The sequence below is a fragment of the Ammospiza nelsoni genome, chromosome 15, assembly GCF_027579445.1.
Source record: "Ammospiza nelsoni isolate bAmmNel1 chromosome 15, bAmmNel1.pri, whole genome shotgun sequence".
Lineage (NCBI taxonomy): Eukaryota > Metazoa > Chordata > Aves > Passeriformes > Passerellidae > Ammospiza > Ammospiza nelsoni.
In genome coordinates this window covers 17,565,553-17,637,202 of record NC_080647.1, presented here as the reverse complement: position 1 = coordinate 17,637,202, position 71,650 = coordinate 17,565,553, and the positions used below count along the sequence as shown (strand labels likewise).

General features: G+C 47.3%; 1 protein-coding gene across 1 annotated transcript; it reads right to left on the bottom strand.

Moving 5' to 3' along the window:
- Window positions 1-18,037: 18,037 nt before the first annotated feature.
- Window positions 18,038-71,032, bottom strand: NEXMIF (neurite extension and migration factor). The gene is made up of 4 exons (XM_059483063.1): window positions 70,896-71,032; window positions 28,781-28,905; window positions 20,656-24,937; window positions 18,038-19,927 (listed from the first exon to the last, which is right to left on the bottom strand). Exons 2-4 carry the CDS (start codon window positions 28,854-28,856, stop codon window positions 19,723-19,725), a joined length of 4,563 nt encoding a protein of 1,520 aa, XP_059339046.1. The 5' UTR covers window positions 28,857-28,905; window positions 70,896-71,032; the 3' UTR covers window positions 18,038-19,722.
- Between the last annotated feature and the right edge of the window lie 618 nt (window positions 71,033-71,650).

Below are 71,650 nucleotides of genomic sequence, written 5' to 3'. Positions count from 1 at the left end.
TGGATTTATTTGCAAATGCCCTCACAGAGTCGATCAGGTACAGAATAAGCTCTGATTTTTCAAACCCACTTAATGGATTTCAGGATCCACTTGACGTTAATAACAATTAATGACCTGTGCACACACATCTCCTTAACAGCTTTGACAAAATTAGGAGCAGTGTAGCAGCATATTTCAAAAAGCTTCTAGGGGAAAATATATTTGCATAGAGAACTTTGCAGTATAGGGAAAAATCCAAAATCTACAGCAAAAGCATGGTGTAATTCCTGCTTAAGTGTTTTCAATTTGCTACTGTGTGTATAGCAAAAGAGAATTGCAACACTTTTCCATGGTAAGTTTAATGTCGTTTCCTTCAATGAGGGTAAATAAATTTGCTTTAAATTCCCCAGGGTTTTAAAAACTGCTTATTAGGTATGCAGTGATAGATGAAAAAATTGTTGGCTTATTTTTTTTCTAAAAAGATATTAAAATAACTTATTCTCAGTATAGCTAAGTAATAATCCAAATGCAGTGAGGTGAGAAAATCTGAATCTCTTGGGAGCTTCTAAACCTGAGCAAAAAAATTAAAAATACCAGACCCACCAAACTCAGATCTTTGTATACTCGAAGTGGAGGCAGAGCCAGGAGCTGAGCAGGGAGATGAAGCCAGCTGGATGGTGTAAATGCAGGAATTCTGATTTTCTCCAGCTACCTGGGCTTAAAGCTGGGCTGCTGTTTACTTTTTAAATTGACTTTGTCTTTCTGTAGCTTCTGGCAGAAAGTTACATGTGATAAAAGCAGGAGGTGTGAACTTCTGCTGAATTCACTTAATCCCAAAGGATTTCTCTGCTGTTTACTGTCACCTAGTTAGATGCTATTAATCCAGTTGCACCTGAAAATTCAGGCTACAGAAGATGAAGTAGTTAAAGCAGAGTGTGGCAATTTACACAAACTGAACATGGAGGTGCTTGCTCGTGTCACCAGAGTGCTTTGTCACTGCACCTGAGCCCTGTTCAGGCCAGAACTAACCAAAGTCAAGTGGGAAAAAGTGAGGCTTTATTTTTCCTTCTGGTTGACAGAATTGTCCCAGGCCATCCAAGAATATCCATGTGCAGTTAAATGATGATTTGGTCCTTTTTCTCTGGAAAACTCACCTTTGCAGGTATTAATTCAAGAAAACTTGTCTCCTGATGAAGGAACTTTATTTCTATTCTGAAAAAGCCAACTCTGCCAGGCTTTAAGTACAGAAGTTGATTTTATTAAAACCCTGAGGCAAGAAAGCTCATCTAAAATAGTCAAATGGAAATCAAAAGCTCCATAGGTAGGACAGAATAAAATCCTAGACTGGAAAAGTCAGCTCATCTTGATGAACTCCTTACCATGCTTACAAGATTAACTTTTTTTTTTGTTAGCGTTAGCTTGATTTAATTGTAGAATAATTTGCTTCCAGGATTGCTTAGGATACTAAAAGATGTAAACATCTTTTAGTAGTGTGAGAAAAACACTGTTTGTGTCTTTTCTCATGGCAAAACTTAAAAAATTAAATTTATGTCATGTCTTAATCTCAGCCTTTCTCCCAAAAGCAGCCATGCCCAAACGATTTGCTCTGCATTCACACTGGTGCAGCTGAGTAATGTGTGTCCTGGCACAGCCTGATCAGGGATAGTCCTGAAGGAACAGTCCCCAAAGGAACAGTCCCAAATGGACAATCCCCAGAGGGACAGTCCCTGAAAGGACAGTCCCCAGAGAGACAGTCCCAAATGGACAGTTCCCAAAAGGACAGTCCCAAGTGCACAGTCCCCAAATGGACAGTCCCAAAAAGGACAGTCTCAGATGGACAGTGCCAAATGCACAGTCCCCAAATGGATGGTCCCTGAAAGGACAGTCCCCAAATGGACAGTCCCCAAAATTAGAGTCCCAAAGAGGCAGTCCCAAATGGACAGTCCCAAATGCACAGTCCCCAAAGGAACGGTTCCCAAATGGACGGTCCCTGAAAGGACAGTCCCCAAAGAGACAGTCCCAAATGGACAGTCCCCAAATGGACAGTCCCTGAAAGGACAGTCCCCAAATGGACAGTCCCAAATGGACAGTCCCCAAAGGGACAGTCCCTGAAAGGACAGTCCCCAAATGGACAGTCCCCAAGAGATGGTCCCAAATGGACAGTTCCCAAAGAGAAAATCCCAAAGAGACAGTCCCAAATGGACAGTCCTCAACTGGACAGTGCCAAAAGGACAGTTCCAAATGGACAGTCCCCAGATGGAGATTTCCAAATGGGAATCTCATGTCCCCCAAAGCTGTCCCCCCAAAGAGACAGTCCCCAAGTGGACAGTCCCCAAATGGACAGTCCCAAAAAGACAGTTCCAAGTGGACAGTCCCCAAAGAGACAGTCCCAAATGGACAGTCCCAAAAGGACAGTCCCCAAATGGACAGTCCCACCCCTGTGCTGGTGCACAGCTCTAAGCATTAAAACCCCTGAACTCTTCCCCTTTTCCCCTGTTTACAGCAAGCTGAGTCTCCTCAGTGCTCCCCAGCCCTGGGTTTGGTGCTCCCAGCTGTGCTGAGCTCTCACAGGACACAGCTGGAAAGGTCAGAGGGGTGGGTGGGGTTTGGGGACACCCCGGTGACAGAGGGGGGGCAGGGTGTGGGGCCAGAGCTGCTTTGCCAGCACAGATGCCAAGGTTTGCCCAGCACTGGGCACTGACAGGGACTCTGCCCCACGGAGCGTGGCTGGGGTGGGGCCCTGGCTCTGGGCACAGGAGGGAAACGGGAGGGCACTGGGCCCCTGACAGGGAACAGGGCCAGGGAAGGGCCACAGGAGAGCTGTGCCAGCCATTTGGCTCCTTAAGGGTAATGGGAGATAGTCCTGGACATTCTCTTATCAAGGATACCTAAGAAAAAAATAACAAATAATAAGCTGCTAAATCATTTCAAGGAGATACTGTAGCATTATGAAAAGTAGGCTTTGTCCTGTTAACCTAAGATATTTTCCTTAATGTCATAGTTTACAGTAATAGAGCTGTTAGAAGAAACCTTCAGCCAGAGACCAGCTCTTGTCTTTCACTGTACTTTGATTGAGAAAGAGGAACAATGTGTCAATATGACAAACATTAATTGGATTGAAAGCTAACTGATAGGTCTCCAAGTGTAATTGTGAGCAGAGCACTGAACACAGCAGAGCTCCCTTCCTGCCCAGTCTTGACCCCTCAGCACTTAACTTGTGATCGCTGACCTGTGAGAAAAACTAAATCATTACTGGTGATCTGCAGCTGCACAGAAGTTGGGGCAGGTCGCCAATACCAAACCTAATCTGGAGCACTTAATGAGCTGAGCTTAAATAAACAACATGTTTTTCGTGCCACCAGATGTAAAGTTGTTAGCCTAAGAATAGAGCAGCAGCTGGACTAAGGGGTGGGTGACAAAGTCATGGAAAGCAGTGACTCAGAAGAGGAATAATCAGCTGAAGATGAGCTCCTAATGAGATGCTCTGCCAAGAGGAGCTAGTGCTTCCAAGGAACCACAAAGCCAGGCACCAAGGAAGACAAGAGGAGTTTTATTACCTCTGTGTAGGCTCCAGGAAGTCTTCCTTGAGGGCTGGAACACACACCTTGGTGAGAAAACACCCAAGGAACACAGTTTACTAAGATATAAAAGGTGAGGGGATATTTTAAATGCATCTCTGGGAAGGCACATAGGAGATTTAACCCTAAAGGGTGGTGAGGCCCTGGCACAGCCTGAGAGGCTGTGGCTGCTCCATCACTGGAATCGTTCAGACCCAGGTTGGATGGGGCTTGAAACAACCTGGGATGGTTGAAGGTGTCCCTGCCCTGACAGGGGTGGAATGGGATGATCTTTAAGGTCCCTTCCAACCCAAACCATTCTGTGATTCCACAGATTTATCTGTGATTTCTCTGGCAGACAAATCCACAGATTTATTCCACAGATTTATCTGTGATTCCTCTGGCAGAGGGGTGTTTGGTAGCTGGACATCAGTACAGGTTGCTGTGCATTTTTAGGACTGGGGAAAGCTGTCCGCTGGAGCAATCCACATGCAGTTTGCCAGTTGTGGCAGAGTGCCTGTCACTGAGGAATCACTGGAAATATTTAATGAGATCATTTTTTTTTTTTCCCAAAGGAAACACTCTGGTTTGAACAAGCAATAATTCAGAGGAATCTGGCGGCCTTCATTAGGCAGGAATTGGGAGCAGGTTATGAGAACAGCTCCTGCTAGATTTGCTCTGGATAAATACAGAAACCCTGTGGCTGCAGGCAGGGCAAAGGGAGGGGTGAACCAGGCAGCACAACCTGCACACTGCCTTGGTTCCCAGAGAGGAGAAGAGGCTGTTTTTACCCAATCTATTCCCCCTTCCCATATTCAACACTTTTTTTTTGCATTATTAACATTATCAGTGGGAATCCTGGCTGCCCTCAGCAGCACCAACCATGGGGCAATCAGCATTTGTGAACAGCAGCCAAAACGTGCCTCAGACATTTCATTGCCAAGCTTTTGCTTTAACTCTGGCCTGTAAGAGCACCATCAGCCACTGGGAAACTTAAACTCATTACAGAGAGAGAATGCAATCAAGCAGCATCAGCTTTATTGCAGTCCCTTGGCATTTGGAAAGTGCTGGGTGCCCACTGGGCCTTGTTGTTTAGGGGAAGCAAAGACTCTGGGCAGGTTTTATTGCTTCATTCATTTGTGTGGAGAAACCAGACTGGAGTTAAAATCCTTTAAGTGAAAACTTCAGGAAAGAAAAAAGGGGAAACACAGAATGGGGCTGGAGGAAGAGAGAGATTTCCAAGATTTTTTCTCATTCAGTGTTGATGGTCACTTTCTTACTTACAGCCTGAACAGAGTTGTGATGGTCACTTACCAATGCTTATCCTGGGGCATGATTCCTGATGCCTCATGTGCAGTCTGAGTGTGTCAGTGACTGGTCCTGGTGCCTGGTTAATCCCAGGGATAGCAGGGGGGACCCGCAGTGCCTTCTGCCTCTTCTCTTTGGCAGCTGTTTCAACGGCAAATGCTAATTCCTCTCTCAATGTTTTGCTCTTTCTGGGAATTTAAAAATAACTTGCCTAATGAAGCAGTGCTGAGCAGCTCATATGTCCAGACAGATAGGAGTGAAATGCTTCAGTTCAGAAAGCAAAGTCGTCCGTGGTGGCAGTGCCTTTGAACAAGTCCCCCAAGGCCCTTTTTCAAATAATCCCAGGACTGGCTGAAATTAATGCTGGAAGAAATTCAGAGGAAGGCGGGAAAATCACGTCAAAGAGGCTGGGACTTGGGAAGACATTTCTGGGTGAGCTGTAATCAGGCCCATCCTATGACATCCCTTCAGCAGTGCCATTTAATTACTCCTTCATGGACAGGGTTTGATGTATGTGTGCTGTAGCAGGGACATCCAGAACATGAAAGAAAAATATGGCACTTACTGAAGGCTTTTCAAAGATCAGTGGAGCTCCTTGTCCCTTGTTAGAGCAGCAAGAAGCTGAGCAGAGTGACAAAACTGCCTGTCCAAGGGTAACCACAAAAGCATGAGCAGAGACAATTACAGGCTATGGCAATTTTCAGCTTCTCCCTCAAAACCACCTTGTTTTGTTACACACCTTTGATTTTCTATCTCCTGCACCTGTAGGCCACCATCCTCATTTAAGTTCACCCTGCAATGAGCTCATCTGCCCCAACAGGACAGGACACATGAGCGCCATGAAGGGTGAACATCCAACAGGAGCTGGAGGAATGGTTACAGAAGGAGCTGGGCATGGTATGCTGTGAGGCAAAATTGCCATGGAAAAGCAGGGAGATACCTGGCTTCTTCCCTGGGGCCAAGACTGGAGTCAGAACGTCTCTCCCTGCCCACTTGGAGCAGCCTTAGCCTTTTGCATTGATTTGCTACATTATTGTTTCCTTCATCTGAAATTACATAATTTGCTGTTGGAATCTGAAATGGAGGGAACTCTCAGAACGTTGGGCTTGTAAACTAAAGCTTAGAATTAAACATAGGATTTGATCTGAGACCTTGGAAAAAACTTCCAAACAGCTACTAGAAGTGAGAATGTGGATTTATAGTTTAAAGCAGAGTCATGCTAAGCTAAATAAAAAAAAAAAGTTTAGAGTTTTAGAGTACAGTACTGTAAATTTGTGTGTTATAACATGATTGGCTAAGAAAGTTTACAGTGTAGCATGAGTCCATAAGACAAAATATTCAGGGATTAGGTTAAAAACATTAATATCCTTGTTAGCAGTTTTAATTAGTTAATAAATCCTTAAAAGGTCTTGTAATTAGAGGTCTTGTGACCTTTTGTACCATGCAGTAAAAACGTGAGCCAACCTCACCCTTCCTACCTATGTAGAAGATAAAAACAAATTGCATTATCTAGAAAAATCTCAGAGGTTCCATCTCTAACTCATTCAAAATTCCTTCACAATTCCCCACAATCTGCAGTGCCATAGTACTTATCAGAGTATAAATGCTACTCTTTCTAATATTTCAATGATAAAACACTATTTTTTCTGCAGCTAGATGAATGATCATTACATTCTTCAAATCAACTCTTATTTTTCTTTAATTGCTTCTGATGCCTTTGGCACTGCTGAGAGACAGGATCTGCCCTCCAACCTTGGAGGCTGCTGGGGAAACTCAGCAATGCCCTCATCTCCACAAGAGGAGGTGATTGATCCTAAAATACTGGTGGTTTATTTGGGGCAGAAAGGATGAGGAAAATATCCATCAGAAGAGTTTTCCACACAGACATTCAGAGTACAACCTGATGTTAACCCTACAAAGACCATAAAATCTGTATCACATGCAGCATGTCCGTGTTTTCATTGAATTGTGCTTAGAGTGCAATTCATCTTTCCCCCGAGTCCTGCATCAAATACGCCATGCTGCAAAAGGATGAAACGAAGCCAAACCACAGGGATCATGTGTTACTTTGCTCTGTGCTCATGCCAGGGAAATGAAGGACTTCCACCACTGGGATTCAGCTGCTAAACCCAGGAGCTTCTGTCCCTCTGTACAGAATAATGAATTCCAGCATTGTCCTTCATCCTCCAGCCAAGAACATGGCCTGTGTGATGTCCAGGGCAGTTCAGGCAATGGCACATTTCCTTTTCTATGCTGCATTCATGACCTAATTCCTAACTGTAGCCTTAAATTAAACTGGTGATTGCTCCCAGCTTGGCCACCCAGCCACTGTTCTCCTTAACCAACACCTCAGCACGTTCCCTGTAGGATTGCAGACTTCACACCCTTGGCAACAATTGAGAGATCTGCACCTTTCCCTTCTCAAATCCCAGCCCTAACATCAAACAGCCTTGGCCAGAGCTGTGCAGTGGCTGTCTCACTCACAGCAGGAGCTGCATGGAGCTCTGGGATTCAGTAAGAAGAGAGACTTTCCAGCTCTTGGTTTCCATCATCTTGGTGTCATAACCCCAGCAGAGACTGGAAGCATCACAGAGGGGTCCTGCCAGGCACCCACCTTGGAGCAGAGCCAGGGCAGGGCGGGTGCCTCAAGCACTTGGACACAAATCCAGACTGTGTCCTCAAAGGACTTGGGGTGATGCTTAATCCCTCTGGGCACTGCTGGACAGGTTTCCCTCGCTGAACACTACACCAGGGTTTCATTGCAGCAAGAAAGATCCTAAGGAGTCTCCACAGCCTGCATTTTGCTGTGCTATCTGATGGGAGATGAAGGAGGGATGCATTCCTTAAAAATAATCCTCCTGGTGGTAAATAATGTGATTAAGCAGGCTGCCTAATTCTCCCCCTCAGTATTAAACTGCCCTGATTGTTCCTGGCTGCAGCTCTGCCCCTGTCCCTGGCCTGTGTCCCCTCCTCTGCTGCAGCAGGGCTGGTGTCACATTAGCCCTATTTTAGCAGCTGCCTGCGGTAAAAATGTGCCCTTATCTCTCAGACTGCAGTTTAGGCTCAGCCTCTTTATTTCCCTTCATGTAATCATCAGACATTTCTGCGTTTTGTCGTGATAAATACCAGACTGTTGAATCTCTGGGGCTGCCAAGAAATGCAGCTCAACACAGCACAAATAGAGCTGCTATTTATTTTTCTTTTAATTCCTTCCTTTAGTTTAACATTTATTCCTGCTATTGTTGTCCTTAGAAGGATAAAGAGGGCTGCATCTCAGTAGCCAGTTGCTCCAAATACATTAGATTAAAGATTAAATAACACGATAACCAAAGGCTATGAAGACTATATTAATATATTATATTGAGATAGTCAAGCAAAGATGTGATAATGTGCTATTCATTATACAGGTGCGCCAGTGCTCGCTACAGGATAAAATTAGATTGACTCATCTGCAGGTCATGTACCTTCTGCAGCTCAGAACTGGCAGAGCTTTGCCTCTCTCTGTGTTGAGACAGGAGTACATCAGTCCCAGCCCTCCTTGCACACAGAGGTGTCTGTGCTCACACCACACTGCCCATTGCAAGCCACAAGGGATCCTGGTCACCATTGTGGGAACCCAGAACATCCCTCTGCTGCCCAGGATGGCCAGGACCCTGCCAGGGGGCTCAGAGACCCTGGCACAGAGCCCAGAACACCTGGGGGTTTGATTATGACCCATGGAGCAAATTACCAACCTTAGATGAAGATCAGCAAGCCACAAGAGTTTAGGTAGAATAACAGTGAAGTTATCACGGGGTGGAAAAGTAGATTTTGGGGTTTTGGTATGGGGGTTCAGGAGGTAAGATGGAGGGATCTGGGTGTGTCCAGCCTTTCTCCTTCTTCTTCTTGGCCTCCATCTTCTGCTGTGATGGTGGCACACACAGATTGGTTTAGAGTAGAAGCTCACTGTCTAACACAGGTGATAGGTATTGGAAAGTAATTGTAAACATTGTACATGTAGTTTTTAGTATAAAGACATAACACTGCCCTGGGGGCAGGCAGAGTGCCTGGAACTGTCCTGCTGGATGGACCTCAGCAGGGCAGGAGAAGGAATTTTATAGATAAGATACAATAAACAACCTTGAGAGCGAGAAATGAAGAGCCCTGACTCCTTCTTCAAGCACCGGGCTGGGAAAAGAGACTTTGGAACTCTTCTCGGGGTCACTGCGACCAGCTAGAGAGGCCCCAACAACCACAGCCTTGGCTTCACTGCTCAGGACATTTTTCCCTTTCCCACTCTTTAAATGCCACAGGTTTCTCTTTCCCCTGCTATCTAAGAGAAGATGTGCAATGTGCAAAGAGATCCTGATGCTGAAATGCTGATACTGAGAGGCAAACTCAGCTCACACAAACAGTCACTGCCAGGCTGAACAGGCAGCTTGGCTCTGTGTTCCCTGTTTTCCTTGATATCCACATCCCAGCTTCCAGCCACCCTTCTGAGGCATGTCTGCCACACCCCTGAGCTGTAAAACTCCTCTTGCTCCTGAGAGCATTAAGTACTTTTCTGTCAGCGAGTGGATTTGCTGTCTGGAGCTGCCTTTATCACCACTCACCCCTACTGTTATTGCCATTAAAAGGTTGGAAGCCTAAAACTGCATAATCATGTAGTCTGAGATCTCAAAATGAAATCTGAGGGTAAAGAAAAAAGAGGTGCAGGTATAGGCAAGAAGTAGAAATGTCTCTTGTGCTTCTCGTGGAAAACAAAGAGATACAAGATGTAAAATTCCACAGAAAAGATGTAAAATTCCACAGAAACTCACCTGTGTTTGTTAAAGGGATCAGCAAGCACCTGCACGGTCATTTTGGCAGCCTGGGTTATCTCCTTGCAGGAAATGCTCTCAGATGGGTGCCCTGTAGGTTTGTCAGCTGGCTGGTCTCTCTGGATAACAATCACTTCTCCTGCATTTTAAGATAGCTCAATATAGAAATCTTAAAAATCCAGTTGGGAGTTGTGATACCTTGTGGTATGACACAAAAAAGATAAAAACCATTCTGTTTTAGCACTGTCTGGAAAATGAACTCCATCCCACCCAAAACCAGCACACTGTCCCAGTCCTGGGATGGGGAAGGCTCTTCAGTGACAGCAAATGCTACTGGAGAAACAAAAACCCAGACACTTGTTTTGCATTCAACTTGTAAGAGCTTGATATTTTTGGAATCCTTTTTTTTTTTTTTTTTTTTTTTTTCCCTCAATTAGATGAAATTTGTCACAGAGTTCAAAAGTTATGGAAATGGTCCAAAAGACAGGCTGGTGATGCAATTGCAGAAACTCTCTTTTCTTAGCAAATCAACTTAAATCCCCTAATGACTGGAGAAATGATGCCACAGCCCATTAGTTGGTGGCCACTTACATCCCAAGGTCGCTGTCACTGATGAGAGGGAGAGGATGGCTGAATCCTTCCTTTCTCATAATTAAAGCTCATGAGCTGCAGACTCATTTCTAAGGTGCTCCTTTCTATTGATCTGTAATACCACTTTAGAGATTCTAACTAATAATATTAGATTTTCATCAACTCAGATTTGGCTGTGGATGCTGCTTTCAGCTGAAAAAATCGAGTTAACTGCCTCTTGCCTTTTTCCTATTTATATTTTAACTGCCTTGTGTGAGAATAATGTAACACCTTCATTCAGACAGAATTAGTCACTGACTTTATGTCGAAATCTTCAGCTTGTAGTAATCTCACCCACATTCAGCCGAGCAGGTAAGCACATACTGAAGTCTACAATTAAAATCCTTAATTAAATCCTTAAATTAAGCACATACTTAAATGCTTTGCTAAAGAGGGATATAATCTCCAACATGCTCAAGATAAAGTGTATATTTAAGTGCTTTATTGAACCAGTGCTTTTGCTGCAACACAAAGTACATTTGCCAAGCAAAAGCTGCTCCTATAGATGTAATTCCATAAAAACTGGGGGATGGGGGAACCTGTGGGCATTTATCAACATAAACCACACAGCATCTCTCCTGACAGATCACACCTGGAATCTTGGGAGGTGTGAGAAACCTCTGGGATGTAAGAAACCAGTGGATCAGCTTTGCAGGAGCTGGACTGTGCTGGACAAAGGACAGGCCCAGCTTGGATGGCTGCTGGGGTCCACATGGCTGAGATTTTGGGAAGGTTTGAGCTCTGTGTTGACTTTGAGGAAGTTAAATATATTTCTACGTTTGATATATATTTAAGAGAAGCACTTATGAATACCCCAGACAAAGAAATTCCTATTTTCCCCCTATTGACTTCCTTGCATGAATAGATACAAATTCATCCTCAATTTAAGTCATTACCTGACACCTTCTAGAGGCCTCCAGCCTGCCAGTGCTGCAGGTGTTCCAAACTATACTGTGGAATTTTCTGCAAAATTCTGTTGCTACTTTGGGATGTGGTGAAGGCTCCTAACCAACCCCAGAGACACTGAGTGTCACCCTGGTGTCACCCAGGGCAGGTTTGTCCCCAGGGCAGGTTTATCCCCATCCAAACTCTCCCCAGAGGCAGCAGCTCCCACTGGCAGGACAGAGAACTGGTGATATTAAATTACATCAAAATTAAAATCTGACTCTGCCTTCACTCACAAGGAGAAGCCACTGGGCCATGCACAGACATGGATGACGGTTCATCCAGAAGTTACAAGTCTTTTAATTATATGTGCTATTATACAATATAAATGCAGTGGATAAACACAACCCCATTTACCAGGTCCGTTCTGTAGCATGGCTCTGGTGGATGGAGGCTCTGCTTGTTTCATTAAATTGTTTTGGTACCACTCACACCAAACATGGACTGGCCAGCGTAGGGTTGTGTCAGCACTTGAGAAAGCACAAGATTGAACAGGGTCCCCAGAATGAGTTTTTGAGCAACACAACCCTGATTATGGAGAAAATATGCAATAATAGCTCAGAGAAACAGCAGCCTTCCAGTTTGTTCCAAGCCCTATCCAACCTGGCCTTGAACACTTCCAGGCATGGGGCGTCCACAGCTTCTCTGGGCAAATGTGTGCCAGGGCCTTGCCACCCTCAGTGTAAAAAATTTCTTCCCTACATTGAGTCTGAGTTTACCTTTTATCAGTTAAAACCATGTCCCAATCCCCTGCTGAAAAGTCTCTCCCCCAGACTTGCCCTAAGGAGCTGGAACATTTCCAGCCTGTGGGTCACAGGCTTGATCCCACATGGGACACAGGCTTGATCCCACATGGGACACAGGATTGATCCCACATGGGACACAGGATTGATCCCACATGGGACACTCCTGATGGTTTTGGTGGCCATGGGCCTGGCCCATCCCTCTGTGTGTTTTATTTATTGGAGAGCTTCTAGTGCTAGATGAAGCTCAGCCCTTCTCAAAGGTTCTCATGGGCTTCCCTGGACCATGGCCCCACTCCAGCCCTGTCACACGAGCACTGGGCACTGAAATCCCTCCTGGCCCCATTTCACTCACCTGAAACCCCTCTGTGAACACAGGCAGCTTGTAGAGCTAGCAGCTCTGCTTTTGGGGATTATTTCCCAGCCCTTTGCCAAAGGATCCACTTGCAGAACACAGTGTTCATGTCCTGCTTTGTGCTGGCAGGGCTGGGAATGACCCAGCCTGAATGAATCCATTACTCCTATCAATACTAACAAATGGAATTGTGGTTTTTAAGACAAGTTTTATTCCTTTTCCACAAGAAACTGAAGACACACATGCTCCTTCCCAGGAAAAGGCCAGTCTGGAGTGTGCTGGGCCAGTCCCAGGACAGGGACCCACCCAGGGACAGTGGGCTGGGAAAAGGCTCTGCTCCCTTCCAGCCCCACCTCTGCACCCACGGAAGGCAAAGTCTGAGCTCTGCCTTGCCTTGCTGAAGTTTCCATTTCTCAGTTAAAGCAGCCCCACTTCACAGCAGAAGTGACCCAAGCCTTTTCCCCCACTTTTCCCCACCTCCCTCCCTGATGTGCTTCCCACTAACGAGCATCAGCCCAATTAGGTGAGGCCTGGAGTGCCCTGGGAGGGGGCAGCCAGACAGAATTGGTTAAAGAAACGATTCCTAATATTCAATAAATGGCAGTTTTAATTTCTTCTTCATACATGATCTTAAAATGAGATTTTAAATTTTTTTATTTATTCCATAAACAATATAACAAAACTCAGCAAGTTAACAATATGACGTTTTCACCATACAGAGTCAGTCACAAATATTTAAAACCTTTGCAACAAGAACAACAAAACCCAAAATATTACAAGAATAATTTACAAGAGGATCTATAAAACAGCAAAGCGCTCACAAATTTTCCAGTTTCCTTTACACAATATCACTACACTCTTTCACAACATTTCTTTTTATTACAAAATTCCCAACAAAAGTTTAATTTTTTTCTTTGTATTTTGGTTTTTAAAACCAGAAACTCTTAAGTATACATCCTTTTATTAACACCCGAAGGTGCAAAAAAAGGGAAACCTCACACATACAAACACTTCACAGCACTTTTCTAAGAAAAATATACACTTACAAAATATTTTACAAATTGGCACACTTAAAAATATACAAGATTTTGTAGGCGTCTTAGAGTGATCCTTAAGAATTATACTTCAATTGACTCTACAGAATATTTATAAAGCTTATTCTAAAAGAAAAAAGGCAAATCATTTCCAAACATGTTAAAATTGCAGTGTAAAATGTGGAACAGAAATGGATATGTTACATTCATAAAAAGGGCCATTTAATAGTTCTTAAATGCTCGAGGGGGGGAATAAAAGTTTTCTTTAGCACCATAAAACAGGAGCAACTTCCTAACGAGGTGCCTCTAGTTCTATGGAAGGGAACTCAAGGAGCAGTACATTCACATCTCTGGAGGCAGCAGTCGAGGCGCCCGGCGGCGCCGGGGCAGCGGAACAGAGCAGCTCCTTGGATTTCTACCCTGCTTCCCACCGGGGGTAAGAGACAAAAGGAGTTTCACTGGTACCTTGGTTTTGTGTGTTTGTGTGTGGTTTAGTCTAGGTTTAAGTCTTCCCTTTGTGCTTTAGAAATGGACGTCTGTCTGTCTGTCTAGCTAGCGAAGGGTAGTGAAGAGACCAATTTTATTTCTCGTTTCCTTTTGCACCAAGTGATTAAAGGCTCAGTAAACGTGTCTGGCAACCCAAGCGTCCTGCGAGATGGAGGGAATCCTCCTGCTTCAGATCCCAATTCCCTTAGATGGCTGTTACTCCACTGTCATTAGTGTCACTTGTTTACCTGAGAAACAGATTTGAAAAGCCTTGCTTCTACCACAGACATTGTACTTGGTTTAGTTTATATATTTTTCTCTTTTTTTTTCTTTTTTTTTTTCTTCTTTTTTTTTGCATTATTTCACATGCTGAAGAGATAAAGAGGCACATTCTCCAATAGATGTCAGTGGTTTGAACCATGCAACCTCCTCTGGCCACCCTGGGAGCTGCACAGGCAAAGTCCAACAACACTGAGCTGAGAAAGTAAAGGCCTAATCCTGCACCAACCCAAGCCCACACTCCTGATCCTCTTCCCACTTACACTGACTTCAGGGGAGTTTCTCTTGGGACTTGACATCACTGGCTGGGAAAGCACTTGGGAGTGAGTTCTCACCTAAGTGCTCTGCTAGATTGGGAGCTTAGAGAAAGAACATGGTCCAGCAGCTCAAGGATGACAATGCTTAAAACATCTTTATTTTGGTTCCTGGCTTGTTTGGCCCATAATGCTGAAAAAATTAACAGCGATCCTGATTTTTTAAAAGAGCAAACGGTGCAGCAATGGTTTCTCCAGCAATCACCAGCCAGCCTTGGCTTCTCCTCCCCAAGCCAACCCAGCCTCAGCAGGACAGCACAGCATGGCAAGGACAGTCCTGTGGCTGCCCCTGCCCTCCTCTTCCTCCTCCTCCCAAAATGCCTGGCTACCTCTGGTTCACAAGTCATTATTCTCAAGATGTTCTTTAAAAACATCCATCCTCCTATGCTCAAAAAAAAAAAAAAAAAAAAAAAAAGCAAGATGTAAACCTGGTAAATGTATTTTGTAATAAAAACCCAAAAGGTTTTTATTGGATCCCCATCACTGATATTTTTCTATTTACAAAACCTCTAAATGCAATTGATGGCCATGGGCTGGGTTGGTTCCTGCTGCAGGATTCCTTTCTGCAGGACATCTCTCCTATTCCTGTGCCATGGGAGACCCATGCTCCTATGGCAGAGTGGTAAATACCACCTTGCCCTGTGGAATTCTCCTCTCAGATGGATTTTACAACCTTTGGAAGTGCCCAGTCCCTGCTTTGTAACACCAGTGCCAATTCTAAGTCACCCAGATCACGGTGACACCACGGCTCAGCAGCACTGCTGGCACCATCCTCCCATCCTGCTGGAGTTGGAGTGAAAAGAGATGAAGCAGAAAAGACATTTTAAGGGATGCTGCAGAATAAATATCTTTTGTGTGGCTTGGCTTCATCACTCCCAAGAGCCAACAAGGTCCTGGAGCCCAATGAGGAGATGCAAGAGGAGGATGGAAGCTGCAGTGGGACTGGGCAAGAGGATGGGCCAAGGTGGGAGGGATGGGCCAAGGGAGCCCTGGGGTGTGGGGTGGCAGCTGTGAGCAGTGCCATGAAAAACAAAAATGCTATTGGAGAACAAGAGCTTGTACGGGGAGGGACGAGGCAAAGGTGGGAAGTGAAACCCTTGAGGTAGTGATAGGCAGGTGGAGTTGAATCCTAGGAAAGTAAAGTGCTGGCTCCTCAAGGAGTGGATCAGGAGGATCCCCTGGGAAACTGCCCTTGGGGATGAGGGAACACAACAGAGCTGGCAGATCTTTCAGGATGCTCTTCACAGAAAGCAAGAGCTCTCAATCCCCAGGTGTGAGAAATCAGGCAAGGAAGGGAAGAGACTGGCCTGGCTCGGTTGGGACCTGCTGGTCAGGCTGAAGGGCAGGAGGAGATGCACAGGCAGCAGGAGCAGGGACAGATATCCTGGGAAGAGAACTGGGATACTGTCAGGCTGTTCAGGGACAGGGTGAGGAAGGCAAGGTGCAGATGGAGCTGCATGTGGCAAGAGACATAGAGAATAACAAGGGCCTCTACAGGTGTGTCAGCACGAAAAGGAAGGGTCAAAGCAGGTGTGACACAACTGGCAGACTGGCAACAATGGATGAGAAGGTTGAGGAAACCTCTCTTTCCATTTCCCATGAGTGGTGGAACCACAGGACAGGGATTGGAGGAGCGAAGTCCCTCCCTCTATAAGAGAAAATCAAGTTTGTGACCATCTGAGGAACCTGAATGTACCTAAGGCTATGGAACCTGATGAGATGCATCCCAGAGCCCAGGGGGAATTGGCTGATGGAGTTGCCAAGTCACTCTCCACAGTATCTGAAAAGTCTTGGCAGTCAGGTGATGCCTTGGATGACTGGGAAAATGAAACCATTGAACCACTGCCCTGCCAGCCTCCCCTCTGTGCCTGGGAAGACCAGGACCAGACCCTCCTGGAAACTCTGCTGGGGCTCATGGGGGACAGGGAGGTGACTCAGGACAGCCAGCACAGCTTCACCAAGGGCAATCCTGCCTGGCCAGCCCAGTGACCTTCTAGGATGGAGTGACTGCATCCATGGACAAGAGAAGGGCTCCAGGTGTCATTTGTCTGGACTTCTGTAAAGCCTTTCACACAGTCCCCACAACACCTTTCTAAACTGAAGAGAGATGGATTTGAAGGATTGAGTGTTCAGCAGATGAACTGGTTGGACAGCCACATCCTGAGGGCAGTGGTCAACAGCTCACTGTCCAGGAGGACACCAGAGCTGAGTGCTGACCCTCAAGGGTCTGTCCTGGGACCAGCAACGTGGAGTAGCTTCACCAATGATGCTGACATTGGGATTGAGCCCTCTCAGCAGGTTTGCAGATGACACCAAACAGAGTGGTAAGGTTAACACACCTGAGGGACAAAGTGACATCCACAGGGACAGGGACATGCTCGAGAAGTGGGCCCAGGGGAACCTCAGAAGGCTCAACAAGGCCAAATGTGATGTGCTGCACCTGGGATGGGGCAGTCCCTGGGATCCACAGGCTGGGAATGAAGGGGTTTAGAGCAGCCCTGCCGACAAGGACTTGAGTAAGAAATGTTTTATGAGGGTGGTGAAACGCTGGCTCAGGTTGCCCAGAGAGGTGGTGGCTGTCCCCTCCCTGGAAACATTCAAGGTCAGGTCAGACAGGGCTCTGACCAACCTGGTATAGTAGATGTCCCTGCTTTTTGCAGGGGAGTTGGACTAGATGGCCTTCAAAGGTCCCTTCCCACCCAAATACTCCATAAGGATCAAAAGGGAGGAGGGCAAATGGTCAGCTCAAGGCAATTTCTAAATGTTGGGGTCAAGCAGCAGAGTGATGACCTTTTCAGACACAGGAAAGGGCCAGTGCCACACCATGAGGGACCCAGGCTCTTTAACAGCTCCCCAGCAGAGATTTTTGGAGGACATGGGATGACCACCAAAGCTGTCAGCAACTGGAATGGTAGAAGGACTGAAGGAGAGCAACAAGGCAGCTGGAATTGTGATTAACACCGTTCTGGAACACCCAGCTGGGTATCCATGGATAAAACAGTTGATATGTTTCATGCCTGATCTTCATGCCCTACTGCACATTTGTCAGATGCAGTAAGTATTGCTATCCCATCCAGTCAAGGGGTTTTATTCTGAGTCCCATATTCATAGCATTAACCATAAGGAGCACAGTGCAGGCCAGGTGAAATGTGCTTTCAGCTGATGGTTCTGGGTCAGAAAGAAGGTCTGTGCCACATCCCAGCCCTGGGCCTGACCTGTCTCTGTAAAAGCAGCAGCCAGAACATCCAAAAGAAGGGAGCTGCCAGACCATTCCTGCAGCACATGGAGGGAATGATCAAAAACTGGGATATGCCAACACCACAGCAGTGGTTGGAGCTTGTGGTATGTGATGAGCATGTGAACAGAAATGAGAGCTGCTGGGGAAGCAGGGAGAGTGTGGTGGCTGCAGGCCAGCCCAGAGGCCAGGGATGGAGGCCTACCACAGCTCCTGTCTCCAGAGGAAATCCTGAGCAACTTCTGGATCTCCCTCTGGGAGCCAGAGCTGGGGTGGGACGCTGCATGCCATGGGGCACCAGGGACCACTCTCATCCCACTCCAGGCAATGCCAGCATTTATTCCATGAAAAAATGAACTTGCAGGGTGTTTTTTTAATTACTAGGGTTTTTTTTCAGAGTTTGTCCTTTCATCTGTTAAATAAAACACAATGCAACTACCGAGCTGTTCTCTCTGGGATCGCAGAGCTGAGCTGAGCTGCACCCAAGATCTGTAAGTGCTGAAGACATGATTCTAACCTAACACTCTGCATCTCCACTCTGATTTTAAGTGATTACTCTGCTTTTCTGCTAAATTAACTTAAACCAATTCTGCTGCTTTGCCTGGTGTGTGGGTGGAAAAAAACTGACTTGGGAGGAAACCTGAGCCCAGTCCTGCCCTCTGTGTGACACCACATCTACGCCTGTGGCCGTATCAGAACGTGATCTGTCCACTGCTAGAAAGGCTCCTCTTCCTCACCGCCTGCTACTGCATAAGGTGTCCAAGCCTCACTTCCCTCTGCTCCCAATCACTCCCAGGGCTCTTGCATATCAAGGTTTTTCATGAGAAATCAGCAGCAAAACGCACAGGCTCTCAGTTGCACAAGGAAAATAGATCTTTGTTGGGTTCCTTATTCTCGTGGAGGGCGAGGGTGTGGTGAGGAGGGTTACAAATAAGGCCTTTTGAGAATACATTTAGCATTCAGTACTTAACGCTGTCTTAATAAAGTCCAGTCATGATCCGGCCCTGATTGGTGAGATCACAAATAGCTCCATTGGTTGTATTTGTTTCATGAACTGAATCAAAGAAAAGGTTCAGAGTTGTGTTTTAAATGAATGACTCTGCTTTTGAAAGTTCAAACTATATTGGCATCGCAAGGTTAGACATGGAGGAAACACCAAAGCCATGATGGGAGAGCGCTTCTGACAGGCTCTGCATCGAAAATGTTTAAGAAACTATCCAAAGGAAAAGTGAATAGCACTCAATGTATGAAATGTATTAGTTCTGTTTTTATACCTATTTCAGAATTTATCCCAGGTTCTTATAAAATATATAAAACTGAGATACAAAGAATTAGCAATGTAACTTTGCATTTCAAATGATCTTCAGCTACAGGTTTTGCTTTAAGAAAACAGACACTTGAAAAGCAGCTGTTCTGTAGTCTCTAGATGCAGACACTTGAGTTCCTGGCAAACTTACCGTCAGTGGTTTTCTGAACTCCTCCACCATTGCAACTCTCTCCTATAATGAAACTCAACATTTCACCATTAAGTTTTTCTGCTCGTGGTTTCAAAGAGAGGACGTTACCATTTCCCAGCATCGGTTTCAAAGTTCCTTTTTTTCTTTTTTTTCCCCCCTTTTTGTTTCTTTTTTTTTTTTTTCTTCCCTTTATGAGCTTTAAACCACAGGGTGAATCCATGAAATGAGGTAAGTAAATTTGGCACACTTCTAGTCATGTCCATAAAACTTTTGGTAAGTTGTATCAGTGAACAATATAGTTTTTCATCGTGAGTTACAGGTGCTTTCAAAGGGGGATGGTTAGTACTTAACAACTGGAATGTTTCTAGTAAAACCAAAAGGCATAGCTGCAGAAAACACTCACAACCCAATGTTGATAGAGAAGTAAAAATATATACAATACAGTCACTTGTTCATAGTTTGGCACAATTTTTTGTTGTTGTGGGTAATAGTGCATAAACTACTGTACAACAGTATGACTTTTAAAACAGTCTTTCACGGAGAATACCAGATTAGGTTTGCTTCCAGATAATAAAATTCCCACAATTTCAAACTCTTCATTTCAGCACTTACATTTCAACAGACCACAAGGCAGATTTTGAAAATGAACCGATGGGGGGAAAAAAAGAAAAAACAACCGGGGAAAAAAAAAATGGTAAGAAAAAAACCAAACATTAACCGTCTTTCTAGAAAAGGGAGTCTCTTCTTCAAATACAGGAAAACCCAAAAATGCTGTTTCTGCTTTAAGAAGAATGGAGTCTGATTCCCTGCAGGAAAAAATCAAACATTTGATGCCATCTTAGTTAGCTCGTCCGGAGTCACCACGACGGAGCGAACGCGCTAAAGGCGGGCGGGTAGAGAAGATGCAGCTTTAGATGATGCAGGTTAGGAGACACAACAGCAGAGGGGGCCAGAAAGCACTCAAAAATTGCCACGTGAAGCTCAATTAGGAACGAGTTCTCATTTGCAAAGTAAAGAGCCTTTAAGTTTTGAGATCTTGGCTTTTGGATGCAGAACCTCTTTTTTTTTTTTTGTGGTTTATTTTTTACAAAATGTTCCAAAAAAAAAAAAAAAGTCTTTCCTTGTCAAAATCGTTAAAAAGAGCGTGTAATCTTTTTTTTTTTTCTTTTTTAGTTTTTGTTTTTCCCCCAATAAATAAGTAATTAAAAACTGAAGAAGCCAAACAGCAGAAAAGAGTAGCCTTGTTAGTTTTTTTAACCCCAGCCAAGCCAGAAAATTGGTCATTCTTTTAGGTAGCTTGCAAGTCATAAGTATTTTCATGCATTTAAAAATAATAATTAAAAAAACCAAACAAACAAAAAAAAGAAACCAACCCCAAAACCAAAACCAACCAAAACTGTAAAAGGGGAATGTCTTTTTTTTTGTTTTTTTCTCATGCAAACTTTTGCTTTCAGGAAGGAAAAACTGAGGAACAGCGGGCCTAGCAGGTGGGAGGGAGGTTAGGGGCATTCCAGCCAGTTTGGTGCAGCATTACCTCAGTTTCTCAAAAGCAGCTGTCACGGGTGGGTCCTTGTGGGGCTGTTCGCGGTCCGTCCGCTTGATTTTACAGTTCTCATCCCTCAGTGATTTCGAACTGGATTTATGACGGTAGAGTTTTTTATGGGTAGGTCCATTATTGCCTAAAGTGCTCAGGTTACTATAGTTTTTATCAAAAAAGGGAGCGTGAATGTCCGTGGTGAACCCAGTGGAGCAGTTGGGGCGCCCGGGGTCGCAGGTCACAGCTTTGCTGTTTTTGCTTGAGCCCTTGTTGTTTGACTTGTGGTTCTTCGCCGCCCCTGGCGAGCTACCGTTCGCCTTCTTCTTCGACTCTTGGGATGTCCCTGCCAAAATTTTAAGAGTTTTCAGTTTCAGACTGTTGGACTCTGGTGACCGGAATATGTCTGGAACGCTGTTGTGGCCGACGGGCCCCCACAAGGGCTCAATGGAGGCCATCATAAACCTCTGCACATCGGCCATTCCCGACGCGATGTTGGACAGGATGTTGGAGGGTTCCTCAAACTCCCTCTGGTCATCGTCCAGGAGGCTGGTGGCATTGCCCAGGCTGGCTTCTGACCAGCCCGTGCCCCCCTCTTTTCCCAGTGCCCACTCTCCAGAGAGCCCGTTGTGCTTGCCCAGCTTCACCCCCGCCGGGCCGCAGTGCTGAGTGCCCTCGGCCATGCCCTTGGTGGCCGTGGCCACGGTGCCCAGCTGAGTGACCACCCTGCCACCAACAGCTGGAGCCTTCTCGCCGTTGACTCCTGCTGCATTTTTCCCTTTCCTGGTGGATTTGGGTGCCTGCCTGGAGTTTTTCCCTTGCGGCTTATCGGTTCCTTTGTTGGTTTTGGGTGATTTTTTCCGGGTGGCTTTCTGGGAAGAGCTTTGGTTTGTACCCACATTCTTGCTGGATGAACTTTTCCTCTTCGATTTTGACACTTTGCTATTGGTGCTAATTTGACCAGATGGCTCATTAAATGTTGACAAGCATGGACTCTTTTCGAGAAGGCTGACAGAATCTTCATCGTTGAACATATGGAACTGGAACTGGTGATTATTTAAAGCAAACCCATTATCTGCCTGATCCTCGGTCTGCAGGACCCCACAGTTCCACTTAACCTTCTCGGAACTGTTGAGGGAGGCCTGGGGGCTCTCCTGAAAGCCCTTCAGGGTGCCCAGAGGCTTGGCATCGGAGCCAGCTATCTGTGGGGACAGGTTGGGAGTGTCTGGAGGGGACATCTCCGAAAGCGACGACTGGCGGAACCTATCAGGCGTGAAGTTGGAAATGTCTAAAAGGTCCGTGGACTCCTTCAAAGGGGTGATTTCATCTATGCTCTGCTGGATCACTAGCTTGGGACTGCAGTGGGCCAAGAAATCATCATTAATATCATCCTCGCCGTCCTTTTCACAAGACTTTAAACTTAAAGAACTGTAATTGCTAGAACTAACTGACAATGAACCCACTGAATCAAAACTAATGAGCCTGCCATCATCCGTACTGAGTGTACCTCGTTGGAAATGAAAGCGCCCCTCTCCATTATTGAAATGACATGACTGATAAGAATCATCAGACTGCACTTGTTGGCTATCCGGCATGTAATTTTTTTGGTATAGCAATTTGCCGCTATTCAGATTGACTTGAGTGTATCCAGAGGCGGGGAGGCCGTCCGTGCCCGGCGCGAACTCGCTCGGCATTGCGGCCGCCTCCGGCACGTCCCCGGGGAAGTCCTGGCGCTCGCTGCCCTTGCTGGCCGGCCACATGCTGCCGAAGCCGCCCTGCTCCATCTCCAAGTGGCCGGGCGACTGCTGCAGCTCCGACTCAGAGGGCGGGGAGAGCACGCAGCTCTGCGCCGGCTGCAGGGACGGGAAGGGCTTTTCCGGCGGGACGATGCTGGGGAGCGGGTGCTGCTGCTGCTGCTGCTGCTGCTCGGAGGGGTGCTGGGCGAAGTACGGGATACCCGTGTTGCTCGACAGATCTGAAGCATCTAACAACGTCTGCAGATACCCTCCGGGGATCAGGGGTACATTGGTGGTGATATTAGCAGATGGCAGAGGCTTGTCTGAAGAGGAGGTGGATGGTAGGAAAGGAGAATTTTTAGCAACCTTATCCTCGTGGCACTCTGGGAGATGGGAGCTGTCTGAAGCACAGGGACTGTTTTCGTCCTTCAGACGCACTGCGGAGTCCTGGTTTTCCAGGGCTGGGGAGTCCTCTGCCGTACTGGTGGCAGCTTTAATCTTCTTGCACTTCAACCTGGCCTCACTTTTGAATTTGATTCTGCGGAGCACTTTCCGCTCCGTCCCCTTGTGCTCCCGCTCCTGCGGTTTGCATTTCACGGCGATGCCCGCGATGTCGTGGACGTGCAATCCGTTGGCACAGCTGGGGGTGGCAATGGCTAATGCCGGCAGCCCTTTCAGGCCCACGTCCTCCTTACTGCTGCAAGGCTGCTTGTGATCAGAGGAGCACGAGCCCAGCTTGTTCACTGATTGCTCAATGGCTTTAATTCTTTGAATCCGGTGCCTGTTTGCTAGCTTGCATTTTCGCTTCCGTGGGTGAGGGAGGAACGAAGCATCTGAGCCGTTAAGATAGAAATTCTGCTTGTGGTAGAGAGACGATCTGAGCAAATCCAGCCGGCTCTGCTGCCTCTCCTGCCAGAAGCCCTTCAGTGGGGCCAGCTTCTTGTATTTGCTGAGCAGCTCCTCGTTCAGAGTAACAGTTGTCTCGTTGGCATCCACTTTGCTGAGCTTCACCAGCATATGCTTCTCCCCTTTAAACCTGTTAATGATGATGTACTTGATGATCACGGGGGGCTCCTTGCGAGAGACTTTTCGCCGTTTCTTGGGGCACCACTCGTCGTCGTCCTCCTCCTTGGGCCCGTCGGGGAGCCACTCCTTCTTGTCCAGGATCTTCTCGTTCTCGATGGAGTCCACATCGTACAGGTAGTCGTCGCTGTATCGCACTTTCCTCTTGGCCCGCAGCCCGTAGTTCTGCTGGATGAAGGAGCCGGAGTGGTCCCGGGCCAGGTACCGGCTGCAGTCCTTGATGTCCCGCAGCACGTCGTAGGAGGACTCCGTGCAAGTGCTGTCGTCGCTGAACTCCCCGGAGTCCTCTGTGGAATTCACTGAGTCCAAGAAGTGGCTCCTCTTGGAGCCCACGTACTGCACCATCTCTGTGCTGTTGCAAGATTTATTTAAGGCAGCTTTCTCCTCCTCCTCACCGTCCTCTTCCTCGCCATCCTCCTCCTCCTCCCCCCAGATGATGCCTTCCTCGGATTTGAATTGAGAAGGGTCGGTGGCACCGCTGGGCCCCCTTTTCAGGGTGCTCCTGCTGTCCCTTTTGGTGCAGTTGCTGAACACGCTGGGGAAGAAGTTGAACTGGGCGTCCTCTTGTAGCGTGGTGGTCTTCTCCCGCACATTGTCCTGGAAAGATTCATATCTAATCTTTAGGGAGCAGACATCACTTCCCAAGGTGGAATCGTCATCATCGAACATGTAATTGTCCACGTCTTCCTCGGAAAACAGATTTACAGAAAGCTCATTTTTGGAGCAGAGGTCAAGCAGCTCAATTTTACTTTCACTAATGAAAGATTCAAAATAGCCCCATTCCTGGTTGGGATTTGTTAGTAAAGGTTCCTCACCATTGCATTTGTCTAATAGTAATCCCTCGTAATAATTTTTCTGAGTGGGGTCCTCTGAATCACTGTCAGATTTTTCTGCATCTCTTTTGTCCGCTGCCCTCGATTTATGCATAGGGAAGCTTAAAAGCTGGTCTGAAAGCAGTTGATCCCCATATCTCATGGTTTCTCCTGTGCTCATGCAGTGAATCCCTATATCAGAGACCGAACAGGTGTCATAATCCCTATTTATATCCCCCACTTTCAAGCTTATTCCCGGCTCCGCATCGATGCCGTCCTTGGATTCAATGAAGCAGCCCAGGCAGGTCCGGCTCGGCTGCATCAGGCAGTCTCCCGTCAGCGCCGACATCCCCCCGGGCTCCATCATGCTGAACGGAGCCTTCTCGCAGTCGCCCGGCAGCGACCACGAGCTCATGCCCTTGGTCACGCACGACGTCAGGGAGATGGCGTGGGCCGACGAGTCGTCCGAGGCGTGCTCGGGGACATCGGTGAGGCGCAGCGGGGACGGGGGGCTCAGCAGGCACGGCTTCTTGCCCGTGGGGACGCGGTGGCACGCGGGGCCCTCCTTGGGAGCCGCGCTCAGCGCCGGGAACGGCGCCGCTGCCTCGGCCGCGCTACAGGGCCTCTCATCGGCGTCCAGGGCGTGCGACTCTGCGGGATGGAGCAGAGGGAGAGAAACACACAGGGGTTACCAACTATCCCCTATTCAGCCACAACCAAACTTCCCTTGCAGATAGAAAAACAGAGAGGGTACAAAGGTTACCACCCTTAAAGGTTTCAGGCTCGCCACCCTGCTCCCCTTCTCCCAGTGATTTTTCCCAAGTGCTCCTTTGGGAAGCCCTTCCCAGCAATCCAGAGTCCAGGGTGTGCGACTCTGCAGGGATGGAGGAGAGGGAAAGAAACACACAGGGGTTACCACCTATCTCCTATTCAGCAACAACCAAACTGCCCTTGGTGGTAGAAAAAGAGAGAGGGTACAAAGGTTACCACCCTCAGGCTCGCCACCCCGCTCCCCTTCTCCCAGTGATTTGTCCCAAGTGCTCCTTTGGGAAGCCCTTCCCAGCAATCCTGGATCCAGTTAACGTGGAGATGTGTGTGGAAGGCAGAGGTAAACAGGCTGCTCCCTGCAGCCAGCTGGAAGAGGTACAAGAGTACGTTTAAATCACGCAACGCATCCGCTCTTCCCTCCTCATATCCATACGGTTACCTGGAAACTGCCTCTCAAACCTCACAATGTTATTAAAAAAACAAAACAAGCCTAATAAAAATGTTCTCATTAACATTGAAAAAATTAACAGGAAAGTGAGATTCTTAAAGAAACAAAGCACCCCCCCTGCAGGGTCTGAGCTTGCACACACACCTGAGCTGCTTTACTGCTCCAGAGCCAGGGAGTGATGGCTGATTTTAAAAACCCAGCGGTCTTTTTGTCACTGTCCACGCCAAGGGAAGGCAGAAGATAACACAGAGTTTAAAGCAATTATTGTTAGAATTATTGTGGGGTTTGCCATTCTTCCCTAATCGCTAAAAATGCCTTTTTAGTCATGTAAGGATTTTTTAACCTAAGGATTTTTTTTAGTTTTACCTCGTTGCACTTCTTTTATTGCAGAATAAAGTTATGAATGTACTTTTATCTGACTCGTGGCTCAACGGACGGTATGACCCTTGAAATTTAAATACGATGTCTTTTCATCCATGAACACGCTCTGATATCTCTGTATTAAAAAAAAATATATTCCAATGAGTGCATTCATCCCAGCCAGAGAGCTCTGCCGACTCTGAGCCTGCTGCTTTTGTCATGGCTCCGGTCTCTCCTTTTTGGTGGCTCTGCTGAAGGCACAGGGGTGAGAGCCAAAGCTTTCCAAGGAGGGACAAGTGCTTTAAAACACAACTGGAGCACCAGGATGTGGTATTAAATGGAGCATGCAAAAGGATTTATTTGGCTGCTGTGACCCTCCACAACTGCTCTTATTCCAAACTGAGAGGAAAGTGAGTGTCCTGCATCCTTGGCAGTCTGGGGAGGAGAGGCTGGTGCTGGCACAGGTACCACCAGCACAGTGGAAAAGCCCCAGGTGGGGAGGGTGGAAAGAACAGGATGCCATGGAAAGAGTGGGGTGTCTGTCTGTGCCAAGCAGGAAGTCAAAACCCCCCTAATTTGACTCCCATAAGTTTTGTGCTGCAGGGGCCTTAGGGATGGAGTCGTCAGTGAAGCCTGAACAAAGCACAAACTGCAGCTGGAACCTCAGAGCACTCCCAGGACTTTAAACCTCTTCCCAAAGACTCCCTAACTCCAGAAGTGCAATGCAATGCCTGTCATCATCTTCAACATGTATGACTTGGGAAAGGCCAGACTGGCTTGCTTGAAAATGGTTAAAAAAAGGAAATAAATAAAAAAGCTGATTTTTGAGTCCCTCCCACCAGTCTTCAGATCAGAAATGCAGAGGTGGTATCTTTTTCCTTAAGCACCAAAACAAATTAACCAGTGCAGTTCCACTTCAGAAGTAAAATAAAATAAAAATCAGCTTGGAGCTGACAGGAAGCATGGAGAATTTGAGGATAAAAGAAGAATGTCTGTGAATGCTGTAAGACTCAAAGAAGGGGGAGGCAGAAAGCTGAAATTCAATCTCAAAAGCTACATTCAATAGGCAAAGCTGCTATTATATAAAATAAACCCTCTCTGGGCGTTTCTTTAGGTTTATACTTGTGTGAGTGAACTTAACTCTTGGGAAATACAAATGCCAAAACCTGATTTTCTGGGGCCCCATACCAGCCTAAAATCAGGCCTATGTTCAAGTGATGCTCCAAGGGAATACAGTTCAGGCAGAAAATGCTGGAGAAGCAAAACCACTTTTCCCAGTTTCCCTTAGCATCCACCCAGCAGCACATGGGCAAGGGGAGGTGGCAGCTCCAGAGCTTTGTGCTGGCTCCTGGCCTTGGATTCAGCAGCAACTCCCACACAGCAGTGTTCAAACTGAAAGCTCAAACTGGCAGAGGCTGGGATGGGATGTGGGGAGGGAATTCTGAGCCCTGAGGGTGGGCAGGCCCTGGCACAAGGTGCCCAGAGATCCCTGGAAGTGTCCAAGTTTGGATGGAGCTTGGAGCCACCTGGAATAGCGGAAAGTGTCCCTGCCCATGGCAGGGGTGGCACTGGATGGGCTTTAAGGTCTCTTCTAACCTAAAGCGGTGTTCTGTCTAATTAAAGCACTTTTATAGCCCTGTTTAATTGAATTCCATGGAATTGGTGTGAGGCTCTAAAAACCCCCTCCCTACTGACCAGGGCAGCACTGACTTTGTTGTCCCCTGGATCAGACAAAGGGACCATGGCTACAAAACCCCTCTGCAGCTCCAGCAGCTGCAGCTTCACCCTGGGTAGTGAGGAAAGGGATGGGCTGACAGGGACAGAACCTCCCAAATTACATCCCAGGGACAAACAAGGGTGAGCATTTGCCTCACCTGCCACCAGCACCAGCTGCGGGGCCCTCATGGGCACCCACGTGGCTGGAGCTGCTCCAAGGTTTTGGCAAAGAACATTTGTCTCTACCACCTTGCACAGAGCTGACAGAAAGATCTGAACATATGTCAGAGGACAAAGTCCTTGACATCTAACAGGATCAAATTTATATATAAATAAAATATATCTATCTATCTCAAGATTTATGGGCCAATACAAAATGTAAAAAGCCATGAAATTAAACATAAAACACAGTGAAGAATGAAAGCATCAGGCTCTGCCTCCCTTCTGCATTCACTGTGGCCAGAGATTACAGTCCAAATGACCTCAGAAAATGCTTGGAGGCTTATTTATTTCAATCAGGGTTTCAGACAGCTGAGCACTGTTACTCCTAATTAGTTATTCTGAGAGCAAATATAGAATCAATGAAAGAGAGACAAAGTTGGGAATTCTGGGATGGCTGCAAGGGGCTGATCCTTCCCCACCTGGCTGCTGGCTCCCGGGAACCCTACCTGTGTATGCAGAAAAGGGATTACAGGACAGGGAATCCCATGTGCTGGGTGATGGGACACAGGCAAGAATGAGCTCACAAATCCAACCTTCCCTTCCCAAGAATCCTGGTTCCTTTCTCCCACCCAATCTCTAATTTTCCCACAGTTTGTAGGACTAAGTATCCTTCAGCTAAATCTTGCTAATATTGACTAATGTAATGCCAAGAGAGGGGAAGATTCCCCACAGATAGAGGGGCTACAAATCCTGGATGACTTTTTCCTCCAAGAAACCAAACTAAAATCTCTAATTCAAACTGCATGTGCATATAAACATTTCCAGCCATGCACAGGTAAGAGCAGTTCTTGTTAAGGCCTAAAAAGGTGTAGATTTATGGCTGGAATGATTCCTGTGCAGAAAACACCCATTTACTCCCCTGCTCCACATTGCAGAGATACCCACAAACTGCTAATATTAAATGCACAAAAGGAATTAGGAAAATAAGTTGGCTTCCAAGTTGTCGCTGCTCCCTCATGTACCATAATTAAGTTCCTTACCATTTTCTTTCACCCCATTAATCAGGATAGTTTCTTGGTCTTCTGAGGCACAATCCTGCTCTTGTTGGTCATCCATCAATTTAACCTCTTTCTGTTCACTCCATGCCCCAGTGCATCTGGCCAACCTGCACATTTCCAGAAACACAACCACAGTCAGTGCAATCCCCAGGATCAGCTCAAGGAACCGTGAATAAAAAATAACAACAATAAACCACCCCCACACAGCCTCACACGCTGCCTGCAGCCTCCTTAAGAGGACAAATCCAATTTATTTAGGCTCTCAGCTTGTCACTTTTCCACTCCAAAAGCCAAGTCCCATGTATCTTCAGCGAGGTGAAAATGTTGTGGATCAGCATTTCCGTCCCCCAGGTCTTGCTCTGGGAGGTGGGGAGGTGCTCAGCACCTCTGCAGGACCCTCACATCACCCAAAACTGCTGTGCAAAGGCACATTAGTCATGTCCAGCCAGGAAAGGGCATCCATCTCCAGATGGATCAGTGCAGAGATGAAGGACACGACTCATCCCAGTTCATCAACAGCAACTCTACGATGGAGCTGGAAAATCCACAGGCGTGGAGTGACAGCTGCTCACCCTCACTGTCAGCCCTTCCAAGCACTGGCAGGCATGAAAAACTTCCCCAAAAAGAATTTTGTTGTGAAAAAGAATCTCCAGTGTCACTGTTCACCATGGGAGCCCCATCCCTGGAAGCCTCATCCCCCAGACCCCCATGGCTGCCCCCATTGTCCCCAGTGGGTGAAGCTCCAGCTCCAGGGAGGGCTGAGCAGTCCAGGCTTGGTGGGGCTTCAGCAGAGCGAAGAACCTGAGGTGAGGATCCAGCCCAGATCTTCTCATTCCTGCACTGAGGGCTCCCCACCCTTCAAAGCCACCACCTGCCCATGGAGTGATGTTGGAACCTGGGCATGGCTGGCACTGGAGAACCCCCATCAGTGCTCCTGACTGACAGAATTTCACCTCTTTAAATGCAAATCCAAGTCAAAATCTGTTTTATGCTCTTCTGGCAACTCAAACTCAATTTTTTTCTCTCTCACAGAGCAGGTACTAGATTGCAGCATTGGTTTAGGTGTTTTTCTGGGTTTGGGTTGTTTTTTTTTTTTTTTTTGGCTTTTTACTTTTCACATCAACATTTGTCAGTGTCTGCCGTTCCCACAGCACTCATTGCCCTGGGGTTCAGCAGCCAAACTTCATTCATATTCAGATTTGCAGTGGAGTCCTCTTAATTAACGTGAAATCTTTACAACCGCCTTAGTAAGTGAAACCTTCACCCAACTTAAAGATGTTGTGACACCAAGAGGAAGATAAGAATAACAAGCATCAGTAACTCCATTCCTTTGCATATTTAGAGGAATATTTTAACTAACCCCGAGAGTTTTCCTTTGATGCAAATCCCCATCTCAGAGCTCTCCAACGCCAGCCTGTTTGCTGTGCTGAGACCCCAGCACCCTCCCCACAGCCTGAGCTCCCTCTGTGCCCTCTCATTGCTGACATGCTGCAGCAGGAGGGGCTCCAAAAGCCAGGCCAGAGATCAGAGCTATTTTTCCATGAAGGAGATTAATGTCTGAGTGTGGAAGGTGCTCTGCATCTGCCACTGACAGGCTGCAGCTTTGTGTCTCCTCGATAATATCTGCCTGGTAAATGTGCCTCAATTAAGAGAAGTATTAATAAATTAAGTTTTTTAGAATATCTATTAATGAAAATATTAATAAAATATTCTCAGGGGAGCAGAGAGAAGCACCACTGGCTGCACACATGGGCCAGTGGGGCTGCTGGGGAGGGCCCTGAGGTGTCACAGAGTGGTTTGGGTGGGAAGAGACATTAAAGCCCATCCAGGGCCACCCCCTGCCATGGGCGGGGATGTCGCAGACATCTTTTATGAAAAATCCTTTCCTTAGGATTTTTCCTCCTGAGAAGCTGGGAGGCCTCAGGAACAAAATGTAAACAATGATTATCTGCTGCTGTGGAATGCAACAGGTGCATCTGGGATTGGTCTCATGTGGTTGTTTGTAATTAATGGCCAATCACAGTGAGATCTCTGTCTGAGACACAAGCCTTTGTTATGATTCTTTTTCTATCCTTAGCCAGCCTTCTGATGAAATCCTTCCTTCTATTCTTTTAGTATAATTTTAATATAATATATATAATAAAATAATAAATCAGCCTTCTGAAACATGGAGTCAGATCCTCATCTCTTCCCTCATCCTCAGACCCCTGTGAACATCATCACACATCACACAGGGACACCTGCCACTGTCCCAGGCTGCTCCAAGCCCTGTCCATGAGGAAGGAGTCCATCTTTCCTTGATTCTGATGGATACTCAAGGGCCAGCCTTCATGGAGAGAGCAGGAACAGATGAGGGAGATCAATGAGCACCCAGGCACCAAGGGAGAGTTCACAGACCCTTAATCTCATGGTTTATGATTTTTGGGGATGTGTATGCACAAGGGGGAGGGAACACACCAGGGATGCTCCTGGTGGATGAGATCCAAAGGCTGGAGAAGACAATGAAGACAATGAAATGCATCAACAAAGGGGATGTGCTTGAGGAAAAGCCTTTTCCCTGACCCAGAGAGCAGAGCTGAGCTCCAAAAGCAGCTGGGAAGAACTGATCAGGGTCCAGGTGGGCCATGTTCCCACAGGGTCAGACAGAGTGAAGTACAGCTGGGACAGACAGCCCAAGTTTGCTGAGACCTGCTGTACAAGGGGATCTTTGGGACCAGTGTGAGACCCCAAAAGGGACTGGGAGAACCAGCAGCAACTGGGAAAGAAAAGTGATGCAGAGCAGGAAGGAACAGAAGGCTGGGGATAACAAAGAGGAGAAGAACAGCTGGTCCCAGGCAAGGAAAATGAAAGCAGGAGAGGTCTGGGGGATAAGGGCAGAGAATACTCTGGGTAGCAGGAGAGCACAGAACACAAGAGTCATCTGCAGACTGAGGTACAAAAGGGAGAGAATATAAATTTCAGATGGAGTCAGGCTCTGAAGAGAGGCACTGCTGGGGTCAGGGTATTATGGAGAGCTGGCAGGAAGAAAATCAGGCACCAGCTCCAAGTTTGTGAACTTGACTGGAGCCAGAGTGGATGGAGGAAGAGGATGGTGGGTGGAAGGGACGTGGGGTCAGATGAGCTGCAGCCTCTGGAGGAGGAGGGCAGGAGCACAGAGGGGCTGGCTGTGCTTCAAGGACAGGCACAGCACGTTCAGGCCCAGGGAAGAATGCAGAAGCACTTTTGGTGATTGCACCATGGAGTTCAGGGCACTGGGCTGCTAAGATCACAGCTGGCAGCACACAGAGTCACTGGCCAGCAAGGAGATGGAGGGGAAGGAGCAGCAGGAAGCAAGCAGTGGAGCTGAACAATAATCCAACTCATTTTAGGCACAAGATGGACAAATTAATGGACAGAAGGGCAGGATGCAGAGCTGTGGCAGCAACACCCAGGGCTCACTGACCTGGAGAAATCCCTTTCAGCCCTATTGCCCAGGTCAGGTGAAGGTCTGCAAGTGCCTCTAAACACCCTCAGCATCACAGCTGAGGAAATTCCCCATTCCTCACAATTCCTGTCAGTTTTCCTATTTCTAGTGCTAACAGGACCATACAAAGCCTGTTAGTGACCAGCCCACGTGCACACAAACAGCCCCACAATGGAGCCTCTGCCACAAACCTCCTGCTGCCTTCCAGCAGGTCCTTCATCCAGGGGGCCAAAAAACCCAAAAGATGCTTTTGTTCTGTTTAAAAAACCTCCTGAGACACTCAAGAGGTGTTCAGGGTGTTGGTGCTGCTGGAATGGAGGCAAACATGGCTGGAAAATGATGACCCAGCAGAGGCTCCACCAGCTCCCTCTGCTCCCAGCACAGAGCAAGGTCCTGGTGGAACGTCCCTTCACCAGTTCCTTGGAGTAAAACCAGATTATTTCCTGTTCTAGAAATTCCTAGAATTGCAGAATCCCAGAATGATCAGGGCTGGATGGAACCCTTGAACAGAGAAGGAAACACCCAAATTGCAAAGCTACAAATCCTGGACATGTTCCTTCACTCACCTCCAGTCACACAAATGATGGAGCTGCTGCTCACTTAAGCCCATCCAAACTTTAGGATTTAAGCATGTTCCTGTTAACACTGATTTTACAAAGACAAAAGGGGAAATGCCATCCTTTTAAATAACCAAAAAATAACATCTGCTCAATGGCTGCCCTCTACAAAGAGAGCAACAAGTTGCTTTGCTTCTTTGTCAGCCAGGAAATGCCAATTTTCTGCTGTTTTTCTAAATGGATTTTCACAAAGCACACAGGCCCATCACTGCACTCTGTCACAGGTGCCATGGGGAGGTGACATCCCCTTCAGCCTCCCCAGCCCCACAGATGCCAGCCCAAGGAGGAATTGTGCCAAGGGACCTGCTGGAGAGGTTTCCTGCCCCTGCAGACTCTTCCTTGGGCAGCAGCAGTGATTTGGCTGATGGCATTTCCCAACAGAGCCAGGGATGGTCACAGGGATGCCCTGGATGCACTTAGAGAGTGTCAGGGTCTCTCTAGCTTGTCAGAGTGACCCCGAGAAGAGTTCCAAAGTCTCTTTTCCCAGCCCGGTGCTTGAAGAAGGAGTCAGGGCTCTTCATTTCTCGCTCTCAAGGTTGTTTATTGTACCTTATCTATAAAATTCCTTCTCCTGCCCTGTTGAGGTCCATCCAGCAGGACAGTTCCAGACACTCTGCCTGCCCCCAGGGCAGTGTTATGGCTTTATACTAAAAACTACCTGTACAATGTTTACAATTACTTTCCAATACCCATCACCTGTGTTAGACAGTGAGCTTCTGCTCTAAACCAATCTGTGAGTGCCACCATCACAGCAGAAGATGGAGGCCCAGAAGAAGAAGGAGAAAGGCTGGGCACACCCAGATCCCTCCATCTTGCCTCCTGAACCCCCATACCAAAAACCCCAAAATCTACTTTTCCACCCCATGATAACTTCACTATTATTCTATCTAAACTGTTGTGGCTTGCTGATCTTCATCTAAGGTTGGTAATTTGCTCCATGGGTCATAATCAAACCCCCAGGTGTTCTGAGCTCTGTGCCAGGGTCTCTGAGCCCCCTGGCAGGGGTCCTGGCTGTCCTGGGCAGCAGAGGGATGTTCTGGGTCCTGACAAGAGGGGACAAACAAAGGAGTTGGTCATGATTGCCACAGAATCCAGTGCCTGGCCACTTAAATCTATGTATCTACATCTCAATATAATCTATAAATACAAATATTTATCCGCTGCTGCTTGAACATCACGTCATTCATATTTCCTGGGTGTCACCATTACACTACAGAGCTCAATACTCTGCCCAGGCAGAGGAAGGAAAATAAATCTACCAGGAAAAATAAGGAACAGCCCATGACTGGAAGCTCAGCTGCACACTGGGAATTCTGTGAGGTGGACAAAGTTCTGAGCTGGGGGTGGCTGCTCTGGAATTGAAGTTACAAGAGTGTTTCTCCTTCAAGCTGAATAGACAAAAAGCCACTCACACCCAGACAAAACCCAACATGCCAGCTCCTATTTACACACAGCTTCCACATCCTGAGTGTTGCAGCTCATGAGGGAAGATGGAGAGGGAGTATCCAAAGTGAAGGAGAATCTTTTTATGGAGAAGTGGGGGAAGAAAGCAAAGAAGAAGAAGAAGAAGCTGTACCTTTTTTTCCTGCAGAATTGTGAATAAGTTCAGGTGTTCTATATATGCAGTTGTATCTTTCAAAAAAAGAGCTTTAGAGAAATTAATTACATGTCAGAGCCTCTGACAGGTCTTTTAAGAATTGTGATACTTTTGAATGAAAACATTATATACTTAAAAAGAAATACCATGTAAATGTCTCTGAGATATTTACAGTCAGTGGAGTAATAGTAGGAGAGGATTCAGCTCTCCCTGTGCATGGGGGATGCTGAGCACACCCTGCTCCTCCCAATGTCTCCTGCCCCTGCAGGACTCAGCAACTGCTGCAGGAGCTCAGGCAGAGCCAGGAATTGCCTGGGAACACAACCCAGGCTCTCCCCAAAATGCTGAGCCACCAGTCTGTCTGTCTGTCTGTCCCCTCCATCCCTGAGCACCAGCTCCTCCCAGCAGCAAGGACATCACACACCCCTCCTCCTGTGCTGCACCTCTGCAGAGGACAAAATCCGGGTGGTTTTCTGCTTGGTTGGCTTTTCCTTGGGTTCTTTTCCCCCACTTTTCCCCCTATTTTAGTCCCACAGCAGGACAGAGGACAGAAGTTCCCATGGAGAAATTGTGGTGAGGCAGCACCAGAAACCACAGCAATGCCAGGCTGGTGTTCACTGCCCTGAAGGATGCTGCTTTCCCACCAGATCCTGAAATCCCTTGATCCTTTATATTCCAGGAATGCCATCTGATCCTTGTTTTTTCACTGTAATTTCACAACTGGGGGATGAAGTGCTCAAAATTTTCACTTGCCAGCAAATGAAGGTATTAATAATGTTAGATTTTAATACTAACATTTTATTTTATTTTAATACTAGCATTTTATTAGTAATGTTAGTATTTTAATGCTAACAGCACCTCTCTGAGTAAAGCTCTGTTTCCATGAATTTACATTTCTACCTATGCCAAGGGTGTCTGATTTTTGGTGAAATAAGGAAAAAATGCAGAGTACCTGAGGTTTCCACATCTGACAGGGTCAGAATTCCTAAGGCAATGGCTCCTAAGCGTGGAACCATCTCCCTTCTCTGCCCAGCACCAAGTGCTGCTCCAGTCCACCAAAGGGATGTTGGACTTGAGAGTTCTGGTTTCAAAGCTCTTTTCCCAGAAAATTCTCACATGGAAATTGCATCTCCCAGCAGCTCCCTGGGCTTCTCCTATCAATGATGGTGAGCACACAGGAGAAAAGCCCAAGTGAGGGAGAAATAGGAAACAAAGAAGGCTTTTGTGGGTCAATCCCAGCAGTGAGACATCTAAAACCCTACAAGAAGGTAAGGCCTGACAGAGCCAGTGTTGGCTGAGAATAGGTTCAGGTATAAATACTGATAAAAGCCTCCAATGAGGAATAAATCTGGAGTGGGGGGATAAAGTTGATTAAAGAAAAAGGAGGTTGCAGAGAAAATGGAGAACACAAAAAACATTAAAATAGGAAACAATTTCAGAACTGGTGTGTTCCCAGAAGGTGCAAAGGATGGATGAGTTGTTAATATTCATAGCAAGCCTCCACTTTCCCTCAGCTGAAAGCAGATGCAACAATTACTGCAGAGCCCAAGCCCCAACTCCTGCAGACCCCCAGATATGATATTAAGAACAGGCTATTTAAAGCCAGCTCTCAAATAAATGACAGTTTCTGACCTTACTCTGGGAGGACATAAGGTGTGAGTGTTTCAAGACCTGTCACAAACAACTTAAAGGCAAAAGGAAGGAAGTGAACAAAATTACAGCCTTCCTGACAAAGCACACGTTAAATACCAAAGGAGCTCTCTCTGCAAATGTATTCTCAGCCATCAAGAGCAGCAGTGTATCACAAAGGGAAAAAGGTGGCAATTAAAATCCTGGAGGAGCTGAAACGCATGAGGGAACGTCTGAAATGTGGAGAGGGCTTCAGCATAAAACTGTCCTGGGTTAGGGAAGGCAGAGCTGCCAAAGCCCAGGGAGGAGAGCTCCAAAATGCAAAGCAAGGAAGGGAAGAGTCAGGGGAGAATCACTCGTGGGGAGCTCGTGGGGAAATGGAGAGCAGAGAGAATGAGGAGATGGAAGGGAGAAGGATGGCCCAGGCCACAGACAAAGGCCTCAGATGAGCACAGCTCCACTCCACATCCCCACAGTGACCAAGAACCTGAGGAAACCTTGATGATTCAAGGCAGGAAGAATTAAACATCCCTTTTTACCAAATGTGGGATGAATTTGCACATGGGGCAGGTTAAATATTCCTGTGGGAATAATGAGGAAACGCAGGAGCCCAGGAGGACCTCATGAGGGTTTCAATGAGTGCACCCCATTCTGAGGACAAGAAGCATAAAGAGAATTCCTGCCTACCCAGAGCAAGGGAGGATGATTAAGAAGAGTCGCTGGGGTTTTTTTTGGTCATCCTCTCATATTTTATAGAAGTGGAAGGAAATGAAGCAGTAATTAGTGTCAGCAGCTGCATAGTTTTGAAAAGCACTGGCAAGTGAGGGGGAGATTTTCATCTCCTGAAAATGAGTAAGAACACAAACTTTGGTTTAGCTGTGATGGCCAGAAGTAAAAACATTCCTAATTAATAGATTCACAGAATGGTTTGGACTGCAAAGGACCTTAAAATCCATTCCACCATGTTCCACTGTCCCAGGCTGCTCCCAGCCCCAGTGTCCAGCTGCCCCTCACAGTAAGGAATTTTCTCTTCATTCCTAATCTAAATCTCCCCTCTGGCAGTTTAATCTCTCTGTCCTGTCTGGAAAGCCTCTCTCCATCTTTCTTCAGAGCTCCCTTGAAGTAGCAGAGATGCCCACAGACAGCCCATGATGGTGCTTTTTTCCTTTCTTCCTTAAAGGCAACTGTATTCCAAACATGTTGTTTTCACTCCATCTCTGCATATGAAGTTAAATAAAATCAGAAATGTTAAGGGCCTGGATTTCTGAGAAAATTAGAGTGGAATGATTGAAAACTCCAACTCTCATAAATCTGCAAAGGTTGAAAATTCAGCAGGATGGTGGGGTATTAACCTCACAAAAACACGAGGACTCTCCAAAGCTAATTATACATCAGTCTGCTCTAAAATAACAAAACCAATAAAGAATGGTTTGGGATGGAGATTTCTTGATGGGCAGAATTGCTTCATTTAAATGAACTTATTACCCAGATTCCCTTTCTGCTGCTGTATTTATGGATCCATTGACAAACCAGTGTCTGAAAGCTTAACAAACTCTTCCTGTGAACCTCATCAGGAAAGAGGAGAGGCCAAGGTCACGTGCATTAAGATTACAGAAGCTGATGAAGAAAGGGGATGTTTCAGAGTCCCTCACACACTGGGTTTTATGAAATAACTCAGCTGAAGAAGGGTGTGTAAAATTTTGTTTAGAGATATGGATTAATGCAGAAACAAAACATCACAAAGAGTTGGATTTCACAGGGATATGCTGAAGAAAAATCTCAGTCCTAAATTTTGCCATTGCCTCTTTCCCTATGAGAAACATTCTCTTATTTTCCCTGTTAAAAAAAGAACACCAGGTTTAAAAAAAGAAGGAGGAAAAGAGGAATTTTTTTTTTTCTGTAGAATTTGTAATATATTAAAGTTTGGGCTAAGGAGGGTAATTAGGCTGGTGCCAGAGGAGGATGTGAAAGCTCATCAGGATATTTGCAGTAACCCTAGTGGGGTAAACATTTCTCTTTTCTAATATCTTCAAATTAGAAATTTTATAGGAGAAAAAGAAATTTTAACAAATCTCGTTTGTCTCTTATTAGCAATTAGCCAGCGTGGACTATGGATAAAAAGTGTTAATTTCTAAAGTACACATAATTTTCATAAAAGCACAGATAGGAAACCCAACAGCAGAGTGCTTGGCTCAGGCACAGGAAGGAATTCAGATGGAGCAAGGGAGGAAGGGCTCATTCCTCCCATGTTTTACCCAAAAAACTGGTTCATGGAGCTGCTGTTCCCTCACTGTGGGACATGGAATCCCAGAATCCCAGGATTGTTTGGGTTGGAAGGGACTTCAAAGCTCATTTGTTCCCATGAGCAGGGCCATGCCACGTGCTACATCCCAGGCCATCAGCTTCAAGAAAGTAAAGATGGCCAGAAAAGATGCAATGGTGAGAAATCCCCCCAAAAAGGGTGATGTTCCACGGGGATGTGGAAGACAAAATCCCCTTAGACATTATATCCAAGTTCTAGCCAGATCCTTTGAATATTCCTGAACAACTCCCAAGCTTCATAAGGATTTTTCCTTTCTATGTACATATAAATGATTGCACTGATAGCAGATGGGCCCTTCCATACGATTTCCTTTTTAAAACTTCCAGCTCCATGCAATTCCTGCATATACCTTGTGCTTGGAAAGGAACTCCTGTGCTTTCAGCTTCAGAGCACAAAACTGGGGTTACTTCTGCTCATTTGGTTTTAAAACTTTTAATTACACAAGCAGGTAACAGCTCTTAAATACATCATCACCATCATTTTGCCCTGAGAAAACCTCGGTGCAGTGGCTCTGCCTGGCAAGGTGAGCTTAAAAGTGAGCCACATTTTGGAAAAACATGCAGCACCTACTGCCTTGGGTTTGTTTTCCCGAGTAGTTTCCTGCAGCTGACACAGCTGGACCACAGATTTTCCAGGTAAAACAGCTTCCCAGTCTCATCCTGTGATGTGCATCCCAAGGAGTGAATGCTTCTGACTATAAAGGGAATCAGGGGAGGTAGGCAAAGGAAATGATCAAAACACTTATCACACCAAGAAAAGAACTTATTAGGCCCGATAAGGAGTTGGAATTGGTGACAATTATAAGATACCATCCATTTTTAGCTAATAATTCAGAAAATGGATGAATTATTTGAGGAATAATATGTGATCATTTATTTAAAGACTTGTACTAATGTATACGCTGGAGGAAGTGGAGCTGAGGTTGTGGGAACACTTTAACACTTCCATTCCTGGTGGTTCTTCCTTTCCACTCAAATATAGAGATTTAATAGCACTGGATTTGGTTTGAGGGTTACAGGGCCCCTGCAGAAAACATCAAGCCATTTTCCAAGGCTGGTTTATACACAACCTACTTTTCCTCCACTTTCCTATTCACGTGTAAGAAATCCACCAACATTTTCCCTTTGAGAACAGTTTCATTTATTCAAAATTCCCCACACCAAACAACCCCATGCCCACTCCACAGGCCTTAGCAGATCCCACAATTAGATGGAAACAACAATTAAATCTAAAGCCACGTCTCTTAATTTTACTTGGGAAGGTTTTGGGTTCTGCCAGAGGTCGGAGGCGATTTCTGAAGGGAAAATCCCACATTAGGAGAGATTGCATTTCCTAAGATCTCAGCCCAAATCTCCATCTGTATCCAGGTAACAATCTGGAATGCTGATATTTAAGAAGAAAAATATCTGGACAGCTGCCCCAGCTCCCTGGGAAGCAATGTTTAGTTAAAGTCTTGGATATCACTGAAAGAAGATGTGGAGATGTCACACTGAGGCTGAAGCATTTTTTCAAGTGCTGAATTATTCACCCGTGAATCTCAGATGTGAAATCCAAATGCTCCGGTACTGCCCCGGCTTTAGACAATGGCTAATTCCTTTCTGTGCCACTGCAGGGTCTCTTCATCAGCTTTCTTTCATCTATAATCACAGCCAGGTCATGGATTATTAGTCATACTCAGTGCAGAATTCAAACCCTGCCACACCAATCAGCCGGGCTGGGGCTCCCCCGGCGTTAACAGAGCAGCTCCTGGCACGGCCTCCCAGGGCACAGGGAGCCACAGACACAGCAGCACTGCCCAAACCAACAGGGATGGAGCCCTGAGCTGGGACAGGACACAGAATGTGGGAACCCAGAACATCCCTCTGCTGCCCAGGATGGCCAGGACCCTGCCAGGGGGCTCAGAGACCCTGGCACAGAGCCCAGAACACCTGGGGTTTGATTATGACCCATGGAGCAAATTACCAACCTTAGATGAAGATCAGCAAGCCACAACAGTTTAGATAGAATAATAGTGAAGTTATCACAGGGTGGAAAAGTAGATTTTGGGGTTTTTGGTATGGGGGTTCAGGAGGTAAGATGGAGGGATCTGGGTGTGCCCAGCCTTTCTCCTTCTTCTTCTTGGCCTCCATCTTCTGCTGTGATGGTGGCACACACAGATTGGTTTAGAGTAGAAGCTCACTGTCTAACATAGGTGATGGGTATTGGAAAGTAATTGTAAACATTGTACATGTAGTTTTTAGTATAAAGACATAACACTGCCCTGGGGGCAGGCAGAGTGCCTGGAACTGTCCTGCTGGATGGACCTTGGCAGGACAGGAGAAAATTTTTTATAAATAAGATACAACAAACAACCTTGAGACTGAGAAATGAAGAGCTCTGACTCCTTCTTCAAGTGCCGGGCTGGGAAAAGAGACTTTGGAACTTTTCTTGAGGTCCCTGTGAGCAGCAGAGACCCCGACAAAAGAACAACATGGGGCTGCAGGGATCTGCCCCAACATCCCACCTGCAGCACCAGGCACAGAGGAGCACAAATCAAGGCATGGCTTGGGTTGGAAAGGATCATAAATAAAGATTAGCCCATTCCAGCCCCTGTCACGGCAGGGATACCTTCCACTGTCCCAGGCTGCTCCAAACCACATCCAGCCTGGCCTTGGGCACTGCCAGGGATCCAGAGGCAGCCCCAGCTGCTCTGGGAATTCCATCCCAGCCCCTTCCCACCCTCCCAGGGAACAATTCCCAATTCCCAATATCCCATCCATCCCTGCCCACATTCCCTGTGTCCTGTACCTCCATGCCTTGTCCCCAGTCCCTCTCCAGCTCTCCTGGAGCCCCTCTAGACCCCTCAGGGCTCTGAGCTCTCCCTGGATCCTTCTTCAGGTGAACACCCCCAGCTCTCCCAAGCTGGCTCCAGAGCAGAGAGAGTCAATATGTTTCCCCTCCATGTAAATGTAGTGGGAAGAAAAAATCATAAAGACAGGAATTTATCAGCCTTTGCTGGAGGTGTTACTTTGCATATCAAGCCATGAGGATGCAATTGTTTCATCAGGACTTCGCTGGTGTTTGTAACATTTAATGAGTCTTGGAGAACAGAGGAAGAAAATACTACAGGCATTGCTCCAGCCAAGATAAATAGGTAAACATCCCCTGCCTGACATCAGCTAATGCATCACAGCTCTGCTCACTTAGGGCAGCCATGAAATCAATTCTTCAGTAAAAATAAAAAACTCGTATCCCAATCTGCGCTCACGAGTTGAGGGACGATGTGAGGGAGGGAAATTTCAGCTGGCTGGAGGCTCCAGGCCTCTCTTTGTCCCCTCCTCATGCCAAGCCCTGCTGAGGGCTTTGCTTTCCACAAAATAAGGGTTTTGTGATTTTTTACTCAAAATAAACAATCAGGCTTTTTAAAAACTTTTTCAGGAGTCAGCAGCAATGTGTTCCCAACCTCTCAAGGACACTTCACTGTCACTTCCAAAGTACCCCAGATAAATTGAGAGCAATGATGGAGCTGCTAAGAAAAAGTCAAACAAACAAAAAACCCAACTTCTCTTTAGCAAAGCTAAAACACATTTTAAATCACTTCAAATCCTATCTTATTTTTGTCTATACTTCTCAGCCTCCCACTGTAAAGAGTAAGATCTCAACAAAGTCAAAACCCAGCTGAAAACAGATTAACAAATTCCAGCTGAAGGATGAATTCCTGGTTTGGTACCAATTCCCCTGGAAAACCAAGACCAGATAAAGCACAGGATGCGCCCTGAGGTTCCCCCCTTGGGTGGGCTTTGCTCATGTCACCCACCTGTGTCACCCTGACCCTCAAACCCTGCCAGGATTTAAGGGCTGACCACTCTTGTGCCATTTGTTTGCCCAAGGGGCAGCACACCTCAGTTTCCAAGGGGATGATGGATGTGATGGACCCAGAGCTCCCCACCCAACATCTCCCAGCAGCACATTGGCTGATATTCCTCCCACACCCTGCAAAGAGCAGGGAGAGGGGAAATGCAAAGGGAAATGGGGCCCATGGGCTCTGGCTTGGCAGCAGAAGCACCACCAGGGAGGAAGAGTGTCATGGATGTGCCTGCATGGTGCCATCTGTACCCTGTGGTGCTCCAGCAGCTGCAGCCACTGCTGCTGGCCCGAGGTGGCCAAAATCCAGCAAATTCCACCCTCAAAGTCAGTGCCAGTGGATGACCAGGGTGCACAGTTACCATCTGAAAGAGGAGAACCTCTTCTAAAACCTCACCTCTAAACCTCCTAAACCCAGCCCTGCTGCTGGGATTAAAGGAGGTGGGAAGGTGTGACCTTGGCATCACAAAGAGACACAGCCACCTCCAAGGGATTCACCAAAATCCCCACAACTCCTCCTTCCCTTTCAGCCTCCAGTCTGGTTCTCCACCCTAAAAGGAGAAGGGGTGCAAGGCAGGAGCCTGGGGATCCTGCACGTCACAGAGGCACCTCAGATCCTGCTCAGACTTCACAAAACCATTCAGGGCTTTTTTGGGCAGCAGCTTCCATCTATTTTGGGCTCCAACTGATTGGCAATTTTGAAGAACGCGCTGCAAATTGCTCTGCTAATCACAGCAACTCCAGCCATGGAACTGTATTAAAATAACATCAGTGCTGAGACACAAAGCTGAGATCAGCCAGGGAATGCTGAGCTGAGGCTGCCTGCTCTGGAGCCATCATCCTGCCTGCCTGGAATGCTGCAGCTCCCCAGTTTTTCCCTGCTGATTCTAGATTCCAGCTGGCTGCTCGCATCAATTCAATGATAACAACACTCAGGGTTTCAGTATTTACAGAAAAGCAAGTGGTTCTGTGGTGGCCATGGCCTTTCCCAGGCTGCAGGTGCCTTCTCAATGCCACCCAGGCTGGCACACAGGGATCAGGCTGCAGCTCTGCAGCTCTGACATGTTGAGTGTCAACCACACCTGGCAAAGGCCATTCATCCAGCTGAAAAATAGGGATCTCTCCAAGGAAATATCGACAGACACAAAAGAAGATTTAAAATTCCTCTTATACCAAATTGTCTCTAAATCCTTTTAGTGGAGGCAGGAAGAGACAGGGCTTTGTGACCTGTGGGGAAAGGGTCTGCCCTGAGCACGTGGGTGCCTCTGTCTGACCTCAAACCCTGCTCAGCTCTGCTTCCCCCAGCTCTAAACCAGCAGAGCCCTTAGGGAGCATCATCTGTGGCCTAACAGCCTGCAAGGAGGGTCTGTGCCTCCATCCCTGAGATGAAGATGGATGAATCCCTCCCTTCTGCACCACAGGTGAGATCCCAGCACCTCTGTTGACGATTGCAATGCAAGAGGTTTTCTGTTACCATCTGTATGGCAGATTATCAAGTGGGCAGTTTGTCTTATCGCTCTCTTTGAGTGACCACATTCACTCCTCCCTCAGGAGGGGACATCTGCTGATAACAGCTATTGAATGTCACTGCATGGCTGATAAGAACTACAGCATCCCACTGGGAGATGGGAGCCCAGGGGGAGGAGCCAAGCATTCCTACCCAGATATAATCCAGAGGTTTTGAGACACCAGCACGGCTTCTCCACTGGATTCCCCAGAGGAGCAGCAGCTGCCTCTCCTTCCACTGGATCTTCAGAGGAAGAATCCATCCTTCTTTACAGGATCCCTGCTCCAGCAGAACCACCCCTGACACTGCCGGAGGGCTGAGCCACAATTCCAATGGGACTGCCACCAACACCCTGACCCACAGGGTGTCAGGTTGGGTTCTGACTCTGCCAGTGTTGTTCTAGTACTGCATTGTTTATTTTATCTTTTTTTTTTCCTTTCCCTATTAAAGAACTGTTATTCCCTGCTCCCATATTTTTGCCTGAGAGCCCCTTAATTTAAAATTTATAGCAATTTGGAGGGGTGGGGAGGGTTTACATTCTCCATTTCAGGGGAGGCTCCTGCTTTCCTTAGCAGACTCCTGGCTTTCCAAACCAAGACAACCTCCCACCAGGGTCTGGAGAACTTGGGGCATCAACTCCCACCCCAAGACACAGAAGCTCCCACCATGGAGACACAATGAGACTGTGACATTGCGTTGTCTTATTTTCCAACTCATCACTTCAGATTTCTAATGAGATAAAATGAAAACTTCCAGTTGGATAAACCAAAAATCATCATTCAAACTGCAAGCAGGGCCACACACCCAAGGCTGGTCCTGAGCACTGCCATGGGTCAGCCCAGGTTGTTTGCATTCAGTGTGTGCTGCAGAGGTGGATCCTGTGGGAAGGGGCTGTGCTGCATCCATGTGGGACAGAACCAGCAAGTGTGGAGCAAACAGCTCTTCAGGAGATGTGGATTAAAAACCTTCTGGCAGAAAAACAAATCTCCCATGTGCAGAAGGGTGTTCCCACCACTGACTGTCCCAAAAAAAACAAAAAGGGAAGGGGAACAATGCTCTCTCTGCTGGCTGGCAAACACAAAGGTGGAAATGGAAGGATAAATCACCCAGCTCCCCTTCCACCATTTCCCTTACACTGGTGAAATATCCTCCACAATGGATGGAATCAAAGTCCATCCCCAAGTTCAAGAACACATTTAATGCAGATCTATTCATTCCAAGGAGTGTCTGCACAATGGACAGCCTTCCCCTTCAAAAATTATTCCCAACGGCACGCTTGCTTTTCATTCTTCTGCATCTTAACATTTAAAAAATACAGCACATTTGTAATGAAGACACATGTTGCATAAACCACAGCCTGCTCTAAAAAGTAGATTTCACAAAGACTTGCCACGGTACAGGGACAAGGACCACTTGTTGATAAATTACTTTCACTCCCAGAGTGGAAAAGTCATATTTGTACACAGCATAAGTGGTGCTATTGTTGAGCAATTTGATGGAAGTCCAGCAAAACACGTTGTGCAGGTTTTTATTTAACCTCATTTAAATCAAATTAACCAACAGGGATGGTGTCTAGAGACGAAGCAGAATCCTGTACATAAATGAACCAAATGTATCACTGAGTGCCACATCCAGCCTTCCCTTACACACCTCCAGGGATGGGGACTCCAGCACCTCCCTGGGCAGCCCCTGCCAATTTCTAATCACCCTGACTGTGAATAATTTTTTCTTCATGTCCATCCTGAACGAGATGAGCTTGCAGCTTGGAGCCAGGTAAGCTTTACAGTCCCTCCCAACCCAAACCACTCTGTGATTCCATGATTTGCTGATGGAAAGATTGGTACCCCTGCAAGAGTGACACGTGCATAAAAAAGGAAATAACAACGAAATCCCTCTGAGCATAAAGCCAGTGTGGGAACAGAGCTGAAAGTGAAGACATTCAAACCGCACAAGAGGCTTTTAAAAATCAAAGTGAGGGTAAAAGGTGCAGGGGGTAACTGCTGCCCAGGGAGAAGAGCCTGGGGTTTGCTCCTCCTGAGCCCCAGGGATCTGTGCCATGCCCACCCCAAAATGAGGGGATTCATTTGGAAGATTCAGACTCCTGGAAATTAGTGCAGAGCTCCAGATCACAGAGATAACAGGCTGCCTAAAACTGACCTGGGGTTTCATTAGAGCTGATAACGGTGGGAAAAAACCCTTCCCCAATGTGCATTACCAATTCAGTCTGTAGAAACTCTTTCAAAGGTATCCTGGTTAAAGCAAACCATGGGCTGGCGTTTGATTTGCACAAAATCAGGGATTCTGCCTCTGTGAGCAGCAGGTGGTGGGCATGGAGGCTGCAGGGAAAGTGGGGCTGTGCCTTTGCCAGGAGGGACAGAAGGAACAGAAATCTTTGTCCTGGTCCTGGACCTCTGGTGAACTCAAAATCCCAAAGCAGAATTGATCAAATCTCATCATTGCTGAAAAAACCACAGCTGGAACATGGGAGTCTGTGAACTCCAGCATGGAGGGTGACCATGGTGGGATGCAGAGTGCTGGGCAGGAGGCAGAGATGTGCTCACTGTCACTGCAGCCTTTCTGCTGATGCAATGGGGAAATCTTCCTGACTGAAGACTAGGAAAATGGTCTGGAGACAGGGACACAGACTCACAGAATAATAAAATGCTTTGGGTTGGAAGAGACCTTAAAGATCATCAAGTTCAACACCCTGCCATGGCAGGGACACCTCCCACTGTACCAGGGCGCTCCAAACCACATCCAGCCTGGCCTTGGGCACTGCCAGGGATCCAGGGGCAGCCCCAGCTGCTCTGGGCACCTGTGCCAGGGCCTGCCCACTCTCATAGAGAGGAATTCCTTCCCAATATCCCACCCATCCCTGTCCCCTGGCAGTGGGAGTCATTCCCTGTGTCCTGTCACTGCAGGCCCATGTGTCACATCCCTCTTCAGTTCCCCCAGAGCCATTTAAGCACTGGAAGGGGTTGTAAGGTCTCCCTGAGCCCTTCTCACAGGACAGGAGTTACATGATAGGAGTTACATCATTCCCATCACCTTTCTGGCCTCCTCTGGACTCGCTCCAGCAGCTCCATGGCCTTCCTGTGCTGGGGACTCCAGGGCTGGAGGCAGCTCTGCAGGTGGGGTCTCTGTGAAATACCCATCCTTTATCTTAGCAAGACAGCAACAACCCACTGAATAACCTCCAGAGCAATGCATAAATTAAGTCCTAAACCAGTCCTCTAGCTGTGCCCGTGGCTCTTGTTTAAGGAAAAGGCATTAGCACAGCATCTTAAAGTCACTTAGAGGATTCCTGGATATTACCCTGGCGAGGTGACGCCGCTAATGATGCTGCAGGCAGAGTCTGTTTTCCCAGCCTGGATGTTAAAAAAAGGGGATTGGCATGTCCAAGTATATTTAAAGCACAGGGGACAGGCTGCTCTCCCAGCAGGACAGGCCCTGCAGCAATCCAAAGCCAGGGCTTTTGGCTCGCCACGCTGGAGAGGTTAATGGGGAAGGCCCGTGTGCTAAACCCACATGATATCTCTGCTAAAAACCTCTGAGCAGGAGCTGATAAATGGGCTGTGCTGAGCTCAGGGCTGCACAGCTCACGCTGCACCCCAAGAAATGTGAGAGGTTTCCAAAGGAGCCAATTTAGGCTGGGCACGGCGAGGTTGAGGCTGTCAGAACAGAGCTGTCAGCTCAGCCAGGCCTGGCGCCCATTCCAGGGGCTGGGCTCTGCTCTGGGAGGGTCATTTCTGAGTTTTTTGTCTGTATTTAAAAACATTTTGGGGTTGGAGTGAGTCCAGAGAAGGGAATGGAGCACACGGAGGGGCTGAGGGAGCTGGGAAGGGGCTGAGGCTGAGGGGGCTGGAAAGGGGCTGAGGGTGGAGAAAAGGAGGCTCAGGGGGGCCCTTGTGGCTCTGCACAGCTCCTGACAGGAGGCGACAGCTGGGAAGATTTGGGACCTTATCCCAGGGAACAGGGACAGGAGGAGAGGAGATTGTTCCAGAAGAGGCTCAGGTTGGCTATGTAGGGAAATTCCATTCTGGAACGAGCACAGGAGCCCCCATTCCTGGAGGGATGTAAAAGCCATGAGGATCTGTTACCTGGGGACAGGGTGAGTGCTTGGGGGAGTGGTTGGACCTGACAGTCTCAGAGGGATTCTCCAGCCTGAATGAGACTGTGATTCCATGACTGTGTAGGAAAACCAGAGCTCTTCCAATGGCAAGCAGTAACCTGAGAGCTACAGACTGCCTCACCCTGGTTTAAAACAATTTATGGGATGGATTGAGGGCTTCTGCTTTGGTCTCATCCTCACCTGAAAAACACAAAGGTCTTGCCAGAGGAGTGACTTATCCCAGCAAGAATTAAGTGCTGCAGAAAGGAAGCAATTAAACCCCTCACAGTGATTCAGTCCATAAAACATTTTCACTGCTATTTGTCTGGGAGTAACTTGCCAGAAATGACAGACCCCACTTATGTGTAATGGCTTTTGGAAGAGGTGGGAATCCCCTGGGATGAGACACCCAGGCATCCTGCAGTGCTCTGATTCTGCACCCAGCCCCAGCCAGGGCCCACTCCTTGCTGATCTTTCCAATCTTAATTATTCTGTGAAAAAAATCCAAAAACCCAGATCCAAGGGAGGAAGGGAGCAATTGAAAAGCACAGCTCAAGGTGGAAACTTCCAAGGTTCACATCAACATCTTTAAAATCTGAGAATATTAAACATTTCCTGCCCTTTTTTTCTTTAATAGACAGGGCTGTATCAAGGAGATAGCCCATTACAAAGTACCTGAAGTGGCTCAGAGAAGAGGGGCCAGGCTGGGGGTGCAGAGGATGCTCCCCAGCCCTGGGCTCACTCTACATCCCTGAGCTGCCACTCAAACACCTGGACAACAACAACCAGGGCAGGGAGTGATGCCTTGGGAAGGCTGACCTAGAACAGAGGCTGGACAGAGCCTAAAGAATAAAGCAGGGATTTATTAAAAGGCCTCAAGGGATCCACCTTGGGCAGCACAAGAGCCCAGCCAGGGCTGCAGCCAAGATGAACCAAAATGGTCACAAAATGCATGAGTGGGCACGAGGTCTCTCACTTTGATCAGTTCTGCTCCATTTGCATATTGGAGTTAATTACCCAATTACAGCTTTAGCCCATCCTTCTTGCTTTTCTCTCTTCATTCCACATTGTTTGTGCTCCTGGGCCTGAGATTTGGATCATTTGTCCTTGGTGCCCAGCTGAAGCAGGAATTGTTTTGTCTCCCTGCTCTGTGCACAGAGCTCACCATCCCCTGATATGAAGTCCAAACCCACACACTAAAGCAGCACAGAATGTGAAAAACAGAAAAGCTAAACCTGAGGCCTCAGGAGGAGCTGGGCAAGCCCATCTCCCAGTGGTGATTCTGGCCCCCAGGCACCTTCCAGCCCCACACTGCTGCTCCAGGGGCAGCCAGGCTCCCTCAGGAACCCTCCCCATTCCATCAGCCCACGGACAGGCAGGAAATTTCCATGTGCAAGCCCTGTAAGGTTTATCCAGCCCAGCTCCATGCCTCAGTCTGCCAGATGACAAACGTCCTTGGCTCCCATTTACTTCAAGATGTGCTGAGAGCCTTTCAGAAATTAAACCTCTTTATTCCGAGGTAAATGACGCATGTTTTGCTGCACAATCTCCTTCCCTATTATCCCCCATGCCCAGCACTGAATGCAGGTGTCACAGATGGTGCAACTCCATCCCACTAAAGGGTTTTTGCCCTCCTTTCTTGGAGCCAGGAATATTTTCTCTCAATAGCAATCAGATCTCTGGGTTGGATTGGCTCAGTCGTGTCAGGTCACTGCTGCAGCTCCCCTGTCTACCAGCACAGATTTCTTTTACTGTTGCTTCTCCTGGAAAGGATCTGCCAATATTTCATTAGCAGATCCCTGGTGTCTGTTCTTTGCATGGATGGGGAGGAAAATGACAGAGCTTCCCTCTCTCTTTGGGCCTGGCTTTGGGAGGGAGGTTAAACTCCACAGAATTTATAGGATTGAAAAGGATGGGATCAGTTTGGAACTCAAAGCACTTCCGTGGTTTTTTCACCCAGGTTAACACCCCAGCAGCACTGCAGAGGGGAAAGATTTTAAATTATCTAAATTTAGTGCTTCCAGCTTGCCCTGTGGGATCAGCTCTGACTCTTTGGTGTCTTTCTCCTGGAGCTCAGACCCGACAGTCTCACCTGAACCAAAGCCTGTGCCTGGCCCACCAAACTGTAAAGAACCAAAGCCTGTGCCTGGCCCACCAAACTGTAAAGAAATGCTTGAAAACATGAAACAAGTGTGACTTAGAAGCTCCAAACCCCAGCACACACATAAAAGAAATCAGGATTTACGTTTTAAATCGCATGGTTTCAGCCAGTCTCACAATTTCTGAGCATGTGAGGATTCACCATGTTCCTTATCTTTCACCATTTATCCAGTCTGCCCACATTTTTCCCTGACTCCACCCTTACACAGTCACAGTTGCTACAATTCCTGCTCTGATTTACCTGCATGATGTCACCATTGCATTAAATGGTGTTGGTTTGCTTGGAACTGCATTGTTTCCCTCTTTTTACAGAGGTTCAAAAAAATAAAAAAAACATCCAGTTCTGAATGGCAAATTAAATTTGACTTAAAATAGCATGCAAAGAGCAGTTGTGTTTGGGACCAATTCCCCATCACAGGTCCCTTTAACAGGCACAAACCCCTTCTCATGTAACAAAGCAAAGAAATCCAAAGATATACAAGAGATTTTTCTTGAAAATCTTACAACACATAGATGCAAATCCATAAAAATATTCCCCAGCAAGTCAGAATTTACTTTTTAAAACCACAGCTCTAAAATGGCTTAATGGATGAAAACCATTTTTGGTTTTCTGTTATTTTTTGGGGGTGTTTTTTTGGTTTGTTTTTTTGGGCTGTATTTTTTTTTTAAATTGCATCTGGGCTGACAGCTTGAACACTGAGCTGCAGCCTGTGAGACAGAAATACCAACTCACACAAGTACCAGCAGTGCTGCTCCCAGTCGCTGTAATGATCTTAATCAAAGAGTATTGTGATAAAAAAAGGGATTCTGGTCTGCCTGCCTTTGGCAGATCCTAAATATCAGTGTCCACATTCCACATGATGCAGTTGGAAAAGAGAAATTCCCTCCATGGTGAATCACAGAATGGTTTGGACTGGAAGGGACCTTAAAGATCATTTTATTCCAGCCCTGCCATGGAAGGGACACCTTCCACTGTCCCAGGCTGCCACAACCCTGTCCAAGGTGGCCTTGGGCACTGCCAGGGATCCAGGGGCAGCCACAGCTGCTCTGCCCTCTCCACCCGCACAGGGAAGGATTTCTCCCCAATATCCCATCCCTCCCTGCCCTGTGGCACTGGGAGCCATTCCCTGTGTCCTGTCCCTCCATCCCTGGTCCCCAGTCCCTCTGCAGCTCTCCTGGAGCCCCTTCAGGCCATGGAAAAGGTGGTAAGGCTTCCCTGGAGCCGTCTCCTCTCCAGGCTGGCTCCAGAGCCCAGGGTCTGTGTGTGGCAGGCTCAGTGCTCCCACAGCTCCACCCAGTCCCTCTGTGCCCCAAAGCCAGCAGGAACCCAAGGGAAGAATTCTGCTCTTGTCCTTGCCCTCCTGCCATCTCTGCCCCAGAACTGCTGTGGGGAGAAAGGGCTGGGCAAAGGAGATGTCCATTAAATATCCATTAATCCCTGCTGACCTCGTGTTTTCCCCAGCCAGCTGCTGCCTGACCCAGGGGTTCCCCTGCCAGGTTACACCAAGCACCAGCAGCCCCACCAGGACCCAGGAGCATCCCAGCAGGAATTACCCCACCTAAACAGCACTTCAGGAACCAAAGCAACAACATTTTGATGCTGCTGGTGGTACCTCATGATATTGGTAATTATTCAATGTCAGCTCTTAATCCAGGTGTAAAAGAGCAGCCACCTGGGACCATCTCAGCTCAGCAGACCCTACCCTGCTGCCACCCTGGTACCCTGGGCAGGATCCAGCCCTGCAGGGCTCAGAGCCCCACAGGAGCCATTTCAGCCCTGCTGGGAAAATGTCACACCGTCATTTGTGCAGAGCACAACATGGGGTTGCAACACAGGCAGGGAAACAGGAGGAGGAGGAGGAAAGTAACTGTGGTGTTTGTGAGGTCCCCAGGATGAGGTGGGAGATGAGAATTTGACTCCATATTCTCAGAAGGATGATTATTATATTATATTATATTATATTATATTATATTATATTATATTATATTATATTATATTATATTATATTATATTATATTATATATTATCATATGATATTAAATTATTATTACATTATAATACTATATACATGATGTATTATATATTACTATATATTAATATATATTATATATTACATATATATTATGTGCTATATAGCATGATATGATATGATATGACATTATATGTATGATATGATATTATATGATATGATGCTATACTAAAACTATACTAGTGAAAGAGAAGGATACATCAGAAGGTTTAACAAGAATGAATAATAAAAACCCCTGACTGACTCCTCAGAGTCCAACACAGTTGATGGTGATTGGTCATTAATTAAAAACAATTCACATGTTTGGATAAACAATCTCCAGAGCAGCAAAACATGGAGAAGCTGAGGCTTCTCACCTTCCCAGGAGAAGAAATCCTGGTGAAGGGATTTTTCAGAAAATATCATAGTAACAAGCAACACCAACAGGAACACCTGGACAGGCAAGGGAGAGGCTCTGTGTAAATCCTGTGTGAGCTCCAAGGGAAGCACAAACAAGGTGAGGGAACAAACATGGAGCTCCTGCCTCCCCCTGACTGCCAGGTGCAGAAATAGCTGGGGCAAGTTCAGATAATGAAAGCACAAAGTGCAGAAGTGTTCCTGCCACACAGCCCCCCGTGACTGCATGCAGGAGGGCTGGAGGAGGCTTTCCCTGTGCCAGGTAGGCTGTGCAGGAAGAGCTGCAATGCTGTGTCTCCCGTGGGTGACAGTGCTGTCACAGAAAATGTTTAAAAACCTCACAAGCCCCTGGGAATCTGTGCCACTGGGAAAAAGCAGGAGGAACAGGGCAGCCCAAGAGCTGGCAGTCTGGAATCTGGGCTTGAACCAGCGGAGAAACCAGGGGAGAACCACGGGATCATCAAGGCTCAAAATGACCTCCAAGATCACCAAGACCAGCCCTTACCTGGACACCACCATGACAAATAAGGAATACCACAAAGTGCCACAAACACTCAGTTTTTGGACACTTTCAGATATGGGGACTCCACGACTGCCCTGGGCAGCCTGTTCCAATGATTAACCACTCTGCAGTGAAGAAATTTTCCCAATATCCACCCTGAGCTCCCCTGGCCCAGCCTGAGGCCGTTCCCTCTCCTCCCGTCCCTGTTCCTGGGAGCAGAGCCCGAACCCCCCAGCTGTCCCCTCCTGTCAGGGGCTGTGCAGAGCCACAAGGGCCCCCCTGATCCCCCTTTTCTCCAGGCTGAGCCTCTTCCCAGCTCCGTTGCCTTCTCTCCATCCCCTCCATGTGCTCCATGTCCTGGGAGAGGAGGCGTGGCAGAGGCACAGTGTCCTGAAAAGCCTGGAAAACCAGTGCTAATAATAACAACCTCCAAAAGCCTGGCCGTGTTTATCCCGGGAAAAACAAAGAGTGAGCATCTGTCACCAGTCCCTGCTTGCCAAGATGCAGCTTCCAGAGAACTCTGTGCAGTCCAGATTGGCAACTCTGGGCCAGAGCAGCATGGGTACGTGAGCCACACGTGTGTCACCAGCCTGGACATGGTGGCCCTGTCCCCAACGCCTCCCCTGTCCCCAACACCTCCTCTGCCAAAGGTGGAGCTTCCCCTCAGGGTCTCCAAACCCCTCAGGTGATCAGTCCATGGATGCTGTGGCTGGAGTCACAACTTGGGCCTGTTTTTCTACAATGATTTTTCACCAGGAAGAGCCTGTGTGAACTCCACTAAGTTGAGCATTCTCCACTCCTGCTGGAGAATCCGTGGTGAAAAGCAGGAGAAATCACAGAAATTCAATCACAGAAATTCAGCTCATGGTATCTCTGTGCAGTTTAGATCATAACAACTCTGTGGCTCCTGGGCAGTGTCTGTCACCTGCTTCCATGGGCTGGTGACAGAGATGGCTGAGACTGCAGTAAATCCACCTTGGGTTTCCTCCCTACCAAGCCACAAACTCTCTATCACTTCCCAATTTTAAAGCTGACACTCACACACTGTATGGACCAAGGGTGACTTTCCTCCTGGTGTTATTATTAAAATAATCACACTGGCTGCAGCACTACTGCAAACAAAACAACATTTGCATTTCACTCCACAAAGGTGGCTCTGCTGGGCAGGAACATTCCTACCCTTGCACCCTGCCTGTGTTTTGGGGAAGCAAAAATAGGAATAAATGTTCACATGAAAACACAAGTAGATTTAGGTGAAGCTTAAGGCTTGAGTACAGCAAAACACAGATATGAGCAAAATAAACATTTCCTCTTTATTAACTTCAATTAAAGAGCTATTTTGTTTGAACTTCTCTCTTCTGTGTTTAAGCTGCACCAAATTTGCATCATTGTTTGAAGCCATAAAATCAGAGAATCATGGAATTGCTTAGGAAGGAAAAGCCCTCTAAGATCTTGAGTCCAACCATTCCCGCAGCACTGCCAATGCCACCATCCCTCGATGTCCCCAAGTGCCACATCTACACAGCTTTTAAATCCCCTCAGGGACAATGATTCCACCACTGCCCTGGACAGCTCATGCCAGGGCTGGGCAGCCTTTTCCATGGAGAAATTTTCCTGCATTCCCTGACCCTGGGACACATAGGGAGCACTCCTCACCACATCTGGGGGAGATTCTGCCAGCAGGAAAACAGCAGGAATGGTGGTGACAATGACAATGATGAGGAGGGAAGAGAATAGTGATGATGATGATGATGATAATGGCAATAGTAACAGTCATGATAATAATTACCCTATGAAAGGTGTCATTAAGTTTATGCAACTTCTAAATACATAATATAAATAAATATGCAATAGATATATAGTGTGTACATAAAAATACACATATTTTACATTTATATATATTTTATATATAATAGATATAATATATTATATAAAAAATATATAATAGAATATATAATATATATTCTATATATAATATAGAATATTTTAAATATTAAGTATAAATAGATGTAGAATATAATATTTTATTATTATAGTATACATATATTTATATTTAATATTTTGTATATAAATATTAACTATAAATATATCAAAGTATATATAAATAATAAAATATATAAAATAATATAAAATATATAAAACAAAAAATAAAATAAAAATAAAAATATATACAATTAAAAAAAATAATGCAATATTTTTAATAATTTTAATTTTAAAAGCCCCATGCACATACCTGACTAACTGCCTAAATAAATCTGAAATGGTGCCTGAAAGCTTTTTTGGCCAGGAAGCGCTGGATGTACCAGGGGTGAGGTGCTGCAGGTGGGTCCAGTGTGTACCAGGGGCTGAGACAGATCCAGCAGGGCTGGGTCCAGCAGGGCTGGCTCTGGCACACCCAGGGCCTCTGTGCACTTGCAGAACTGGAGCCAGGATCCAAACCCATCCCTGTCCAGCTGCCAGCCCCCAGTAACTGCTGAGAGTGGAATCACTGAGCTCTCACTGCTAAAAAGCCCCTTTGAACGTGCTGGAGTGTCTTACATAAGATGGCAATAAACTGGCCCCAAAAAAGAAAGCAAGTAATTACACTAGTGCCTTGTAAGCTTTGATTCTGTGCTGTTTGGGAACAATCTGAGGATTTTTTTTGTTGGGCTTATGAGGATAATGCCGAGAACAGCAAAGGTTTGGAGGTGGGGTGTCCAGCTTTCAAGCTCCCATGTACAAACACAGGTTTCCTTAGAATTTCACAGTCTGACAGGCACAACCAGAGAGAAGCAGGAGACATTTCTGCCCTCTCCTAGCAGCTTATGTATTATTCCTTAAAAAATAAAAAAATAAAAAAGGAAAAGAAAAGAAAAACTTCCAGAGCAATGTGGTGCCTTTATTCCCTTGCGTTGTTTAAACCATTTTTCAGGGCACTACACAATGAGCTTTCTTTGGGAAGTAGAACAGTAGCTTTTCCTCAGACCACAGTGAAACACTTACAGCTCCAGTGCCTTGAGAAGGTGGTGGATAAAATAGAAAAAACGGGAGAAGAAGCTAAAAGGAAGAGAGAATGAATTGGGAACTTGAATCAGGAAGAAAGAGAGGGGGGAAGAAGGAACAGGCATCAAATGCAGGGATAATTGCAAAGCACCACCACACTCCTGGCCAGGGAAAAAAAGGAATTGTAGATGAATCATGAGAGTGACAAAGAATCCCTTCAACAAGTTGTCTTTTATCACAACTTTGCTGCTCTACAGCTACACTGCAAGCAGGAGAAATTGCATCATGTCAACAGCAAGTTTATAGAGATAAAGTGACTGGAGCAGGGGAAAGATGCTGCAGTCACTTGGGCTGCAATGAATTCCCTGAGAGCAGCACACACAGGGCACGAGAACAAGAACACATCCCTGAAAGGGGCAGCTCCAAAATATCCCTGGAGGGAACCTCCTAAAAATCATCCCAAACCAGGGGCGCATCCTTCACTAGGATCACTATGACTCAAAGCCACAATCTTTTGTTGAGGTTTAGATTGGATTTTAGGAGAAATTTCTTTCCCCAAAGGTTTGTCCAGCCCTGGCAGCAGAGGAATCCCCATCTCTGGAGGGATTTAATGTGGATGTGGCACTTGGGGACACCTGGGGTCAGTGGTGGCCTTGGCAGCGCTGAGGGAGCGGCTGGACTGGATCTGAGAGGGCTTTTCCACCCTGAACAATTCTGTGATTCTATTCAGTGACTCCCAGCCTTGCCCAGAAGCTTGGAGGGATTTTTCTGCCTCCTTGCCCAGGCCCTTGCCCTCCTCTCCCCTCTGCCCCAGCCCCCAGAACGGCTGCTGGCTCAAATGCAAATAGTGCACATGCAGGCACAGGAGCTTTTTTTAAATTCTGAAAGCTGAGACTTCTAAGTTTATCTCAGAAGGACACTGGAAAGATGAATAGAGAGAAATTATGCAGAGAAAGAGAAAATATTCAAAGAGTGGAATTATGTATGCATAATTGCCTGGCTCCCTGGGGTGCACGGGCGAGTACACCAAGTCACTTTGTGAAATCATTCCCCACAACTCCTGGATCCTAATTATAGTGCAGTAAGTGGGGAGAAGCTAATTTTTAAACAGTCCTGATGGGGTAACTGGAAGAACCATAAGGATGCTGTTTAACCCCTTGCCTACTGAGAGGCTTCAAGCAAAGAAGCCACCACAGGAGGAATAAATGAAATGCTGGTGAAGCCAGTGCATTGTTCTCTGGTTGATTTAAAGGTGGCCAGCAGGAGAACCAAGCAAGCACAAGCCTTCAGGTTAAAGGAGAAAAAAAGGGCAGACCTGAAGAAATAAGCCAAAATTAAAAAAACACCAGTAAACATGACCTCTGCCCAGGCTTCAAAGGAGACTGGAGGCAGCATTAGGGTGTTTCTGAGTCCCTCTGCCCTGCACAGCAAATTCTCAGCCAAAAGCTTTATAAATCCTAAGAATGCCTGTGCAGGAACCTCTTTATCCATGCAGAAAATACATCCACAGCTGCCTGGTACCTCAGCACATCCCCAGTGCAGCAGGAGTACCTGGAGCACAAAGAGCCCTATTTAATGCTCCCTGGAACCCTGGCTGGCTTGGGAAGGACCTGATTCCAGCAGGGATCTGCTGATCCAACACCTTCTGAACCCTCACAGGTCACAGACATCAGTGGGACAGCAAGAAAGGACAAAACCGGGCGGTTTTCCTGCATTATATGTGCAGTGCTAAACCTGATTTTTTACAGCAAAATAAAAGCAGTAGCAGGACATCCCTGCCCTCAAGGTGTGCCAGAGGAGGTTTAGGTTGGATAATAGGGAAAATTTATTCCCCCAAAGGGCTGCCCAGCCCTGGCACAGCTGCCCAGGGCAGCGGTGCAGTGCCCATCCCTGGAGGGATTTACAGCCATATGGATGTGGCACTTGGGGACAGGGGTCAGAGGTGGCCTTGGAGGAATGGTTGGACTCAAAGATCTTAAAGGGCTTTTCCAGCCAAAATAATTCCATGACCCAACCCATGCTCCCACACTGCCCTGCGAGTTCAGCTAATGCAGAAATCAGCCATCAAAGGCCTTTTATTCTCACCATGCTCAAGTTTAAGCCAACCAAAACCACTCCTGGAAGTCCTTAAACTCAGATATTTTGACTAAATTCCCTTTAAATTTCTCAGCCTGGTAATGTTTGTTCTCATTCATTCCAAACCCCTTCCAATGTTCCAATTAGCATTGTTTTTCCCCTATCGGAACAGATGCAGGCACACAGTACTAAAAAAGAAAAATAAAAAAAAAATAAAATACACCATTTACCCATTCTAGATGGACAAAGGATGATTTTGTCCCTCAGCCATGCCTTGCACAATGGCACTAAAAGCGTGAAAACACCACTCAGGACTCCCAGGGATGCAGAACACCTGGATCCAACATCTGCTGCCAACAGACACAGGGGGAAATGCTAGGCTTTCACTCCAGGTTGCATTATTTTGAATCCCCAGGGTGTTTTTCGGCTTTTGTGTTTCTACCACACCCTTTTGAGTGGAGAGACCCCTGGAGATGGATCCCCTTCAGGGGAGCTCTTAGCCTGGAAAAGGGAGGCTGAGGCTTGCAGGGCTCCTCTCTGAGAAAAGCCACCTCCAAAATTTTATAGATATCCACAGGGTTTAAGACCAGAAGACCATTTAGGAGGACCTCCTAGAAAAATAAGCAATTAAATCTTCCCCAGACACCTCTTTGTTGAGGCCAATTATTTGTTCGGAGGAGAATTTGCAGAAAGTTGTGCTTGACTTCCAGCCTTGATCTCAGATCTCAGCACGTGAAGAACTCTCAGTGCAGCCTTACAAATGATGAACTCTGCCAGGCCCACATTAATACCTAACCCTCATGGCTCAGAAAATTATATATTCTACTCAAATGGAATAGTTTTTACTTTTTTTTGGCCAAAGTAATAGACACAATTTTGCTACTTAATCCTCTCCTATTGTCTCAAGCTCACTCAAATTACAGCCATTTGAACTTGATCTGAGCTCCCCCGTGCTTAAGGAACTCATCAGACCAAGGACAGTCAAACTTCCCAGCTCCCTGAATACTAAACCTCTTGTCTGGCCAGGAGCCACAGGATGAGCCCTGGGTGCTGTGGGAAGGGAAGGAGGGAAGAGCAGGAGCAGGTCCCAGGTGGGTGGTGGCTCCAGGGACATCCTAGTGCCTCCTGTCAGCTCCAAGGCAGGGGACAACCACCAGGAGCTGGCAAAAAAATCCCCACTGAGTGGAGGAGACAGTTCATGTTTTCACTACTTCCTTGGAAATAAATGTTCTGTTCCATCTGAAAACAAGAGGAAAACCTGAGGGAGAGCCTCCAAACACTGTTCTTTGGGGCACTTGTCCCAGAAGAGGAGACTCTGGTTTATAATCTCATTTTGGGGTGGGATTCCACCTCTCTCCTTTGAAAACCTCACAGGGAAGCACTCAGTTTGCCTGAGTTCAGAGGCCCCTCAGGCTTCAGGCTGAATCTTGTGTCACCCCCTGTTCTGTCCTGTCCTGTCCTGTCCTGTCCTGTCCTGTCCTGTCCTGTCCAACATGGGCAGGATGACACAGCCAAGCCAACCTCAGCAGGTCTGGGGTGGCACTTGGCTGTGCCACATGAGGTCAGTGCTGTAAAACACAGACACACAGCACTGTTCAGGCAAATTTCCTCCTCTTTTTCTTGGGAGAAGAGAGGGAATCAGGCTCCAGGGGTAATAACATTTCAAAACAGATGTAAAGGAGGAGTTTGAGGATGAGAGGAGGGGCTGGGACCACAACTTGGCAGCAGCACCTCACCTCCAGCTCCAGTCTGGCCCCAGAGCAGGAGTAAACCAAGGATTTCCTGACAAGGTTTATTGCTGAGCCTGCTTGGAGCCTGACAGCACAGCCACCTCCTGCCTGACAGGACACCAGGAGTGACAACACCTACAGAAACTGAAATTGCTGTCTGCACTTGAAGGTGGCCCCGTCTGAACTAAAATGTGCAAATAAATTTGCACCACCAGTGTTGGCTTCTCTGGGTGAGCTTCAGGGCTGTCAGTAAGACTTAGAGAATTGCTTGGGTTGGCAGGAACCTTAAGGAACATCTTATTCCATCCTCCTGTCATGGGCAGGGACACATTTCACCATCCCAGGCTGTTCCAAGCCATGTCCAAGCTAGTCTTGGACACTTCAGGGATCCAGGGGCAGCCACAGCTGCTCTGGCCAAGGCCTCACCACCATTAACCACACTGATTTCTAATAATCATTATTATATGTGAAATCCCCAAAGAAGAAGCCTGTACAGATGCCATGCCACAGAAAATTTGACTGGGTGCAGCAGCAGCATGCTTGCCATCAAGAGATAAGGGTGGAGGAGCCACAAGAGGCAGAGAGGCCACAGGGTGAGGGCACAAGGAGGCCTCACAGTGCCAGACATGTCTGCTGCCCTCACACACCATCACCATCACCATCACCATCACCATCACCTCACAGACAGTGTCACAGGAGAGTTTAGGGAGATCTGTAGGGAAATATCCCTGCAGGAGCTTGCTCAGACAGCTTTCAGTGTTACACAAAAGGAAACTTCCAAGTGTTGGGAAGGCCCAGGCAGGATTTTCTGCAGGATGTGCAAGGGTGTTCCAGACTGCAGGACCAGGAGCCCTGGACAAGGGCAGGAACCCCAGGAGAAAGCTGAATTCAGGCAGGTTTCCACAGGGATCTGCAAACTGGCTAAGAGGGTGCCAGAGGACTGAGACTCAGCTGGGTGCTGTCACCTCCTGGAGACAGATGATTGTAGGGATGTGCCCCTTGTTGATGGAGTGGCCAAACTATCCTTTGTCTCTTTAAAAAGGAAAAAACTCAGAAGTTTCTCTCCTCAATTAGGTAAAAAGACACCTCATAGGACCTGGGGGACTTCACCTCAAACTTAAGGATGGCCAGTTGGACAGAAGCCAAAAAGTCCCATCTAAGCAAATTCACTAGAAAAAGAAGAGAACAAAGGAAATAATCACTTTCATGAGGTGTTTTACCAGGAGCAAGAACTTCTTGTGCCTGGCTCAGTTTTTCTCTGTAAAGAGTTTTGTTATTTTGCCTTTTACTAAAACCTTTCTAAGTTAGTGTTTCTAACACTATCACAGAAGCCATCCTGCTGATTTTATGCTTCTAAGGTAGCTGAGCTATCTCAGGTGTGATATAGACCTCCAAGAGCTCATGAGACCTGGCTGGAGGAGACCACATATCAGATATATATATCTGTATATATATATATATATATATATGTTTATATATATACATATGTATATATATCTATACCTTGGGCTGGGCCCTGCACGCTGGGGACACTCTGGGATGGGTCACAGCCCACAAGGGAGATCCAGGCAGTGCCACCCTGATCCAGCCTCCCAGCAGCACCAGGAGCAGCCCCAGGACAGCAGAGAGCTCTGTCCCTTTTCCACCCTCAGAGCTCCCACTGGGTGCAGATGATCTTGTGACAAGATCGATGGATCCTGATATAGCAGCACTTGAAACAAACACTGCTGCAAAGGGCTCTTGTGGGAGTGTCTGGTGTCAGGAGGAGTTTGGAGGGATGGGGCTGAATGAGGGACAATGGAACACCTCCAGCTGCTGGGAGCACTGTGCCACCTTTAGTAGAAACACACCCTTTTGGGGTGACACTTAAAGCCATTTCTTATTTCCAAGCCTTCTTTCCACAGCCCTTACAAAAGCTTTTTGGCATCAGCACAGCTGCTGGATGTGTCTGACACAGAATTCCTGTGTCACTGGCTCAGAGTGCTCCTGTAGCCCAGGCAGAGCCATCTACACCTCAGTGGTGAGCCCATCTCCTCAGCCCCAGCATCTACACCTCAGTGGTGAGCCCATCTCCTCAGCCCCAGCATCTACACCTCAGTGGTGAGCCCATCTCCTCAGCCCCAGCATCTACACCTCAGTGGTGTAGAGCACATCTCAGCTCCAGCATCTGCACCTCAGTGGTGAGCCCATCTCCTCAGCTCCAGCATCTACACCTCAGTGGTGAGCCCATCTCCTCAGCTCCAGTATCTACACCTCGGTGGTGAGTGACCACATCTCCTCAGCTCCAGTATCTGCACCTCAGTGGTGTAGAGCACATCTCCTCAGCTCCAGCATCACACCTCAGTGGTGTAGAGCACATCTCCTCAGCTCCAGGGAGATGAGCAGGGCCTCACCTCCTCCCTGCAGCCCCCAGTGCTTTGGAGGGATGTGCTCCAAAATCCTGGGCATTGTCACTATCCTGCTGTGGACCTGCTGTACCCTGGGGTGTTACAGCAGTGAAACAACTCCAAAATATCACAATTCCCCATCTCCCCACTGCCTCTGGCCAGATCAGCAGGAAAACAATGATCCTGGTGCCTCAAAGCTGCCACAGCACTGCCCAGCATGGCAGAACGTGGCAGAGCTCTCATCTCAGAGGGGCTGGTGGCACATGGCATGAGAGAATCCCAATCCCTGCAAAGCCAAGAGGAGCTGAGGCACACCAGGACATCCTTTGAGCAGGACACACCACTGAGGACACAGATCCATAGACAGACAACAGCTTCCTCAGGGACCTGATTCCTAGAACCACATCAGACTGAATTTTTACACTGATTTTTAAAAAAACCCTACACAAACACAACCATAAATTCAGTAATCTTGCCCCACCCTTTGGCCAGGTAAAATCACGTGAAAGCTCCAGCTCTGGCTGGCACAGGGGCCAGGATCAGGAAGGGGAGGGGATGTTTATGAAATGGTTTTAACCAATTCAATTTTGAGGCAATTTGTGCGCAGCAGCAGCAGAGGCAGCCCAGGCTGCAGCAAACAGGGAGCAGGCTGGATCAATGGCAGGCTGGAGGTGGGGGCAGGAAAGCAGGAGCAGCAGACTGTGGCACTGAGGCTAATGGCTTTGGAGCTGTTTATTCCATGGGAAACACAGAGCCACACGGGGTATGGCAGTGCCTCCAAGGGACAGTCCCCAACTCCAGGGAGGATCAATACCAAACACTCCAGGAAAAGCAGGAAACTTCTCCTCTTACAAGAATAAATAAATGACAGTTAATGGATGCAATCAGGCTGTCTGCAAAACCCCAAAATTCTGCTGAAAAAAGCCCCCACCCAGCAGAAGTTCCATTGCTGTGCCAGCATTGCTCCTGGGACAGCCACTCCTCACAGCCACCTCACCCCAAACCAAAACCCTGCTGCCAGAAATGGGATGGGCTCCTCATTTTCTGTACCAACAAGGGAAAACACATGGAAAAATCTCCAACCCCTTCCCCAGCTTGGTCCTCAGCAGCCAAGCTTCACCTGGAGACACCATTTCCCCTCTCCCCCATCATCTCCATCCATGCTGTGGAGGAATATTCAAGGAGTGGACAGTGAGAGCTGGTTTGGGGCTGGAACAAAGGGAAATGGCTTTCTGGACCTTGGTTTTGACAAATGAGGGGAGGAATTGCCCCTGATGGCTCTGTGTGCCCTGCAATGCAGGATCAGCAGCTCTGGATCTCTGCACCAGCAGAGTTTGCTGGGAACTGCTCCTGATGGTGTTTGCAGCCCAAGGATAATGTGCTGCTCTTTCCACATCCCACTATCTCCATGCCCAAGCACATATGGTCTGGCTAAATAAGAAGCCTTGGAAAGGCTGTCAACAAGACTAGAGGAAGGTGGGCATCTGTGCAGAAACATATGCATGTCCCAGCACTGCACTGTGAGCACGGAGAGGATGCCCAGAATGCCACCAAAACCTGCCTGGCTCCAGCAGAACTGGACCAGGGACACTGTGGCTGCCACTTCCCTTTGTGCTGAGGGACTGCAAACCCATCATTCTGCTTCCAAGAAAGCTCCTGCCAGGAAATCTGAGATGTTCCCTGCTCTGGTCCAGCATTTCAGGGCATTGCTGCTCCAGCCCTCGTTTATAGACTCACTGATGTGTTTGCTTCAAAGTCTTGTGTGTTTGCTTTATATTCATCTGTAAAAAATCTCCCCCACGGTACTAAAGGCAGTGGAATAATCTACTATTGCAACCCGCATTCCTCAGAGAATTCTGCAGTTAAAAAAAAAAAAAAAAAAAAAAAAAGAAAAAGGGGAAAAAAACCTGGTTGAATTTGATTAAACCTTTGGAATCTCTCCAATATTTCCAGTTATTCCATCTGTAGAAACACTCTACTGGCACTTGGCACATTCAGAGCTTTAACTGCCTTCTAAATCAGCAGCAGTTCTGCCTAACAATTTGGCATTTGCACAGTGCCTTGTAAATCACCCACCTTACAGCTCTGGGTACGAGCACCAAACCCTCCAAAAAGCCCATTACTGCCTCAGAGAAAGTGTTCAGCAAGAAAATACCTTCCTATGGGCTTGTCTCCTGACAAAAGGAGGGGGGCACTGGCATGCAGTGGGCGCAGTATTGACACCAGGGCTCCTGGTGTTACTGTGGCACTGAAATGAAACCCAATGCAGCCAGCTGGTTGCTGCACTGCTATTAGAGCTTCTTCTCTGTTTCTGACCTTTCTAGAACTCTCCAAAATGCATTAATCTGTACCAAATCCAGCCAGGATCTAAGCTTGATGCAAGGTGAGGGTGTTGGTGTCCTGGTCCTCCCAGCGGGCACCATGGAGGGAACGATTACGATTCCATCAGACAGGATTTGTTTGGTTGTTTTGTTTGGGTTTCTGGGTTTTTTTGGGGTTTTTTTTTTGGAAGTCAGGAACCAAGCTTGGAAGGGCTGCAGCTCCAAATCAAGCCACAAAGCAGCAGGAAAGCACTCAGCAATATCAGCAGCGATTTGTGCATTTCTTGCAAACAAAGAGCGGAGAAGGTCGGCGTTGTTGCCTCCCTGCTTCCACCTCTTTTGTCTTCCCAAATCGTTGGAGGCTAAAAACCTCCCCTTCCCAAACTGCTCCTGGCTCTTCTGAAAATGCTATCCCCTTATCTTTATGCACACCTGACCCTCTTTTATGCCTCCCCATCGACAAAGTGTAAGAAAATCATCAATTTAAGCACTACGCTCACGCCTTGCCCCTTGCCTGTGCCTCAGATGTTGCTTTGTGTGGGTCCTTCCCAGCATGGATTTGGGCTCTGAAGTGTATGGGGGGAGATAAAAAAACAAAGAAGAAGAGGACAAGGTAAAAAATAAATAAAACACACGGGGTTAACTCCCCTCCTACCGCCCTTTGCTTCCAAAATCTCAGTGATTGTCACACAACTGTGACCCTGCAGCATCAGAAACCCTGAGGGTCACCTGAGGACTTGGAGATGGTCACTGGGCCATGCAGAGTGACCACTTGGAATGTGCCAGCAGGACAGAGTTCAGGGCTCTGTGATTAAAGAGGACTGGCCACCGCAGGCAGGGCTGGGAGGGAATTTCTGACTTGTTCTGCAGGTGCAGATCCAACAGGCAGAGTTGAAACACTCTGGGCCTGTCCCACTATGACAGGCAGTGACTCCAACTGATTTACTCATTAATATTCCTTAGGAATTAGTGGCTTAATTAATGCTTCCCATGCTAACATTTTTAAAAAATTGCATTTTGTCCATCCTTTTATAGCCTTTGCTCTAGCCCTGCTTGGTGTCTTTCTTCTTTTAACCCCAAGCAGGAATGATTTCCCTCTCTGGCTGCACTAAGACACCTGCAGCAGTGAGCACCCACTGAAGTGTCCTTCACCATTTTCTATCAGTTCATCAGGCAGAGCAAGGTCCCATCCTACATCTACCTACCACAGGATCCTGTGCCACATCCATAATTCTGAGGTTTGGGTTCCCCAGTAAACAGCTTAAACCAGTAAAAACAACCCAGTAAACAACGCAGTAAAAAGCTTAACCCAGTAAACAACCCAGTAAACAGCTTAACCTCTCTCTGGAAGGAGCTGGTGGGGACAGGGTGTGACCAGGACATCCAAGGATGCTGCCCTGGCACCAGGGGCTGGGGCAGGAGGAAAGATCCTCAGCAGGAGCTTTGGAGAAGCAGAGCTAAGCTCAGTTAAATGCTCCCCACCAGGGCTGGGAGAGCAGCAGATCTGTGGCCACTCAGCTCTGCAGCCACTCTGCACATGATGAAAATATCTGTTCCCTCCCAGCCAAAAACCCTAAAAATAATAACTGAGCAGAGCTGTGCCTGCAGCCAGCGATGCATACGAGATGATGGCCTTCTCAACACGAGAGCAAAAGGGCAAATGAATCACATTACACTCCATGAATAAAACCAGAGCCTCAATGCACAGGGACTTAATGACTCCATTCTGGATGCACGAGAGAGTCTGGCCTCGTTTGCAGGGGTGCTGAGCATTCCCAAGTGCCCCTCGGCTCCTGGGCACAGCCAGGACTCTGAGCTCTCCTGACACCCATCCACTCTGAGGAAATCCCCCCACTGGCAGGGAGGCTTTCCCTGAGAGCTGTGAAATCAGAAGCTCTCAGCAGCTGGGCTGGGCCAAAGACCTCATATCTCAGACCTGCTGCACCTGAATCCATCCCTGGGCAGGTGGGATTGGGGGTTGCAGCTCTGTTTGAACTGTGCTCTCATTTCATGCAAAGGGAGGAGGAACAAACCCCTGGATGGTGCCCCTGGAGCAGGGAGAATCCAAAATGTCCCCAGGATGTTCCCACTGGCACCAGGAGGCAACCATGGCATTGTCCCAGCCCACCTTGGCACATTCCCTGGGCACAGTGGTACCCTGAGGAGACCCCTGAAATGGAGAAAAGAGCATTTCCAAATGAGCTCCTCAGCCAGGAGCTGATGGAGCTGTGACAGAAAAGCACATCATGGAGAGATGGCAGAATAAACCCAAACCCCGGTGTCAGGGCATTGCTGGGAAGGGTGCTCTGCACAGCACAGCGCCCAGGGAGAGTGGGAATCACCTCCACTGGGATCCTGCTGGGGTGCTGAACATGCCACCACCCCTCCCTGGGCTTTCTGGGCTCCCCATGGCATTTAAACCCAATCCTGCTCCCATTTGGTTTGGTAAATCTTGCAAGGGTGGGGATTCCCCACAGCAGCTCCAGTGTCACACCCCTGTCACATCCACCACACAGGCAGTGCTGGCAGGGCGAGCTGCACCCCAGCCTGGCACCAGCCTCCTGGGAGGGACTGAAAATCCTCCATACCTTCACTATTTTCCTACATCTGCTTGGAAAACAGAGCCCAGGACAACCTCTTCCAAACATCAGTCCTCTGGCAAACAAAAGGAAGTCAAAGGCAAACTATTTATTGCCAAACCCTCTTCCTTCGTTGTAAAATACTGCTTAATTTTATCCCTCAGGCATCTATTATCTCATAGCCCATATTATTTTTCCAGCTATTACTGCTTCATTTTCCCCATCCAGAAAGTCCGTGCAGGCAGCAGCCAATTTCCGTCTTGGCAGAATTGTTTAGGAGAAACAAGCAGCTGTTTCACTGGGGTCCTAAAGAATTGATGAGGAATCAATGCTCCTCCTTTCTTTGGCCACAAGAAACCTTGGAGGAAAGTCACATGTCCTCTGCCACCAGCACTGTCACCCTGCCAGGGGACACTCTGTGATCAGAGAAGCTGGGGGGATCCACCAGACCCCTCATTTACAGCCCCACACTGAGGTGAAAATAAAGGTGAGCATAAATACTTTTATTTTTTTAAAAAACTTTAAATAAAAGCTGCTGGTTTTAATAAAAGCTTAAAACAAAAAGTAAAACCTGTGGCTAATGGAATCTGCCTGCACTGCTTCTGCTTCCCATTTCTGATAGAATTTGCTTTACTTCTTGTTGGTTTGGTGGGGTTTTTCTTAGCAGCAAAGCTTCTGTGGGGAGCTCAAAGTATTCCAAAAATGCCAACACTGGTAAACACAGGATATTCTCCAGGCACAAAGCCCATAACCCTTATTTTATGGAGACTTTGGAAAAGTGATTACCAGCATCAGCTGGCACAGGAGGGCCCAGCACACACCTGAGGTTTTCAGGAGAGCCCCCAGGAAACCATCTCTGCTTCCAGACTAGCATGGGGCAGGTAAAGGAGCTTAGAAACAAACTTAGAAACAAGCTGAGAAACTCTCACCAAATAAAAATTATTGAGGCAATTAAGAAATACACAAAATGGTGTAAGGCACACAAGGAATGAGCAAGTTACTGGCAAAATCTGTGAATTTTGTGTGTGTCTGTGTGGGTGAGATGGACAGGGCCAGGAACCCATCTGGCCTGTGTTCACAGCAGCATTTTCCATGCAGAGGTGTGCCATAGAAACATGGGAGATCCTGGGCTGGAAGGGACTAACAAGATCATTGAATCCAAGTCCTGCAAGGACACAATCCCATCCTGTTCCTTGCAGTGCTATCCCAACCCCCCTGCATCTCTGGCAACCTTGGCACCATTCCCTGGGGAGCCTGGGCAGTGTCAGCACCCTCTGGGGGCAGAACCTTTCCCTGATCTCCAACCTAACCCTGCCCTGGCCCAGCCCCAGCCCTTCAGCCCCTGTATTTCAGCCTAATTCCTAATTCCAGTCTGGGTTGAACATTTGCTGAAGCACTGCTGACACCCTTTTCCCCAGACACAGCTATTTGTGATAGTGTTGGGATTCTGGGTGCTTGTGTAGTTGACTTTTTGTGTCACAAAGCACCTGCACATCCAAGGGTGCCCTGGTGAGTGGGCAGGAAGGGATTGGTGATAATGGAGGGAATGGGAAAACATTTTTTAGGGACCATGGAAGAGCCTTGATGGGCTCAGCACATGGACAGAGCATCCCCCACACCATCCTTCCTTTTAACACTTTATTGCTGCTCCTGAAAAAAGGCATTTTCCTTTCCCTTCCTGGCTTTAGGAAAGAGAAAAGAAGCTCCCAAGGCAGTGGGAAGCATCGGGGCTTTGCTCCAGCCTTGTCCAGTGGGAGTTCCCAGAGCAAACAGGAACTGCAAGGCAAGGATGGCAGTGAGTCAGGGAGGCAGAGAGGCGTGAAAACAGGATGGATGGAAGGCAATAAACCCCCAGTATTTCACTGAGGGACTCAGCTCTGCATCACCTCCATCCACCAGCACCAGCAGGGCTGTGCTCACACCAGTGGCACAGGAGGGGCTGTGGCCATGTGGGAGCATCACCAAACCAAGGGCTGAGGCCACCCAACATCCATCACCTCCAGCAGCTCAGATCCCCCTCCAGAACAGCAGGGAAAAACACTGCAGCTTTTATCTGTACATGAGAGAAAAGGGATGGGGCAAATCCCACAGCCAGGAAAAGGAGCAATCCAAGAAAGGCCCTGACGGTGGATGCAGGATTGAAATGATCCTGCTCAGGGACTCTGCCCAGGAAGGATGAAAAGGGCTCAGCCATCCTGGGTCTGACCTGCTTCAGGAAGAGGAACCTGAGGAATATGTGTAAAAAGGAAAGTTGTTCCCTGCAAAAATCTGGGAAACAATTCAAAGAGTCAAATCAGAGAAAGGTCACCCCCAAAACTCCCAGTGTCCCTCATCCCCCATTTCTCATGGAAGCAAAAAGCAGGGCAGCCTTTTTTTGGGAACTAAAATGAGAAACCTCCCCTCTCTCTTTATCTACAAAGAAATCACAAAAACATCACCAAGAACAGAGGATGGGAAGCACCTCAGTGCTTCATTTTCTGCAGCTCCAGTCCATTTCAGAAAGAGACACTTGTTTTCAGAAGGATTTTAACAGGTTCCTGCACCTCCTGCCATCGCTGCCCATCTCTCTTGTTCCAGAGATCCAGCCACAATTCCTCAGCAAAAATAGCCATGCACGAGCTTTGCCTGAACACCAGGCTCATGGCATTCCACAGAGAGCTGGCACCTCCCAAACCAGAGCTCTGGCAGGTCCAGCTGACCTCCAGCCTGGACACAGGTGGGGGCAACCACCCAGGCTGTGAGTAAATCCCACCACTCTCTCCCCCCAAAAAGAAGCAAATTCCCCATCAGAGCTGCAGCAAACTCAGGCAATCAGCAAGAAGAAAGCTTTTTAAAGAGATACAACCCAGGATTTCTGTGTTGAAACACACGCCACAGATGGTGGAGCAGACGAGGATTAATTCATGAATCATATTTCTTAAACGATACAATCTCTCTTTTCACTTCCATGCTTTCCCTTTTTGACTCAGAAGCAGGGATTTAAGATGCCCTTCCCAGATATGAATTTTGCATGAACAAACATTGCAGGGGTAAAAAAAAAAAAAATAAAATAAAACCAACAAAACTTAGAACAGCAATAAACCAGAAAACCCAGATGTTTAAAGAGAAGTTCTCAAATGTAAGTGAAGGTAGATCTTGTCCATCTACATGAGAACATGTGTGGAAATCCAATATATGCAAGCACAGAGCTGGGAATGGGGTGGGAAAACGAGCTCACTAATGCTTCAGCCAGGGTTCTGGATTGCACCAAAGCTGATTTTCTATCTCCTCCTATCTCATCCCCACCCTCGCAGCAAAAGGAAAAGCCTGGAGGCAAACATTTCCAGGAGAGGCCTCCTGGCTCTGCCAGCCAGTCTGTGCCTCCTGCAGCCCCCATCAACGCTTCCCTTTGGAAAATCCCAGCACAGGCACCGCCAGCCTGCTCTCCAGGAACTGAGGGGCTGCAGGGAGCAGCAGCAAGGCAAAACATCCTGCCCCACAGGAGCACACAGCTCCCCACCCCAGCTGAGAGGGGCCTGAAGTGGGGAAGAGAGAAGGAAATGACACAAGAGCTCTCGAGCAGCGGGAGACTCCGATATCCCGGCTGGGGGCTCCTTCAGACCAGCCACAGCCATGCCAGCCTGAGCAGAGCCTCTGCTCCCCCCAGGCAGGAGCAGAACCAGCACCAGCACCCCAAACTGCCCCTCACCTTGCTCTGATCAGCAAAGCAGCATTTCAGACATTTTTTTCCACTTTGCACACAGAGCAGCTGTGTGTGTGCCTAACAGCTTCTTTACACAGTCTTGCACTTCCTATTGTAGCTTTACACACAGAATAAGAGTGAAAGAAAAAAAAAATCACTTACCCTTCAATTATTTCAACCTTTCCCTGCTCTGTGTGTGACGTGGGCTTCTCTTTTGGTTACTATTTCCAGATTTGGTCTTTGGGTAGGTGAATGGAAGAGGAGAATGACAGGAGTTGTATTTGATGACGATGGAGACTGTAAAATAAAGAGAAGCATTTTCAGCACAGAGCAGTCCTCCCCTATACATCCAGATCAGATTATATTAAATTAAATTAGTGACACCTACATAAATGCTTCCTACTGTTTTTATGCACACATACAAATATCACAACTGTCAAGGAGAACGCGGCTGTCAGTGATACGGCAGGGGGGAAAAAAGAGCAATTTCTAAAATGGAAGGGAAAAAAGGAAATCTAGGCTAACAACCAGCATTTGAGCAGCAGCAGAGGGGTCTGCAGGAGGGCCAGGAGGCAGCTGGAACTGCCACAGGAGCACGGGAAAGGGCTGGAGCAGAGGACAGCATGGAGGGAGCACGGGCAGAGAAACTGCAACAACAACCCTGACAAAATGCTCCTCTGCTTCCCAAAATACCACATCAGCTTGTGAGGAAGGGAGGAAGGAGCTGAGAGAGAGCTTCAGGAAACACAATCCCCCATCCCCTGCAAGGATGGAAGGACTCCTAGCACGGGAAGGAATTAATAACGTGGTCATCGTAGCAGCAAGTACCCCCCTAAAAACCAGATTAATCTCCCACCATCTGCTTTAATAGCAGAATTTCTGCTAAGTGGTTTTCCCCTACACAGCCCCACACACCC

Coding starts and splice junctions, on each gene's coding strand:
- NEXMIF (XM_059483063.1), bottom strand. CDS start 28,856: ATGGATGACCAACAAGAGCAGGATTGTGCCTCAGAAGACCAAGAAACT. Junction 24,938..28,780: donor TAATGGGGTGAAAGAAAATG/GTAAGGAACTTA, acceptor TCCATCCCGCAG/AGTCGCACGCCCTGGACGCC. Junction 19,928..20,655: donor GCTGCTTTTGAGAAACTGAG/GTAATGCTGCAC, acceptor TTTTTCCTGCAG/GGAATCAGACTCCATTCTTC.